General features: G+C 36.3%; 1 protein-coding gene across 5 annotated transcripts; it reads left to right on the top strand.

The window, feature by feature from the left end:
- Positions 1–12,740: 12,740 nt before the first annotated feature.
- LOC149791795 (programmed cell death 6-interacting protein-like) lies at positions 12,741–71,847 on the top strand. 5 transcript variants are annotated; one of them, XM_089970297.1, is made up of 18 exons: positions 12,741–12,966; positions 18,270–18,324; positions 18,982–19,051; positions 20,482–20,609; positions 24,126–24,279; positions 27,338–27,447; positions 28,097–28,213; positions 30,146–30,368; positions 32,757–32,880; positions 33,611–33,788; positions 37,988–38,209; positions 39,970–40,129; positions 40,487–40,635; positions 41,906–42,040; positions 47,259–47,430; positions 52,703–52,810; positions 63,264–63,326; positions 68,554–71,847. In XM_089970297.1, the coding sequence occupies exons 1-18, from the start codon at positions 12,764–12,766 to the stop codon at positions 68,838–68,840; spliced, it is 2,658 nt and encodes an 885-aa protein (XP_089826423.1). In that variant the 5' UTR covers positions 12,741–12,763; the 3' UTR covers positions 68,841–71,847. The 5 variants fall into 5 exon arrangements, with proteins under 5 accessions (XP_089826423.1, XP_089826422.1, XP_089826421.1 ...); XM_089970296.1 differs by having other exon boundaries at positions 52,700–52,810; positions 68,557–71,847; XM_089970295.1 differs by having other exon boundaries at positions 52,700–52,810.
- Positions 71,848–72,089: the final 242 nt, after the last annotated feature.

The raw sequence follows: 72,089 nt of genomic DNA, 5'->3' as shown, positions 1-72,089 counted from the left end.
CTGAGGTGATTGCAGCTTCTAATCGCGGTAGAGTGAACAATTTATTAATGGAATTTTCAATTAGAGACGAATATTGTGTTTCCTTATAAAGAGACATACGACCTTAATTCAACTACAACAATTTGCGGAACAGCATGGAATACCAATACCAAACCGTTTGTGAAAAACTAACATTCTTGCGTTTTTAGGACCTCATAATTTCAAAATTAGAGAACGATTTTCCAACAAATTTGAATGCTTCAGTTTAAGCAAATTATGCAGCAGGGCGGAATACGAATACCAACTGGTATGCGAAAAGCTGACATACTTGACTTACTGGGATTTCAAAATGAACCATCGCCGATTGTGTATCAGTTTCCCTCTGGTCAATGATAACCGCCTGAAAACGCAACGGTGCAGCAACTGAAACAATTTGCACGTGAGCGTAATATACGAATACCAGAGAGGTGCAAGAGAAGCAGATATACGTGAATTAATATTTATTACAGTTTATTACAGTTGATGGGGAATAAAGCAAATATCATTGCAACTGGAACCGCTGATTTGTTCGCGAATAAGAACGTAGTCATGATGCACATGCTATTGCTACTGTTGCAGTTCAAACGCGCAGCAATTACAAGCAGGTGAATTTAAGTTTCATAAACTCGCTGTTATTAAATATGAATCCTAAAATTATATCGGTATTACAACGCTCTGGTAATACAGGAGTTAAAACGGATATCGCTCTTTAACCGCATTTAATTATGTCGCATACTCTTGCCAAGAATTAAGTATCTGCTTGAGATATGGACAATGGTTAACGCGCAATTATATGTGCTCACATGTACGCCGTGATCACGTACACGATGACATTGAAGAGATAAGAGATCGGCATGATGAACCTCCTTAGGTATTTCGAATTCAAACCAACCACGTAAAAACATTTCCTGGCACTGATAGGTAATATACCAGAAAGCTTGTTTAGTCAACCATTCTCGAACAGAACCATTAGTGACCTTTGCCGCGCTTGCTAAGTTTTCAACAGCGTATTAACCTCTTCAATAGCCGCGAGAATTGTAATTTATTTTGGATAAACTCAGCTCCGAAACCATTATATCAATTTATATCAAAATAGTTTGCCTTCGATGGCCACCTAAAACAATTTTGGTCTTCATTACCCCTTCGATGATCCATCATGAGATTCGTTATCCAAGTGTCAGTAAGGAAGCAAACATTTCCAGTCACATTCAGGTCATTTTTCGCTATGTTAACCCTAACTACACCTTGGCGGATTGATCAGATATTTATGTGCTTTGGGTCTGTGTATTCCATTGGCCACCGCATTCTTTCAAAATTTAGTTATACAAACTTGAATACCGTTCCCACATGATCGAGACATGGCGAGCACACAACTGGAATGGACTCATAAAATAAGCAATTTTCCACTGCCGGTCCGTGTGTGTACATGCATCCTTTCACTCAAATATACCCGTAATGGCTTATCTCTGGTACGTAGTCATACTTTCCTTGCTAAACTTATAAAGTATCTTTTTGAAGTCAATTGCCTCCTCCATTTGTGGCAGACGTACAATGCGCCGCTGTTACACGCTACAGGTCAGTTGACATTAGATACTAAGGGAGGCAACTCGTGAAATCCAATCTATGTCGCTAGGGCAAACACTGAATTATCTGATCGATCCGCCAATATGTAGATATGGTTAGCATATCAGAACTATGGCTAGCGGAGATGGAGTCAAGTCATGAACGAGATCCATAGATGGTCGCATCGACGTACACGGATATCGTTTGATGTATCATAAATAAAGTCATGTTGGTAACATGCAGAATCAGCACGAATAGCATGTGCTTCACCAACCTTTGGTTAGTTGTTAGAATCAAGTTGTTTATCAAGCCGATCTTGTCATAAACGACTATGTGATGCTTGAAAACCAAATTGTTCCCATGATATTATTTTAATGAGGTCGACAAAAAATACTGAGATAATCTATTGAACCCAAGGATATGCACACGTACCTAAAATAATCCTTGACACAGGACTATTCGACACCAGATCGACCGGCTATGCTGGTGTTGAACATCCAAACATATTATCTGATCAGCTACGCCTGTTCTTTCAGACTTGCTTTCATGACAGGCACTGGCAAAGAGGTTAGATTGATTTGTATTATTGACTTAATCATAACTATGTCATGCGTGATATGATATCCCATGTGTAAAAATCGTTTTTCGTCTGGAATATAATCAGGATAGCATAAAACTGACCCTATTAGCTTCCTTTTTGAATTCAGCCACGTATGGTGCGAATCCAGCAATTTGATTTTTCGTTGCATTTCTTCAGTGAAGGTTTCTGCGTCAAACTCGCCTGCACAGAGTTCAATTTTATTCCAGGTGTCATAATCTGGTCAAAACACAAGTGAGTTATTTGTACCAAGACCAACAGACAGTTGTGATCAGATATTAGGTCAACTATCCTTAATTTACAATGACGGTAAAATGATCTCATTTTCGCACGATAACCCCAGCTGTAACAGGTGTAGGAAGTGTCACAGTGATAACCGGTTTTATTAATGAGATGATGATTATCTAGGTAACGCTCTGGGCTGTATTTACAGCAACAAGTTGCTTCGCTACATTGATTTAATAAATGAATAAGGGCTTTTCAGCACCATGCCCTTCATCACAAGTCATTATCGGTGCAGTATAATCCACTGATGTCTTCAACAATTTCATGCATTAGTGCGCGAAATGTTTTTCCTTCCATGATCTCATGGTTGAAGTATCACGTGGACAGAGGTGAGATGGCAGTGGTCGCGAAGGGCGAGCTATTTAGACCAAACGGCCACTCGAGGCTCCAAGCACATTAGTGACCACTGACAAAACATTGATTGTTACTTCATTCAAATAATCATTGACTTAAGTATACTAGTGATCAATTAAATATCCGCTGATTTTTACTTAGTAGTTGCAATCAATAAAAAAAAAAACGGACTGAAAACTTCCCACACTAGTTCTTCCTCAACCAGTTGTACTGGCTGACATGAATAGCATATCTTGCGCTTTGCAAAAGTCATCAATGTAAACCACAGTAATTCGCCTCTGCTTTACATTTTCTATTTTTGTCTGGAAATAAATTATTTTGTTATTGTTTATAGCTCTATGAAGCATACAATTACGTTTGGCGGTGATGGTGATATTGACAATCATCAAGTAAGGGGTATACAGGTTGTGGTTGATATATATATTTTTACAGATATAAAAAACGCACAAGTCCCTATTAACATGTTACTCAGATGGAACAAAACGGAACGATCGTGCCGGTTTAGATACGAGTGTATCTCACGTGAACGAGTCTCAAACCAACAATCATAATAATCATATCAATAGTCATAGAGAAAGCTCCTCTTTCCGCCAGTGTTGCCAATGATGTCGTAGCAGAGTATGAAAAGCGACGCCGTAAAGCTTTTCTTGTACACCAGGAACTGATTCGAAATATTATAACATGCAATGAAGATGTCAAAGACATGTACCAATCACAACAAATAGCACAAAAAGATTTAACAGTGGGCTTTAAAAAAAACATCGTACCACAGATTAAATGGACAAAAGGAATAGCGTCCAAAACTGCGGCAACTTTGGAACAAAGAGAGTCGCTGCCACCACTGCAGCAATGATGGCAGCACGACGACAACTAGGTCCAATTAGGTTTGCACGAGAACAATTATCACAAATACAACAACATTCGAGGAAACGCAAGAAGAGGATGGAGAGGCTTTGTTAATCTGCTTTGACAACAACATAAGGCAATCATTCGGCTTCATATGTGATACCATCTAATCATTTAATGTAGTTTGACTTCGGTGGACATACACCACCACATGAAGATGTTGATTATTTAACCAGACATGGACATAGCCGTTTATCATTATGTTTTTTCAACTATACCTATGCAATCTCGGTTGGGCGGCAATAGATATACTCCTCTTTTTGTTAAACCGTTGCATGCAATGGAGCGTTCACCAACCTCACAAACACTTTTCGATTTTACATTAAAATACGTTTAATATTAAACGAAATGTTTATTAATATTTACAGTCGTTACTCTGGTAGACGCGATGTGATGTGGACCTGAGCAGGTTTGCTACAAATACGAATTGGACCGAGTTTGCCAGCCGGGTTATTTTGTATATCGACCCTGGTAAGCTTGTGATTTTTCAAGGTCAAAATGGTAAACGGCAAACGTCTAACATTAAAGATATTGTTTGAAGGTTAATAGACGCCGTTGCAAATATTCTTCCCAAGATTAGTGAAAACGGATTAATCAAAGTCATGTTTGCTAACGCTAAATTGATTATACATGCAACGATGATTTATTGACAAAACCAATTTGATGTATCAGATGTAACATTAGATGGGTTTCACCGCAGGGGTAGCAATATCACTGATGACAGATCAATGTAATATTTCTTTCTGGTGCCTACGACTGCTATCATATGTGTATGTCTTAGTATTAAATTACTTGCACAAATACAACCGGGTAGACTTGAAGACATAATAATAGAAGCTAATGATATAATATTCATGTAAAATTTAAATGAGAAGTTACCTTAATTCTTTTTCATTTGCAGGCTCATTTCAGATCAATAAAGCTATATTAATAAATGTATATAAATTAATTATCACGGATGAGGGATACTTAGCCGTCTTTGGTGACCGTGTTTAAGAAAAGATTTATCATTATACACGTGATAAAAGTCTGACTGAGGTGATGAGGTTGCGGAATGTACCAACAAAGAGATTCATGACTTAACAAAAGATGCCATAATCAGTGGTAATGTTATTCCACTTGTAGACGAATATATACTTAAAAATTATAACATTATCAGACCTTAGTAAGCACTCAAATAAAACCTTCTTAAAGGTCAAATAGAAATTAACCGTTGAGACCACTCTGGTGTACTAATGCCAACTCGAAACCAGTTTGGAATATTTGCATGAACTCGTGAAAACACCCAATCATTCAATACGCCATCGAGCATGTTATCTGCGGTCTTATCGTAATAGGTGCGCATGTCGGAATTACTGTTGGGGCAATATTAATAATAACCGGTGACCCTGTTTCTGCTAACAAGATAATTTAAGTACGATTATATTCACGAATACATTCTTATTCCGAAATTCTTGCAGCATCACAAAATATTTAAATACGATTAGTAACTATACTTGGTAGCTACCGAGGATATAATAATGTGTATGGTAGAGTACGAGACTATGTTGGAAATGAAGAACCACCGACAACTCCGATCACAAATAAGGAACTGTTTTGGTTGTGGATTTAAGGACAATAAAAGTCGAGTAATTTCCTTAAAATAATTTAAAAATAACAGTAATAACAAAAATAAACATTGTATTTGTCATGTTACAATCTCAAAAACGTTTCCCATTTTAGTGTCACAATCTGAGTTTTGTCGTTCACTGATATAGGTCATCGCCTTCGATATCCCATAACAGTTATCTTGTGTGGTTTTATAGTTTTCACTTTCACGCAATATAAACCGTTGGTTGCGCATGCACAATTTACTTTTCATCGCTGTAAATAAATGTAATGGAGATAGTTGGCTTTGACGTATATCAGCCTAGACGCTTTCGACTCTCTAATGAGTCTTTTTCAAAGGCAAATATAAAACATTGACAAGTCAAATAAATATATTTAAATGCAATAAACTGACATCGAACAGTGTCAAACTAGTTTATATATATATATATATATATATATATATATATATATATATATATATATATATATATATATATATATATATATATATCCCATATGAATGCAGTAATACATTCATCCCTAAATATATTACTAGTCATTTATATATTTTGCACTCTTGGTGTAGATAATGAACAGGCATCATGCAGCTGTATCTCCCACTTATATCTTTACTTACTTATTTTCATTCTTAATATAATTGTACAAGTTACTCAGTTATGGATATCACCTTACCTTAGTTTATAACTGAATTAATGAAGTAAATGAATTGCATGAACCCAATAAATTGCCAATAATTTATTAATAATATTGTCCTGATAGAAATATGCATTGAGGTATGAAATAATTACGACGGAGGAGGAATATATATATATATATATATATATATATATATATATATATATATATATATATATATATATATATATATATATATATATGCAGAAATGCGAGTATTCGCTGAAAAGACATTAATTTATGATGATAGAGTACTTGAATTTCGTAAGACGATATCTGACGTAAAAGAGAGTGGGAATATTGTTTGATTCCAGGAGAAGACAAACCTTGACACCTATTTAGGTTGGTATTCTATTTTTATTTAAAGGGGAAAAAATATATCCATACCTGTACTGAGAGTGGAAAAGAGGGCAGTCTACATCAAATACGGTTGGCTTGGAAAATACCCGAATTAATCATGTTATGCTGACATGCTTGCAAATTGAGTTCGAGTTCGAATCGTTCAAATGCCATATTCAATTCATTTTGTGTATGTAGTTGGATAATTCCAAATCTCTCATCTGATCTCTGATATTACATCCATTAACGTCATATTTTGTTTCATTCTTTGCTCAATCCGGGAATTTAACCAAAAACCATACCAATAATGCACGATTATTTTCTGAACTTAAACAAAAATTGAAGTATAGCTTTAAAACGAATAAATTCAAAAAACTTACATCAACGAACATATTGTATTCAATTCAGAAGAAACCTTCGTGCCTTCCCAAGCCCTCCGTCGTTAGAGAATTCACTCTATCTCTTCTTTGGTTCCGGGTCTCCCGAATTTCTAGACCCTCTGTCCCCTGGGCGATTTATTTACCGAAGAGTACAGCTTTCCCTTTCGCAGAAAAACTCCGAATGACTAATATCGCGAGGGATATTGCTTTAAAACTTTACATTTTGCCGGGGAAACACACCCCTATGTTTAGCTTAATCAATCAGGATTACTTTCTCTAACCGCCAAAATGTTAACACTACCATCGAAGTCAGAATAATATTCTCTAGTTCGCATTTATTAATAATTATTCTGAAAACTATCATTTTATGACACATATTTCAAATGGCCCAATGTTTCCCAAAATGTTTGCTCTGGCTTGTCTCAATCCTGTCCTTCCCTACAATTAACCCTACCTTGACATACCTGTCCCTCCGTTACCGAACGGACTCGAAAATTCAACTCATGTCCCAAACAGAGCTGATCCCATCCCTCGCACTCAGCAGTTTATTCCGAGTATAACCCAGCCGTCGGTTGACCATCGGCCTCAATGAAGCCAATCCTGCGCTGCTCTTCGCTGATATGTCCTCATGTGGGTGATGAGTCCGATGCGAGATGCGCGTGTCCTGGAGCAGTTTGAGGACTTCCTGCATTCCCTGGCGTCGGTGAATTTCGTTCGGCGTGCATCCTCGAAGGTTTTGCACCCATTGATAACAGCTGCACGCCAGCCAGGTCTATCCTTGACGGAGGACTCAAGGTTTGTCACAAATATCGAGCAGCATCTCAGGCTTTCCTTGATGGAGTCTTTGAATCTTTTCTTCGGACGACCAATTTTTCTGTGTCCACTAGATAGAGCTCTATGCAAAATCTCACGTGGCATTCGAGACTCCTCTATACGGATGACAAGACCCGTCCAGCAGAGTTGGGCTCTCATGACTATCGCTTAAGCCTGTTCTATCCAGCACTTCTAGGTTCGTCACTCTGTCTTGCTATCTGACGCCCATAATCCAGCGCAGGGCTCTCGGGTGGAAGCGCTCAAGTTGCTTGGTGTGTTTCTTGTATGTTGTCCAGGTCTCACGTCCATATAGAAGGCTTGTTACCACAACTACTTTATATATCTTTATCTGAGTGGGCAGTCTGATATTCCTGTGATTCAACACCCGAGAGTGGAGCCGTCCTAATGACTGACTAGCGCTTATGATGCGTAACGTTATCTCTTTGTCTAGCGATCCATCGGAAGATATGATGCTTCCAAGGTACATGAAGTGATCGATAACTTTCAGCTGGGTGTCTTCGATAGACACAATCGGAGGGCGTGCTATGGTGCCTGGGACAAGTTGGTGACGTACCTCTGTCCTGTTCAAACTGATAATGTGCCCGAAGAGTCTGGATGCTTCCGCTTCTGGAGATCTGCTTCTGTGTGTGTCATGAGAGCAAAGTCATCCGCGAAAAGTGCTTCAAGAATAAGTTTCTCTATTGATTTAGACTAGGAATTCAGTCGGCGAAGGTCGAAGAGAGAGCCATCCAGTCTGTACTTTATGTACACTCTTTTCTGGAGATCACCTGTAACATGGTTCAGGACACATGTGACGAATAGGTTGAATACTAATGGAGTGAGAACGCATCACTGCTTCATGCCGATCGAAATGTTGACTGGCTTGGAGACATCCCCTTTGTAGAGAACGAGTCCCGTCATGTAATCGTGGAAAAGTCGGATCATCTTATTGAACTTCCTAGGGGAACTGATTCGTGCTAAGATGACCCATAGTGCATCTATGTTGACCGTATCGAAGGCCTTTGTGAGGTCGATGAAGACACCGTAGAAGTTCATGTTTTGTCCAATGCACTTTGCCTGTATTTGTCTAACTGTGAAGATCATGTCGATCGTGCTCCGATATGGTCTGAAGCCATATTGCGCCGCAGGCAGTATGGCGTCTGCGACATTACTGACCAGACGGTTGGGACTGACGCGTGCAATAATATTGCCTGCAATCGACAGGAGTGAAATGCATCGATAGTTTCCGCAATCAGCTTTTTTCCCTTTGCTTTTGTTTAAGGTGACGGTCATTGCGTCTTTGAGCTCCTGTGGCATGGACTCCTTCTTCTGAATGCTGATCAGGATGCTGTGCAGTGCCTCAAGTACCTTAGGGCCAGCTGCTTTGAAGTGTTCAAAAAGAATTCCATCCGCGCCTGGTGCCTTGACAGAGCTGATCGTTTTGATGGTTCGCTCGACTTCTTCCGTGATAGGGGACAAGTCCAGGTCCGAGATAGTTGGCTTTGGGACAATTACGTCTAAAGCTGCAGAGTCTACGGTGGATGGCATGTTCAGTAGGTTGGAGAAGTGTTCCTTCCACATTTCGGTGATACTCTCTTTGTCATTGAGCAGATTGGTCCCGTCAGAGGAGATTTGCAGGGTGCTACAGGCTTTCGACTGTCCATATACATCTTTCAGGGACATTAAAAACTCTTTCTAGTTGTTAGTGTCTGCGTAATGCTGCATTCCATCTGTTTTGTGTTCCCACCAGCTATTTTGCATAATGCGGAGTTCTCTCTGAGCTTTGCTCTGCAGGTGTTTGAAGCGATCACGTTTTGAGAGTTAGTCAACGTCGTTCTGCCATTCTATATAGACCTCTCGCTTTTGTTGAAGGAGGATCTTTATCACTTCGTTATTATCGTCAAACCAATATTGGTGGACTTTTCGTTTAGGTCATATGATGACCTTCGCTGGCTCACTCAGCGTGTCCTTGAGCTGCTTCCACTTTGAGGTTTGGTCACCGGTCAGAGGTCCATACGCAGTCAGTAGGTTTTCAATGTGAATTTGATATTGCTATCTCACCTGCGGATGGTTCAGCCTTGCAGTGTTGAATTTGATTCCAGTAAGCTTCGTCTTTTTGCGTTGTGGCGGGACAATGTTTACATCAAAGATAGCCCTGACTAATCGGTGGTCCGTCCAGTACTCAGCTTCCCTCAAGGCTCTTGTCCGTACATCGCGTATATCTCTATTGCGGACGATGATTTAGTTGATCCGATGACATTGTTTGGATCTCGGATGCATCCAAGTCGCTTTTTACTTGCTTTCTGACGGAAGAGTGTGTTCGATATAGTCAGATTATTCTCTGCACACATCGACAGTAGAAGCACTCCATTCGTGTTCATTTTTCTAAAGTCCATGCTGTCCCATTACTCCATTCCAGCTGTCGTAGTCATGGCCCACTCAAGTACGATGAGTTTGTCGTAAGCTGCGGTAGCTTTTACGAGGGCATCGAGACTTTCGTAGAAGACCTCCTTGTCTTCCTCTCTGCTGGTCAACGTGGGGACATACGAATTAATGATGGTGATATACCATGACTTAGAGATGGGGAGGCAGAGTTGCATCAAGCGTTCGTTCACATGCGTAGGAACCATTGGGAATTGATGCAAAATTGCTGTAAGAAAGGCAAAACCGATTATGTGGATTCTTTGTTCATCTTCTGTTTTCCCCTTCCAGAAGAAGGTGTAGCCATCCTCGGGTTCGCAGACAGATCCTACATCGGCTAGACGTGTCTCGCTGAGAGCGGCAATGTCAATCTTGTATGGGCCCAGTTCTCTGGCAATGAGGGCTGTTCTTCACTGAGGCCTGTGTGTATATTCTTTGTCCATGAGTGTGCGTACGTTCCATGTACCGAGAATGAGTTTGGTACTTTATGCTTATGGTGTCAAGGTTTAACTGCCAGCCGTGGTTAGCCGGCCAGTTTGTTTATAGGAGAGGCAATTTTTAGGACACCTTTTCTAGTCCCTTCCCTTACGAGGGTAAGCAGTGCTGACCTAAACAGGGCTTCTCAGTCGCCTGTGATGCTGCCGGACTTCTTTGCTCTCCTGGTTCAAAGAAAAACGACCACTTGTCAACTGACAGCCTCAGTGTATGTTTGGAACTACGACTGCCAGTAGTAACTCCTACCTGTCGCTTCGTCCCTCCCACCATCGCCGTTGGACTTTAAAGATGCACAGCGTAGAAAGAAAGGGAACACAGCGGTTTGAGTGAAGAGCGTTACACAAGAAAAACCTACGCGTGAAGGAGATTATGGTAAAGAAGCTGTTGTGCTGGAGCAACCTCACCCTCTCGGCCGCAGAAGTCGGAGTCCAGTGGCACGAGTCCAGTGGCACGATAACTTGTTACGGCTAGCAACTTCTTTGGCTACAGTGGATGGCCATGTCTTCTTTTGTGCTCCGACGTGCCCTCTGCACTCTACAGTGCTTTGCTGAACCGCCTTCATGGCCGTTGGATCTTCTGACTGATCTCATCAGCCTAGTCAGCCGGAGTAGTCTTCCTATGCTGGGTTGAGCAAGTCCCTAAAATCACCGGAAGGCTCGGGACCTACCGGCTACCCTCGCCATGTTTAGCCCACCAGTGGAAGCAGTTTCTCGGGGTGTGGCTACTAGGAGCCAGATGTGAGAGTTAGGAATCAGGGGAGGACCAATGTGGATGAACTAGCCTTGGGAAGGCACGACATGTTCCAACCATCAGAGGTACAATCTCTCCCTGAGACCCCAAACAACAGCGAGTCTAGCCCATACGTCAAACTCAATCTTTACGTGTCACGCCGACCACGACAGAATACACTTGTTGTTGTTGTTGTGGGGTTTAACGCCATTTTTCAGCACGATAGGCTATACATGGCGGCCAGTATTAATGGTGGAGGAAGAACCCGGAAAACCCCGGAAAGAACCACCGACCCACGAGAAGCTACTGGCAAGCTTTCTCACATGCCCACATTGGCTGAATCTTAGACTCGAACCGCCGCAGACAGAGGTGAGATGGCAGTGATCCCTAACGAAGAGCGCTTTAGACCACTCGGCCACTCGGGGCCCCAGAATACACTGTACAATTATCTCTACAAAATCTTTTCACCATTATATATTATTTATATATATGTGTGTGTGTTTGTGTGTGTGCGCGCGCGCGCGTGTGTATGTGTGAGAGAGAGAGAGAGAAAGAGAGAGAAATGTATGCTAAACAGAGCAGATAGTACTATCATACGATGTGTGTGTGTGTGTGTGTGTGTGTGTGTGCGTGTGTGTGTGTGAGAGAGAGAGAGAGAGAGAGAGAGAGAGAGAAAAAAAATGTCTGCTAACCAGAGCAGAAAGTGCTATCATACGATCCTACTTGAGAATTCTTCATAAGATGGACAGAATACTCACGGAATCAGAATAGCTTTTGCAAGAATAAAAGCTATTTCATTATTCATAGGTTTCAAGTCATGCGCTTCCTTTTAGTTACCAAGCATTTGGGACATAAGCAAAGAAACTGTAATGACTACCATAATTTATCGTGAGACATTAGTTTAAAGGTTCAATTTTTAAAAAATAAAATCCGGCACTATGCTCCTCGCGTTACAAATAGCATATGTGGATATCAGCAGCTGTGCTTTGCATTGCTCAGTTCTGGACTATATTTTTCAAGGCAGACGCATACATCTTTAAACTGCTGTAAAAGCGGAGGGGGGGGGGGCATTTGCAAACAGGTGTGACAGGTGTTGAAAGTTTATCCATGCATTACAAATCTAACACACACAACAAAGAGAAAAGAAAAGAATTTTCCGCGACCACCAATTCATTATGAGTACATTTTTCATTGCCAAGGTTTTCTTTGTCTGTCATAGTCATTTTATTTGTTGTTTGTTTGGTTGTGTTTTTTTTTTTTTTGTTTTTTTTTAGAGACAGACATGGACAACACAACTGCCGAATGAAAAAGTATGATGGATGGATGCGTCATGAATATGGTTCTAAGTCTTCATCCCTTTGTGTGTTAACTATCATTGGAAGCCCATTACCATTAACTAGTAATGTGCCGGTCCTATTATATAAACAGTCGAATGATAAAAGTTCAGCTCCGTCTGATACACAAAATGAGTAATATGTTATTTTTCTAATGTCACAAGAGTATGACCACGATAGGTAAAGTGACGTCATACATAATATAAATATACATATGACCATGTGATCCAGCAGTTTGCAAGATGGCGACTTTCCTGGCAGTTCCTCTGAAACAAACTAGCGAAGTTGACTTAGTTAAACCTCTTCGCACCTTCATTCAGTCTACATTTAGTAATGCGGAACCAGATGAATACAATCAGGCCATCAATGAATTCCATAAATTGAGAAATTTGATGATAACAAAATCTGTTGACAAGCATGAATCGGCACTTGAGGTGTTGCAGCGGTGAGAATTTTCCTGTAACTTTCGGTATTAGGACTGAATGAATGGGGTGGGTGGGGTGGGAATAGTCACGTATTCAGATAAAACCAGACAACAAGTGGTAATGAAACCTGGAACATGGATTATAATGTGTCTCGGTTACATTGAAGATGAAAGAGAAATAACGTAAACAGTAATGATTGAAGCGCATGGTGGGATGGGATGGAAGAAAGAGAAATGCATTGTTTTAAAATACTTGCAAAATACAAGCTTTTACATCAGGCCATTTTTTTGGCACACATTGGAATTAGATGCTTAAGATCTAGTTGTGGGGAAGAATGATAAATTCTTCTCAGAAAAAATCTGGGCATGCCCATTTTTGTTCAAGCTCATTTTTATTCTGAGTTCAGGAGTACTATGAGCTTGATTTGTGTATTTCACATAAATTTACACATAGGTGAACGAAAAAGTCATCAGTTTGTCAAGATTCGAACTAGGGTGACTAATGGCTCACCATATAAGATGTCCCCAGTTCCCTTGTAGTGATTTAAAATGATGTTATTTTAATTTTGTGCCTTGTTAGATATTCTGCATATATAAAGTTTGGTTTCAAAAAGTGTCACAAAAGAAACGTATATTTTACCTTTAAGCCCCTTCTAGTGGACAGTGTCAAAAGTAATCACCTATTGGGCATGCATGTTTCCGTAGAAACAAGTAAAATATTTTGGTGAAATTCCAGCCAGTGGTTTATGGAAATCTGTGAAAGAAGGCAAAGTTTGCCTTTTTGTTAAAAAAAAAGAAGATATGAAAAGGAAAACTCTTTTTTTTAAAGAGCTTATGAGACCTTACATTTAACCTTAGAAACCTGATGAATTTTGCATCATTTTAGGGATCCTTGGATTTGTCGATTGCTATTAATTGAAATGGTCATTCTGCAATAAATAGTTGTAATGATTCGTGCTGTATTCTAGACTGAAAAATTAACTGAATGTAATAAATTAGCACAATATATTCAGATTTACCTTCATATCCTCATTCAGTCCTTTATTTAGAAAATTCCTCTCATTATCTCTTATTTTACAGATATGTAATAAACCATGATTAGATTTCAGAATGCTTTTCAGGGTTCTCCATAGGATTTTGAAAGTTGCCAAAAAGCTGCATTTCCAGCCCAATACTTGTGGGGACACAATCACAAGTTGTTGTTTTTTCCTTGTGGACTATTATGTTTATATTTGCATCAGTATATTGCTAGTTTTTCTTCACTTTTAATTATTTAGTAAATGAATGAAAATGTAAGCACTTGATTACAGTGATAATTTGATTGTTTTTGATATTACAACTTGAACAGTTCTCAGTTTGGTGCAGCTTGAAGAAATCACAGAAGAGATTACACTTTAATTTCAACATTAGTTTATTCAGGGATGGTCCTGGCTTTTAAAAAGCTGTCGCCAAAAAAATCGCCAACCTCAATATTTTGTCGCCAATTTTCAAAAAGTGTCGCCAGAACAAATAGTGTACATTTTTTGAAGTGTTAATTTAGTCTATTAATGTAACAGGCAATGAAAATTACAAAAGATGGGTTAGTTAATACTCTAATTACAATAAGCATTAACAAAATGTTACAAAGTGTTATATATGAAGATTCGTCGCGATTTTAGGGCTGCCAACTTGTTGAATGCAGTTTCAAAGTCTAATTTTTCACATCTGTACATGCTGATTCTCATTAAATTCTCGAGAGATGAAATGCAGAGTTTATTTCTGATGTCAGTTTTTATGAGGTTCATCTTACTGAATCCACGTTCACAGTCTACAGTGCTGACCGGTGACACCAGTAGTCTCTCGGCAGCCCCCACCCCCTCTCCCCCTTATGGCTAGCTTCACAAAGCTTGAAGTGAAGTGCTTCCTAAATCCCAAGAATGATCACTGAATGCTGCATAAATTTTCTCGACAAGCAAACTAGATCTCCATTCCCACGAATGAAACTTACATGAGTCAACACCTGGCAATATTGGACCGTATATATAAGCATAAATTCACACCCAATTTAGGGATTCTTTCACTCCTGTATTTTGAGAAATAAATAATTATTATTAATTATGCAAAACTGTTTTTTTTTTTTTTTGCTATTTCTTGTTGCAGAGTTAAAGTCTCTGCAGTCATAACACGGATTGATGGCAAAAGGAAAAGATCAATGAGTAAAGTACTGCACTGGCGACAGATATAATTGTGTTTGAGATTTTTTCCATTTGCTTTGTATTTATACGCAATAGTCGGTACTTCAAAGGTTATCAGTTTTCTATTAAGGTTCAGCAAAACTATTGCATTGGTATATGTAAAAAAAAAAAACAAAAAAAACAAGAGGATTAGCCATTCAATTAATTGTATCTGTTCTATTCGCGTCTTCAGAAGTCGGTCAGTTGTAGGTATAGTTCGGTAGCATGATTGACTGTATCACAGCATACAGTACTCAGCCCAGATGTCAGCATAAGCAGATTATGATGTAACAATGCACTCTAAAGATGGGGTTGTCAATACGAACAAAGGAGCGTTTGTGTAACAGATTGATTCCAATGCATTGCTTAGTCAAGTTTGTGGCTTCCTTTCATTCTCCCTTTTAATTTATCCAGTCCAAATCCATGATTGTATGTACAAATTAAATAACCAAAAAGTCTGTCGCCAAAAAAATCGCCAGATGGGATATTTTTGTCGCCAATAAGGAAAAAAAATCGCAATTTGCGACATTGGCGAAGCCCAGGACGATCCCTGGTTTATTTAATAAGTTTAATTCCATTTCAGTTCAGTAAATTTTGTACTCCATGAACTTTTTTTCATTAATTATGCAACCCTTGTTTTAAATGTAAACGGCCATTTTTTGTTTTTTATTTCAACGGCCATTTCTTGTTTTTTTATTTCAATGGCCATTTCTTGTTTTAAACATCAGCATCCCTTTATTCTGATGTGTTTATGTGATAAATTACACTGAAATTGCAGTTAGTATTATTATTATTGCATGTTAATGATTTGACAGTATTGTCCAAATCTGAGAAAGCTTCAGTTGCTTTCATGATTTATATACACATTCTCACAGTTGCAACAACAAAGGGCATTGTTTGTTTCCCAAACAATTGCAGTTGCATACATACACATTCTGTGGAATTTCAGTTTCTGTGAAATCATTACATTAGAAAAGAATTAACTGTTAATTAGTCACACTGGCTGCCTGTCTGTTTACCCAAGTTTGCAATTTGGCTATGGCTGACAGCAAATATAAAAAGGCAAGTGACACATGAAAAATGAGGCAGATGACAGGGATGCAGTGAGTGTAGAAAATGTGCACCCTCTGAGAATTTCATGCTTGTTTTATGGGGGAAGTTTGAGGTTTCTGAGAGCTGTGAATGACCATTTGAAATTTATGTAATAGGACATGTTAGGTTTTGATGGTCTGTTCCTGTTAAATAAACTGAATCTTCAGATAATGAAAATTGAAGGTACTAGTAATATGACATTATGGAAATATCATCACATAATGAAATTGGCTTTGCAAAAATTAGTGGGGATCTGTCATTCCATGCTTTAGGGTGGGATCTGTCATTCAGTATTTTGATGGTGGATCTGTCGTTCCATTCTTTAATGGGATTTATGTCATTCTGTGCTTTAGTGGGATATATTATGATACTCTACGTCTATCATTCCATCCATCTGTAACTATCTTATAGGTGCCTGCATGGCAACTAACTGTGAGATGAGTGAAGTTTTTGAGCCATCTCCTGCACCTGGGATGACACAGGAGGATACAAAACAGTGTATAATGTAACCCCCTTGGTCCTGGTTTAGGTGGGGCTGGGGGTAAATATGTCATAAAAGACAATGTTGGCTCTAGTTGAATATATCATTTGTTGGCTTCCAACATTATCGTTGTCATTTTGATTGAAAATAAAATACTCAAACGTAGATAAAGTCTATCCTAGAACTGCAAATTTAGAAGGAAATTCCTACCTTCATTTGAGAAAAAGGACTAACTTTTTAAGTATAGCAAATTTTTAAAAGTAAGTAAGTGTCAAACATGCAAAAATGAATCTTGGTACATGGTATGGGTGTTGGTGTGATATCTGAGAAGTTAGCACAGAAATTCTGCAATCCATGGGAAAACAAAACCCACATCTGGTAGCCAAGGACAAATTTAAAATTGTCTTCCTTACCCAGAATTTATTAATGTTTACCTTCAGGTCCTGAGGTTATCCATTATCTAATTGCTTTAACAGTGCCATTGTTACTCAGTAGATCAATAGTGTTTATGTTCATTAGCACCTGAAGCATGCCTAGAGATATACAGTTTCTGATTATACTTTTGTTATTCATAGGTGCCATTTAATTTAATGTATTTCATTACACTAGTCTAAGCATGAACAAGGGATAGCTACATTATTTTCCACTAAACTTGAACTTGAAACATTTTGAACGATGAAATAAAACTTCTACAAAACGATTAAAAAGTACTCAAATGGTTTTGCAGAAACAATGTTAGGTCAAGCTTTCCTTTTCATCTCAATTCTGACAGAGACCTTTGATTTTTAATCAGTGACTCGAGAGCCAGCATGATCTCATTTGAACCCCTTTGGCCTAAACTTTCCAGATGACAACAATAAAGTAATCAGTTAACATGTTGCTTTTATATGGTACACTCAGTCGCATTACATGACCCTGCATCAATGCACGGGCTGTAACAATTGTTGGAACAGTTCCAGTACTTACTAGACTGGTTCTGGCTGTTTTTTTTTTAATAATGTGTATGTTAAAGCCATGTGAGCACTAGTTACAGTGAACCAAGCAATCTATTCCCCATTTATTACTCATAAACCTAAGTTAATCATGCTAGAATTTGTCTGGCCCACAGTCTTGTTTTCATACAAAGACTTCCTCCACACAGACTTCGTGTTAGTGGAGGTAATAGTAAAAGATTAGTTGGAAAGTAGTGAAGATATAACTTCTGACAAAAAGTTTATAAAGTTCTTTGTAGAACACGGTTAATTACAAGACACATGGTTGTGAGATATACACTTATTTCTGACAAACTTGTGATGAATGAGTGAATTGTGCATCATACTTTCAAACCCTTCCATTGCTTCTCCATTTAAACCCTTCCTATATTCATCCACCAACCTACCCCATCCACCTCCATTTTTTTCAAATGGAAGGAGGGCGATTTGGACAGATGCTTCATCATATTTTTAACTTGCAGAGTTTTCCAGAAATGATTAAGGAAGGTTATGAATACTATATGATGTTGTAGCTCATCATTTCAGTTTTTTCTTTTTTTAATTCAGGTACTATGACCAGCTTGTAGCCATTGAAAATAAACTGCCTATAGCAGAGAACCAGGTAAGGATAGGCAGATGCAAACTAAAAATAATTGCACAGATCGTTTTGGTATGCCCGTGTGTGTTTCAGATATTTAGTTTTTGGATGTAATCAATTTTACATTAATTTATTCTTGAATACTTTTGTAAAACCTGTGTGGATGTTCCAGATGGAAAATTATAGTGGCCATGATGCATGCTTGTTTGTTTGTCTTTCTTTCCAGGCATTTTGTAAAAAAAAAAAAAAAGTTTTAAACATTCTACTTAAGGACAGTATATTTAGCTTGTATGGTGGCTCATTCTCAGACTTGATGCAGAATAGACCATAATGCAGTTGAATATCAGAATAACTGGGTAAAGTGTCTACATTAATGTGAGGTTGTATTTATTGATGAATTTCTAGTGTGCTTAATGCACAAGTTTATAAGTGGCCACTAAAATTTGTCCACATTTCCAAATCTGCTGCACTTATGTTAACCATAATATTTGGGACATTTCATAGCACAAGTCAACAGTTGTTTAAAGTTCATGGAATAATAAATGCAATAACTAGTTGTATCTTATGTAACAGTTCAGATTTTCACACAAATTAGTATATGTCAAACTTGATTTTGTAACCGGAATAATTAGTATCCACATTGAGTAAAAGTGCTGTGTTTTATTGGTATTTTTCTTTCAGATACGTGTTAATTTCAAATGGAGAGATGCTTTTGATAAGGAATCTTTTTTTTCTGGCAAAAGAACATTGGGTAAGTAAAACGAATTGTGATTCATAATAATTCATGTAACTGGTGTTATCATTAGCTCAGCTGCTAGCAGCAAATTAAAACACTTTTGCAAATTGTATCATTGTAGCCATCTGTTTTTAAAATGCATTAACATTTTATGCATTGTTGTTGTTGTAGGGTTTAACGCCATTTTTCAGCACACGATAGGCCATATATGGCGGCCAGTATTAATGGTGGAGGAAGAACCCGGGAAAACCCCGGAAAGAACCACCAACCCACGAGAAGCTACTGGCAAGCTTTCTCACATACCCACATTGGCTGAATTCGAGACTCGAACCCATGCAGACAGAGGTGAGATGGCAGTGGTCCGTAACGGACAGCGCTTTAGACCACTCGGCCACTCGGGGCCCCTTTTATGCATTGAGTTGGCCTTGTGCATGGTCTGTTTGAAGTTGCTGGATTTAGAAACACATCACTGAAAAAATAATCCACTTATCCTACATCATTTGTACAAGTTCTACTTTGTCTCCTTCATTCAGTTTAACATTCTGCATTGGTAAGTAACCATTTTAACTCTGTACATGTGAACCCACCTGTGCATGGCCAAGACTAAAATCTGCCATCACATATTGGGATGAAATGTCAGATTAATTGATTGATTTATTATGTTTAATGGCAAATCAAAACATTTGGGTTGTGTCATGCCAAGACAGTTGGAGTAGAGTTCTCTTGTCCATAGACATACCAAGTCATGGCACGGTTCAAACCAGGACTTAGGATTTTCCCTGTTTGTTGTTGTTGTGGGTTGAATGCCATTTTTCAGCACATGAAAGGCTATACATGGTGGTCAGATTAATTGGTAGAGGAAATGCCCATGAACCAGCAACCCATGGGAAGCTACTGGCAAGCTTTCACACATGCCCACATTGGCTGAAGTGAGACTTGAACCCATGTGGACAGAGATGAGATGGCATTGGTCAGTAAAGGCAATCGTTTTAGACCACTCAGTCATCCGGGACCCTGACCCTGTATGTTTAAAGTCAAAAGTAAAAATGAAACATTGGTCTGCAGTCACATAGCTGCAGACCTGGGCCATGAGGGTTCATAGATGAGTACATGTTATATACTAGGGGTGAAATTAGACACATTTGATATGTATACTGTTTGGATGCAATGCACAACTTAAAGTTTGACACATCCAAATTTAAAGAATCAAGAGGCAAATTGCTAGAAGTATTCTCGAAAAATGAAGATGATTTGACAACTTTTTTGCCATAAGTATGATTTTTTATTGATTCTCCGCTTGTATTATTGTGTCATGAATCATTTCACCCCGACTATAAGTTTACCACATTTGGTGTTTACTTATAGACAGAAGTTGAAGTCTAAAAGATTGAACCTTTTGCTGTATGGCATACCAGATATCAGCATCCAAATATCTTACTTTTCAGTTATTGCCTCTGGGAGCTATGAGAAGGTGTGTGTGCTGTTCAACATTGCAGCTCAGGGAACTCAGATTGCTGAAGTCCAGAATCATGACAGTGATGAGGGACTCAAAGCCTCTGCTAAATATCTACAGGTATCAGAATGTGATATGTCCTACAAAGGACTTCATTGGTCTTCCAGGACAGTACATCCAAACAAGGAAGAATTGGCACCAAGTTTGATTTTGTAATCAAAACCAGATGAGGCATTAGAATGTCACATATGTGACATCTGCTTTTGATGGGTTTTGTTTTTTAATATTGGCATCTGCTGGAATCATGTAAGACTATATTAGTTTTAGTGGTACTATGATTTAGAATGACGAATCATTGGCCTTTTGATTAGACTGTACAGTTGTAGTAGTAATATGATTTGGAATTATTAGCATTTCCTTAAACGACTGATCTTAGATTGTACTGTACAGCTGTTGTGGTACTGTGATTTGGATTTATTTCCTTAAATCCTAGATTGGACTAAACAGTTGTAGTAGTTCTGTGATTTGGATTGGTTAGTATTTCCTTAAATCACTAATCTTTGATTGGACTGTACAATTTTAGTTGTACTGTGATTTAGATTAATTAGTATTTCCTTAAATCACTAATCTTAGATTGGACAGTACAATTTTAGTTGTACTGTGATTTAGATTGATTAGTATTTCCTTAAATAACTAATCTTTGATTGGACTGTACAATTTTAGTTGTACTGTGATTTAGATTGATTAGTATTTCCTTAAATCACTACTCTTTGATTGGACTGTACAATTTTAGTTGTACTGTGATTTAGATTGATTAGTATTTCCTTAAATCACTAATCCTTGATTGGACTGTACAATTTTAGTTGTACTGTGATTTAGATTGATTAGTATTTCCTTAAATCACTAATCTTTGATTGGACTGGACAGTTTTAGTTGTACTGTGATTTAGATTGATTAGTATTTCCTTAAATAACTAATCTTTGATTGGACTGGACAGTTTTAGTTGTACTTTGATTTAGATTGATTAGTATTTCCTTAAATCACTAATCTTTGATTGGACTGTACAATTGTAGTTATACTGTGATTTAGATTGATTAGTATTTCCTTAAGTCACTGATCTTTGATTGGACTGTACAGTTGTAGCACTTGTATTATGATCACAATTTGGAATGATTAGTATGATTCTGTGTTGCACCTTGAGTGCTGGATTGCAATTTACCCCCAAATCTTGACTCTCCCATGCCCTTGGGCACACATTCTTCTAACACAAAAATTAAAAATATGCTTACAACTTTTCTTTAATGGATGTTCTTCCATGGCAGTGTTGGCTCTAACAAGGGCCAGAGTCACTAAAGGTGTTAAAAACTATAAGTTGGCTATTAATATCTGTTTCAAATGAATATATCTGGCATTAATGGTTTGTGGACATTGACTACATTGCAATTCAAATTATGTGATGGACTCGAGTGTAATTTATTCACAAGTTTAAAGAAAGACAGCTGGCAGGGAAAATTTAATCTGTTTTGAAATTGAATTAAAACTGAAAGAGACTTATTTTATGCATATACTTATTTGCACAATTTGCCATTTGATGAAAGATATAATAATTTGAAAAGAGAAGGATTTTAGAAACCATGAATATTCAGTATAATAAATGCTGCTAGATAATGAGTCTGAATGTGAGCAAGATCTGGAATTGAAAAGTTCTTGGTGCAGCTCATTTCATATTAACCAGATATTCAAACATGTTCATAGCAGCCAACCCTCACGATTTTGGCGTGAATTTCACTTCTTTTTCAGCGATTCACAGGTTCATGCCACATGCAAAAAAATCATGAATTCTCCAATTCTCAATTTTTTTTAATCTTTAATAAAATAATCGATTTCCCACTAAGCACTAGTCGTATATGTATAAGCGCAGTTTTACCAATGCTTTTGAGAGAAACTGGGGCTTAACCGGAATTTTGTTCCGTGCATGCACAGCAAACACTGATTTGAATTACCATTTGGCATCTTATCTTGAAAATGTCTTCACCAACAAGGAAAAAGAAGTGTGTTGCACAAAAGGTGAAGTCTAGTTTGGAATATACCGTAAATTGGCCATGCATTCAGCCATCCAATACTGATATGCATCATGCTTTTTTCACACAGTGTGCCACAAATTTTCGCAATTGGGCATGGTGGCAGGGATAATGTGAGAAAGTATGTTGGTAGAAAAAACCACATAGAGGTTGGGAAAATTAAGTACTCTCAGCAGATTTCAGCTCTGGAATATTTTAAGCCGTCGATGAAAGACCTGCAAGCTACCAACGCTGAAGCATCGTTTGAGTTTTCTTGTTGAACACAATATACCTTCATGAGCTGGAGACCATGCTAAACATTTGTTCCAAAAAATATTCCCGGACTCAAAGACTGCTTCACGAATTCTTGTCAAAATTCACTAATTTTTATCCCAATTTTCACTAATTGCAAGCCATTAGGGTTGGCAGCTATGCATGTTAATGTTTTCATGAGTTATTTGAGTATAAAACCTTTACCGCAGTAAAATTTAAGTATCAATGACAAAGTTAAGGCAGCAAAGCAAATAAGATGTTTCTTTTTTTAGTGCTGGGAGTTTCCTTTGATTTTAAGATCTATGTAACAATACCTAAAATGGAATGGGAAAGGTCAGAGGAAGCTTTGATCATACTAGTGCATTGTGAACTTCTATTTTCCTTTTTTCTTCAAAATGTTGTATTTCCCACAAATTTGGAAGTGTGGTGGAGGACATTTTGTCCCTGCCTTAGATCATAAGTGCAGCATTGTATGACCTTATTGAGTCTAAAGTAAACAGCAACACTTGTACAGTGTTTCTTCCAATATGCCCAATTAATAGAACATCCACTTAAAAATGAGCAAGCACATGGAAATCTTGCAAAGACATTTTGCAATGTACTTAACAGAACTTGTAATATTCATTATTAACAAATCTCAATCACATCACATAGGTGCTTGACTTCTAAATCAACTGCCATGATCAAGTGCTTTCTGAATTTTGCAGCAGAGCAGTGATAAATATGGTTCTCATAAAAAGCGATAAAGTGAGTTCCTAAACTGTACCCACTTCCTTATGAAAATGCCAGAGTTTATCTCCATGTGAAAATCCTTGAGAAATTACTCTGTAAGACTACTATCTACATGTTTCCTGAACTCTTTTGTGTGCTGTCTTCTCATACAGTCTGTCCATTCTCTTTTTGTCTTATTTGAAGACATACCGTATCATGTACTCTGAAGACTGCTTTGGTAGCCTAAGTGGTTAGAGTATCAACCTTGGATGCTGGAGGCTGTGGGTTTGAACCCTGGCTGAGTCATACCAAAGACTTACAAAAATGGTACTAGCAGCTGCCTCACTTGGCACTCAGCTTTAAGAGGTTTAGTGCTAGGACTGGTCAGCCTGGTGTCAGGATAATGTGACTGGGTGGGGCATGATGCCCCAGTGTTGGAGATCACTATTAACTGCCCCATTGTAGACATTGTAGCAGTATGACTGAAACATTGTTAAAGCTATGTTAAAAATCCAATTCACACATTCTCATATACTCTGATTATTCAGAGATAAATCTTACACTTTTTATGAGTTCTGTCATTGTTTTGCAGCAAGCCAGTGGGATATATGGTTACCTAAAGGATGTTGTACTCTCCCATGTCCAGCAGGATCCAACCCCTGACCTTGCACCTGATACCCTGAATGCACTTAGTGCCTTAGTGCTGGCCCAGGCGCAGGAATCCTTCTTCAGGAAAGCATCTGCAGGTAGTTTTATCATTTGTCATAAGTTTGTAAGATTTTTTTTCCTTTGGTTAATTTGTAATGATAAGAGTCGTTTCCCATATTCATTATGACTCCCTCCCCACCTGACTTCACCTTTTTCACCCTTATTACATTCATTGATCTTATTTCAAAGACTGGTTTATGGTCATATAAATAACATAAGGATAGTTATGTGTGAACTACTTAATTCCTGCCATGGGAGGAATCATGTTGATTCATTGGTAAGTGTGCTGGACTTATGACTGAAGGGTTTGGGGTTCTAAATTCTGTTATTGGATCAGCCCATGACAGCAGCCATTGCATTTCCATGAGCAAGGCTTTTTACGTCCAATTGCCTCTGTACTGTTAGCATTCCTTAAGAGGGGCCCCAAGTGGTCCAAAGCGCTCTCCGTTATGGATCACTGCCATCTCACCTCTGTCTGTGTGGGTTCTAGTCTTGGATTCAGCCAATGTGGGTATGTGAGAAAGCTTGCCAGTAGCTTCTCGTGGGTCGGTGGTTCTTTCCGGGGTTTTCCCGGGTTCTTCCTCCACCATTAATACTGACCGCCATGTATAGCCTATCATGTGCTGAAAAATGACGTTAAACCCTATAACAAATAAAAAAATTTAAAAATTCCTTAAGAATCTAAAAGGGTGGTAACTGACGGCAATTGAAGCCCATGAGAAGTTTGTGAGAACAATGCAGTCTTTCTCATAGGGTCAGATCCAGTGTAGTGCAGTCCAATATTCATTGTTGTAGCTTACTGCATGAGTGCAGTATTGTTGACATGCAACCACTGGCTGCATATAATTCAAGATGGAAAAGATAATCCCTTTAATCGAACCTATAAGCTGCCCCAAGCAGTTCAGTTCTAAAAAGCAAAGACCTTTATGCATCACCATGTGATGTTAACCCTTTACATTTGGACACCTCTACTCCATTCTCATGGAAGTGCCTTTTGACACCTTTACACCATTCTCATGGAAGCTTGTTTCAACATCTGCTGTAAACATGAGTCATTTTTAGTAGGTTTTTGTAGCACCACCTTTGGGGAAAACCCCGTTAGATCCTACATTCATTAACCATCATGTCAGTTCACATAGTCGCTGTTTAAGATCAGGTCAGCATCTGCAATTTAAAGTAACAAGGTCATAAGGCCATAGATTTTTGATTTGCACAATTAGAATCACAACTATGAAAGCTTCATTAACTTAGGTAAGGGCTCTGATATTGATGTAGGCAGCAATTAGTTTTTATAAATTATCAAATTTAGCTGATTTAGATAAAGATAAAGAACTTGAGTATGAGAAATGGCAGTTAATGTTGGTCACACAGCTTCACTGACTTGATGGTGAACAAGTTCTCTCAAGATTTTAAAGCACATAAAAAAATTCCTCCGTTATAGTTATACAGCTTTAACGATCAGATTTTACTCATAAATCTTTCTGTACATAATATATGTGTACCAAAAAATGTAAAATGGTTGAAAATTTATTAAACGTAACATATACTACACTGCATAACAGTTAACAGGCAGGCCTATGTGTATGGAGCTGATTAGGTAACAGGTGTTCTATTTATAGCACACTGCACTGGGTAACTTTGCTACATGTATATCAAAGGGCTTAAAAGCCATACACTCTATGAGGTAAAGAGTTACTCTGTGTACACCGTGAATAATCTAGGCTTTCGGAATACATAAACTGCTTCTTAGGATTACAAAAAGTAAGTCAAGCATATAGGTGATCATTTTCATTACCTGTACTTGAAAAGGGACATTTTGCAATCGAACATGGGGGGAAAGGGTCTTTTGGGATGTCAGAATGTCCTGGCACAGAAAAAAAATAATGGCCTGTGGGAAACACTAACAAGCTCAAATGTATTGCTGTAGAGTAAAACACCTGACCAAACCATATCTTTTGTCTGAATTTATTTTTTGTGCATACTCATTTACCTAAACATCTAAGAATTGTGCAAGCGTCTAACACTGTCTGTCTGTGTGTCTAAAATACATATCTGAAACTAAATATTAATGACAGTGATATGCATGGAACCATCCCAAAAAGATGACAAAATTTTGACATACATGTCAAATGCCAAATATTCGTATTTGACATGTATCTCGGATTTGTGTAGATATTGGTATGAAAGTATGGTATAGTCATTACCATTTGATACAGTCAAACACGGAATGACATTTAAAACTACTGTCTTGAGGAAATAACTAGTGATACAATCATATTGATGCATTTGGCTCTTCTGGTTCTAGCGGTGAAGCTTTAGTTCATTGTGTTTACTCATAGATACACATGGCTTGATATGGAGAACTTAACCTTTACTGATGCACAAGGTCATGAATACTGCACCTCTTCTTTTTTATGTTAAAAATTTGTCTTTGGTTTATTAACTTTATTTTTGATTTAAGATCTAACAGTAAAAATCCATTTTACAAATATTTGTGTTGGGCAGAGGAGATTAGATTATAATTCTAATGTATCATTTAAAGTTTTTAGCACTGCCCCACTCCACACCCACCCACACCACCCCTGCCACATGCATACACAGTCAGTGATTATGAACCCCATTGCTTGTTAGGTATCAGGGGAAAGTCTGTATGTGTGTCCCATCATTAATATATGAAGGGATGAGTGTGTTTTAACTAAGCAAAATAAGAAGTTTATTATGAACAAAATATGTTATCTCCATGCTATAGCTAACAATATTGAGACACTTCTTTCTGTAACTGTATCTTCTCCTAAACTGCATGTAGAAATTCACCAAACTTTGTTCTATTTAATAGCAATTGTGCAAGAGCTGTATTGTGTTTGGACTCCCCATCACTAAGGTTCATTAGAGGAGATAAAAGTCCAAATAATCAAACAAAATTTAAATAATTTACCAAATTTAAACATGTAGTCATGGCATGAGGGCGTAACATTTATATAATGGATTTTGGATTACAAGTCCAGGTTGGGGTATCATGACAGCCGATGAATAACATTTAATAAGAACATAGATTTAATGATATACCATGGAAGTAGTTTTGGTTTTGTTTTACAGACAAGATGAAGGATGCTGTTTTGGCAAAAGTGGCATTCCAGTGTTCAGAACTGTATGCGGATGCCATGAAACTGATGCAGCTACAGACTCTTAGGGATCTCTGGCCAAAGGTTGGGATATTTTGTTTTTCATGCATACATGTACATGGTACAGATTGTCCTTGTGAGCATGTCATTTGGGATTCACCTATCTAATGTGTGCACTCATTGATACTGATGATATCATTATTCTGCTTATGACATCAGCAATGGATTTAACATTTCTTGTAGTTTTTGTATTATAACTGAAAATGTTCCTGATCTATCAACAGTTACCGTTGTTTAAAATTGCTGAATTGTATATGCTGGCTTACAGGTTGAGTCCAACCGTAACCTTCAGTGACCCAATCTGCTGTTGCTTAATGTTCAGCATTTTGTTTTCAGCAGGAGACTTCTTATGATGTCTAGAGTATTTGATATCCAATATGGTGACCATTGTGACCATCTTGAAACTTTTGTTATTGTCACTTTTCCAGAATTGTTTTTAAGTAAAACCAATGACTCTGTTGCCACTTAAATAATATGTAGAATTTGCAGTGTGTACTAGGAAAAAACTACCAATGGCCAAATGGAATATAGCATTCAGAGATTGCTATAAGACTGATGGTCATGAATTCAAGCTTCCTTATTTAAAAATTAAGTTCCAAGACTGATTATAATTATTAAACTAATCAATGAACATAGAAAATAAGAAAGTTTTCTCTTCATATTTTGTGTATAGGAATGGCTACCAACAGTTGTGATGAAGCAAGCAGCCTTTCATGGGATTGCTGAATTTCATCAGAGTTGTGTTTCCCAGCAAAGCAAAAGCTACGGAGAACAAATTTCCAGACTTAAGGTATGAAGTACATTTTTTAGTTTACTTTCGTAAATATTTGTTCCTTCATTTATTCATTCATTAAATGCACTTTTTAAAAAAAATATTAAAAGGGCCTTTGTTTGGTCCCTACAGAAAGTTTGGTGATGATAGCTCGTATAAGTAGTAGTCCAATATTTACTATTACAGTTTTATGTCAACGTATTCTAATAAAGTCATTTTAAATAGCAAATGTACTTTAGATATCTTTGACTTTGTTAGTGTGGTTAAGGTTTAAACAAAAATAATGGTTATCTTCAATTTGTCAAATCAAAAAAGTTAAATCATCGCAATGAAATAATTTTGAGATTATTTAACGAACATATTAACCATTAACAAATTAAATATGTTCTGCTTGTGTAATGAATTTCATGTTCTAATCCATTTGTAAATGTAATGATCATTTAGGAAGAGCTCATGCATGTGTACTTTAATAGCTGATTAGTTTGGTGTTACTGGCTCTGTCTGCTCCATTTGGTGTTGAGTATAAGTGATTGATTTTGACAGGTGTTTCATTTATGAATGTACATATCATTTGAACCATTAAAGTAAATGCCCGGTATTGTTGTCGTGGCTTTGTTATTTTGTATTCCTTATTTGAGGTATTTTTAGAGGTTGATCCTCAAAATTAAATACCTACAAATATGCAAACTTTGACAGGCAAAACCACACCGCTCCAGTGGCCTAGTGGTTAGAGCGTCCGCCTCGGAAGCAGGAGGTCATGGGTTCGAACCCCGGCCGAGTCATACCAAAGACATACAAAAATGGTGCTAACAGCTGCCTTGCTTGGCGCTCATCATTAAGAGGTTAGTATTAGGACTGGTTTGCCTGGTGTCAGGATAATGTGATTGGATGGGACATCATGCTACGTGTCTGCAGCACGATACCCCAGTGCTAGACATCACTGTAAACTGCCACACTGCAGACATCGTAGCGTTATGACTGAAAAATTGTTAAAAGCTACGTTAAAAATCCTAATCACACACACCAGCAAAACCATGAATTTAAGTACTCATGAAGATATAGATTTTTACAAAACCTTGAAAATTGAGACCCATCATATATAAATTATGCTAGACTAGGTCATACTATGTAATATTCTAGAATTTAAGTGTTGCTTTGAAAATGTGATGAATTTTGAAACCAATTTTAGTACCCTTGAAAACTCCTTAAATTTGTTAAAACTGTTTAAATTTTGCTTCAAATGCTCTAAATTTTTCTGGAGGAATTCAAATTATTAAAACTTCTTGCATTCAGTTTTCTTGTTATTTGCATATTTTCCCAAAAAAATGTGTAAATAAATAAAATCAGATAAAATTGGGTGGATTAAATGACATGTGATGGTTAGTTTATCAGCTGGTGTAGCATTTCTTTGCTGTGGTGTCACACCAATTTCTTCTATTTTTTTTACTTATTTATACAGTGATAAAGAAATAGAATATGGTGAAATTCCAGTTTTCATAAGAAAAAATGCTTTTTAAAATATGGTGAAATTCCACATTTCATAAGAAAAAATGCATCTTTAAAGTGTGGTGAGAATCCAGTTTTCATAAGAAAAAAATGCTTCTTAAAATGTATGGGAGGATATTTATACAAACTATGGTTGTTGATAAAACTTAATCTGGAACAGTATAACATCAGCAGGGGCCCTGAGTGGTTTAAAGCGCTGTCTGTTAAAGGGTCACTGCCATCTCACCTCTGTCAGCGTGGGTTCAAGTTTTGGGTTCTCATGGGTCAGTGGTTCTTTCCTGGGTTCTTCCTCTGCCATTTGTACTGGCCACCATGTATAGCCTATCTTGTGCTGAATAATGGCATTAAACCCTACAACAACAACATAACATCGTCAAATCTAAAAATATATTATGGTTATCATTAAATAAGCATGTATAAAAGACAATTCACAAATTTTTTCAGCATGCTAATGAGCTAATGGCAGCAGCTGTACAAAGAGGTGGAGCATATTTTAGCTTCAAAAATGAACATGGGAAGATTCAAAAGGAGCTGCAGGCAGCACAAAAAGATAATGATTTTATTTATCACGACAAAGTGCCAGACATTCGTAGCTTACCTACACTTGGTAAAGCAGCCATTGCTAAACCTACTCCTTTACCAGCAAGGTTTTCTGAGAAGTTTACTGGTAAGTTTAACTGTTTAAAAGTTAAATATGTAGATTTGTATGCTTGTTTCATCGTTGTGTCATCCTGCCTTAACATAGCACCAGATTGCATGAGTAAAAAGTATTTCTTCTGGTGGAGTTATGTATGTGACGAGGTAATGTTGACTAAAATTTTGCTTTATACTACTAAACATTATCTTGAAAAGTGGATGACATAACATCACATTAGTATTGAAACATTAGTATCCTTGTTTAGTATTCAAAGATTAGTCATCCTTATATAGTATTAAAATATTAGTCATCCTTGCATAGTATAGTAAATTTAGTCATTGCTTAGTATTGAAAGATTAGTCATTCTTGCATATTATTGAAAGGGAAGTCATCCTTACACAGTATTGAAAGCTTAGTCATCCTTTCATAGTATTGAAAGCTTAGTCATTATTGCATAGTATTGAAAGATTAGTCATCCTTTCATAGTATTGAAAGCTTAGTCATCCTTGCATAGTATTGAAAGCTTATTCATTCTTATATAGTATTGGAAGCTTAGTCATCCTTACATAGTGTTGAAATATTAGTCATCCTTACATAGTATTGAAAGATTAGTAATTGCATAGTATTGAAAGATTAGTCATCCTTGCATAGTATTGAAAAATTAGTCATCCTTTCTGGTTTTTAATAACTTGTATTAACTGCATATAACAATTATAAATGCTGCCTTTTATTGTAATTTCCCAATGCAAATATTACATGGAAACAGAAAGTGAAACCATAATTTCCCTTAAATACATTGACATTTATTAATAGTTTGTTATGTAAAATAGGTATGCTTTCTTGTTCCTTTTGTGTTCATTTGATTAGGATTTCATGAAAATTGCATTAATCATTTATGTGTGATGGGTAGAATGAGGCCAGGAAGCTAGGGCATGCAAGTGCACAGATCACAAAAGTTTACAAATTCATGCACTTGGAGAGCATTGATGTGCAAGAACCCCTGCAAATTATTTTGAAGTCGTGCGTGTAAAAAAAAATTACTCAGGGCAGTATCCAGTTTTTATTTAACTGTTATTCCTTAAAGAGTTCATTGAGCTGCCGTAGAGGTTTAGTAGTGCTTGTCATGACATTTGTCTTTTTTTCCTCAGTTATGCAGCTGTTTACACATCAGAGTACTTTGGCTTGGCATGAATAGTTGTTAAACTTAATTTGATTGGTACATTGGACCCTTGAACAAGCATTCTGTTATGGTTTAAACCTTGCATCAAGGAAATTTAAAAAATGCTAAAATACAGGCCATCTAGAACACCCAGAATGGCAGACTACAAACATTATTCATCTTCAGATGACAATTTCATTCGGCAGATGCTGGCTGATGATCGCAGTGATTTTTACAGTTTAAAGTATTTCAGATTATTGGAAATGGGAAAGTGTTATTTGAAATACTAGGGAGTGATTTTGAACCTGAAATTGATGTTGAATACAAGTCTGATGTACATGCTGGGTGGACATAAATAAATGCATGCCAGTCAGTCTCCTATTTATTTTGAAATGTAGAAAAGGAAGAATGAAAAGCCTTTTAAAACCAGGTGATTGAAAAGTGGAGTGCGGTTTTCATTTTGTTCCCCAAACAATTCAAATCTGATTGATCTTGTGCTACAAAACTATAAAACTCTCTAAGGGGTAAGATGAATAAATAAGAATCTGAAAAGAAATTTAAATTAAGGATATCTGTTTCATCAAAAAACCTGTCTGAACAAGCAGACTATGACAGTAATGGACTTTAACCCTAAAACAGCAGTATGGAATTGATAGGAAATCTAGCATAGCGGTCAGTAAAGATCTGATTTAAGAAAGTGAAATTCTGGCACAGCTCATGTTAGTGACAAGTCTCATTTGGAGCAGAAGTATCCCAGCTTGTTCAAGATGGCTAAGCAGTCTGTACATATACCCATTCAGACAGCAGACTGTAAAATGAGTACAGAACAATATTCATACACTGATACAGAACACATTAAGCCCAGACACAGTGGACAGATTAATGCTTATGCACCTAGAGGCATCATCGCTTAAGGATTTTGATTTCAACAGACCTCTAGCAGAGAGGAGCAGAAAGAACGACATGCAGATATTTTAAGTGTTACATTAATGTTGAACTATGGTCATGACCTTCTCTCCGCCTTTTTTTCTTCTACTCCCCATATGTCGGTGGTAAAGTGGAGCTCTCTCCTTTAGATAGATAAAATCCAGGCAGCTTCTTTATATCAGTATTAATATAAAATACACAAACATTCCTGTATTATAAGCTGGATTTTAACTGCATTCTGGCATTTAACATAGTACTTGAAGTATTTCTTATGGATGAGGATGTCAAAGCAGGTTCATTTAGCAATGGTAGTTACTCCTTTTTTATTTCAGATTTATTTGAGAAGATTGTACCAATTCCTGTTTATGAAGCCTTGAATGCCTTTGAGTCTAGGAAGGCTCACATTGTGAATATGGAGGTTGGGAGATTGAGAGAACAGACAACGTTAATGAATGGGTAATTACATGTAGATCTTTAGAAGATGATTTTCTCCAAGTTTTTTGCTTGTTTGTGTTCTTAGCTCACCTGTACAATATAAAGGAAAGTTCTTGCTATACTCATGGTGGCATAGGAGGTCAGATTCATAGTTTTGATTTACTGCATATGGTTTTAAGGTGTAAACAAAGATTAAAAGAAAACAAAAGTTATGTATTGTAAAGTAAATATGTTATTTCTATTAAACCTCATGTATTTTATTTTACCATATATTTGAACTTTAGTTGTGATATTTTGTTGTCATCTCTTAGGGCAAGTTCAGAACCATCATGGGCAGGTTTAATTTTCCAGTCACCATGCTCTGGGCAAACTGACTTGTATAAAATTTGTAAAGCCCTGAATTTACCCATGAGAATCATTTAAATTGGTACCCCACAAATAATAAAGATTTCACAATTTTAAAAACTTCGCCATATGTATATAACATACTCATAAGATTACAATCATAATCACATATATTCAAACTCTGACATAAAAATTTATGAAATGTGATTGGTTATTTTGTGTTGACCGATTAAATATCAGAATATGTTTTTGATCATAATTTGAGAGTGAAAATGTGTTTGTGACCACAGGGTCTGAGTCTTTGAAAGAATCTTCATTAAAGTCAAAATAAATGACTCCGCAAGCAAATCAACTTTTCTTACCTGTATCAGTGGTTTAACATTAATCTATGAAATTTTGTCCCCAGAGTACTAGCCTCGCTCAATCTGCCAGCAGCGCTGGAAGATTTGACAGGAACCCAGACTCCGCAGTCTTTAATAGAAAAGGCGCAGCAGATTAAGTCAATGGGTGGCATCCAGCATCTTGAGACGTTGATGAATGATTTGCCTACATTGCTGCAGAGAAATAGGGAAATTCTTAATGAGGTAGAGTAGAACATTTTTTCCAGTTTAGAAAGGAAACTAATTTATTTCTAAACTGTTATGCAATTTTAAAAAGCATTACAAGATTTATCTAAAAATATATATTGCACATTAGGGGTGTAATGATATTGATGTTGTGCATCAATACAATTCATGATAAAAGCCTACAATATGATACATTATTGATCAACATGTCTTTTCATCCTTAGAAAGTCACGCATTGTTAGAGTGGTGCTGTTTTACATGTGATGAGCATTGGTTGTGGGCATGTAGATTTATCATCAGTTCATATATTATTCTGATCCTTACAAGATTACTTTTTTAAAATCATGCTTCGAAACAGTCTCCTTTTTAGTTGTCATTGATTTCAATTCATCCTGTTAGGAACATTTTCGATTGGTCCATTTGAGCAGATGAAGGCCTCATCAGTTGGTCACGATGAGCTGTGCTTTTGCAGTGCATGAATGCTTTGAAACATATTACTAGTTTCATGTCTTCAGTTCAGTTTGGAAGACATTACTGTGTCATCTTCAAAACTGCAGAAGTAGTGCCGTTTCCTCATGCAAGAAATATCTTACCTCAGACATGTATGGGTGTGGAGCAGATATGACTAACAAACAAATCCATTACATTGTGCTTACTGCAGCTGCAAAACAGCTGCCACATTCATTCATTTCAATGTATGAAAGAGGGAAAAAAATCATTGACAATATCTACTCCCTGTGCTACAGATTAACACAAGGTGATTTGAAATCGGCAACCCCTGCCGATTCAGTGCTCATTTTATTTATCCCATTGGCACATTCATTACATATATCTACATAAAAGAAAACAAATTACAAACTTGTACCCCATGTATGCTGTAAGTAATTTACATATACTTAAAATCTGCTTTTGTGAAGTTACTGTTTTTCTTTTGTATCTGCTTGGAGTGAGTTGGAATGCCAATACATATCGTGTGTGAAACAGAATGATGCACAAAAAAGAGATTCCAGACTTCCACCCCATGTGTGATTTAAACACATTAAAGGTCACTCAAAAACTACTTTTCTGTGAAGTTTCTGTTCTCCTTTGTATCTACTTACAATAAGTTGGGATGCCATTATTTCTCTGTAAGCTGTGTTTTGTTCTAATTGGTAGTTATTGGTTACTCTAGACAGAAAGAAACAATACCCCACCAGTCAGAATTTAGATGTAGCTTACACCATTCCCTCGTTTACTTAAGCCCTGATAACTCACAAACCCACTTATAATGCAAGCTCAGGTGTGGGTACCATTTTTTAAAACTAGCAACTACCCAAAACTTTACCCCTATTTGTTGAACTTGGAGAAAATTGCAATCAAAATTGGAAAATAAAATCTTGATATTTTGCCCATTTTGTTGTTGAATACAGTAGACAGGACCAGGACATTATGAATTTTTCAACTTTTAATAAGAAGTTGTATATTTTATTAAATTTTCGTTCCAAAAAAGATTCTTAGTACACTGTAAACAACATTTAAAGAAATTTTGATCAATGAAAATGTCACTAAAGCATACCGCACCACTATTTAAAAAAATACCAATTAAATAAGTTTTATTGAGTGAAATTTGTGTTTTAGTTCTTTCTTTTAGTTCATTTTAAGTGTAATCATAACTGCAATGTACCCTCATGTATTCAAACATTAATAAATTTTTTTACATTAACAGTTATGCCTGCAAGCATTTCCATGAGAACCTAATTAAGTGTCAACCGTGTTTTGCTGTCTAACTGGTGGAAGTATTTTTTGTATTGTTGCACTTAATCGAAAACAGACCTGCTTTGTATTATCATGTTAAATATTCTTTTGTATCAAATAGTGTGGAATAAAAGAAAGCTTAAAAGGCAAATATGACTAGCATAAGAGGTACTCATTTCAATTGATCAATCAAATACTGTTATAAATAGTATTGTGTATGTAATTTAATTAAACTACCTTACATTAGCCTACTGATTCACAAATGTAATCAGAGATGACAAAATGTCCAAGCAAAATGAAAATTCATGTAATTGGAAGTAAAAACTTTAAAGCTTTGTTTCACGGATACAGTTCATTGTGGAGAAAAATGTTTCAGAGTTTGTAGTTAACTTTAAATTTCTGAATTGGCATTCAGAGATTTAAGGACGAGAAAAGTTTCACTATTACTTGCAATGAAATCCTGGCGTCAGTATTTTAATTGTAGAACAATTGTTTTAGAAATGAGTTTCAATGCTGCTGGTTGTTTAATGAAATGTCCTTTAATTTTGAAGGAAAAAAAAGTGGAATTTTGTTTGATTTGAGTCATTGAGTCTAGTTCACTGCTTTGTTTGCCCCTTTTGTTGCAATGCAGGAACCTTATGAAATGGAACCAAACTTCTCAACAACAAACAGATGCAGTGACGTAATACACAGTGTTTTTGCATACACATGAAGCTTGTTGAAACCAAGTGAAAAATGTTAACGATGTTTGAGATGTTGAGCATCTTGAAAAGATAGGTAGTTGATACAGAAAAATAAACAACTGCATTATAAGAAGTGCTTTATTAAAAATTACTTCCAGTGCAACTATAAAACGAGTATTTTGCCATTAAATAGCCCAGTTGCCCCTCAACCAGTTTTCTCAATGACCAGCAGGGATACCATCCCTTCTTTATATTTGAGGTCTTTCAGTAACTCGCACCCCCACTTATTGTGCAATCTGTTTTTGGAACCCGTTGTTCATGAGTTATCGAGGGAGTGGCATATTTCACTGCACGACATCAGAAGTGTGGCCTTCAAATTCAGTTCAAACAGACATGATATAAAGTACTTAAGTCATACAGGGAGAGCAAATCTCCCTTGTTAATAGTGGTTTAGCATGCTGATGGGATAAAATAATTAGCATGAAATTGATGAGGTGGTGGACGAGACAGATTTTGAACCACATCACCTTGTGTTCATTTGTGGCGAGTGGGTGTTGTCTGTAGTTTTTTTTTTTTAATGACAAAAATGGGTGGTTGTGCCTTCAGCAGCTGTCTCAGAATAAAAAGGCAAATGACTAATAATTATTCTTGACTGCAGAAGATTAAAGTAACTTGTATAGGTAGGTATTATTTTGTGTTGATTCTTCACTTTTTTTTATTGATGTTTGAATTGATATGGTGAAAGTATCAATGAATTGTTTCACCCCTTATGCAAACACAGATAATTTGTATCAGTTCTTAAATTTTAGAAGTACTTGACACCTCTTTGACTGTAAGATAAAGTTAAACTTTTTCTTGTAAAATGTTAAACTAAATCATTTCAGCAATTTAATTATATTTTACTGTTTTAAAATTTGCTAAAATGTTAAGTTACTATTATGCTGAAGTTACAAATGTGCTTAAATATTGTGATTTGCACAGTGTTTCCCTTTACCCTCATTTGCGCTTCAGAGACCCCCAAATTTTTAATTTGACCCCAATTTTGATACCAAAGTTTGTTTTTAACTCAGTCTGACCCCTAGTTTTGACACCAAGGTGATTTTTGACTCTCAGTCTTGCACCCCTAGGGGATAAACTATTGCATTATTTTGTTAAGAACATATTTTACCTTGTTAGGTATGCTTGCGTGATAGTTATTAAATATAAAAGAGATGCATAATTTTATTGTTTTTCCACATTTGCACAGAAATTAGCAGATATGTAGGTTATGAATGTATACATCATAAATGATTGGGGGATTTCTGTCATAATTTTGCATTGATGCTTTTTTCTATTACGAAGATTACATTAATTCAGTGAGCTGCTTGATCTTCCCAAACTGCACAAGACCCAAGGTTTAGAATGACCTTGACTTCAGATATGACTCCTGACACATAAAGCTTACATAATTATTATTTATCTTCATGACGTAGTGTCATTTTTTACTCTACTGTGTTGTGGAAAAGATAAACTTTGAATTAAGACTTAGTACCTCACGCTTTGTCCCCTACAACCAAGTCAATAACCTAATTTCCATGATTTGTTGCTTACAATTTTTGTCTGAGCTCCCAATCCAGTACATTTTGATCTTTTGAAACCAAAAATTCAATGTACATGCATCTTATAAATTTGTTTGTGCCAATCCCTATAACATGCTTTTAGAGCTTATCCAATATGTCATAAAATTACTGACTTGTGTCACTGATGTTGTAGTGATATCTTGTAAAGTTCCATCCATATAAATCTGGTCTTGTCTTGTAGTCTATCAAATTGTTGGATGATGAGGAAAAATCTGATCATCAATTAAGGGAGCAGTTTAAGGAAAGATGGACAAGGACACCATCAGAGAATCTGACAAAGCCAATGAAAGATGAAGGCATGAAGTACAAGACTATCCTCGACACTGCCATAAATGCTGACAAAATCATCCAGGATAAATACAATAGTCACAAGAATGCCATAACCCTCCTTTCCAAGCCTACCGTAAGTATGCCTTATGGATATTGTATATTGTTGATAAAGCACTGTCTTTTTTATAATGTTGGTCAGATCGATCAGTGATATGACAATCTGATTAAAACCAGATCTCCACTTTACTATGTGAGGAACTGACACCAGCCGCTTAGGGGTCATGTTCTGATGACCTTTATATAAGCCAGTGGAAACGTAACTTTCAGACATTTGAAAGTGAATCAAATCATATGACACATATTGATGCCCTTTAGCCATAATGCACAGTCTCCCAAATGCCATGGTATAAGACTTCATCTGATTGGTTTATAAAATTAGCTATTATGGTAAAAACTTAATTCAACAGAACATGACCCCTAAGCGGTCACTTTCAGATCTTCATGTAGGACAGTGGAGAACTGATTTTAATCAGATTATGAAATAACATTACAAAAATTATATATGTTAGTAAGACACTGGCATATTACTCAGTAACCCTGCCTAGCAGGTTTGGTTTGGTTTATTCATTCTGGTGTTTAGCACCATTTAGCAACACAATATTGTAAGAAAAAGTCAGAAACTCTTATGTATGCTCAAATGACATACAACATGTTAAAGCTACATTAAAAATCCAAACACAAACTCCATGATTAACATTAGAGTGTGGAAGGAGTCCTATTGTTTTCAAACACAGCTTATAGTTTATTCCATTATTAACATTAGGTTGTGGAATGGATCCTATTGTTTTCATACAGAAATCACTAGTTATTGTGATTAACATTAGATTATGGAAGGGATCCTGTTGTTTTCAAAGAGAGATCATTTATAGTATTGGTCTGTTTTCACAAAATTGATATGCAACAGGAAAATAGTATATTAACAATACAGTGGTCCCTGTGTTATAATTTCACCCCTGCTGGAGGAGGAATGTGGCCCTATAGGAGGGAAGGTTCTCAACTGAGATTACACAGATGTGAATGATAACCACCTTCAGACCATGAAAGGCACAACTAATTTAAAGTACTTAATATTTTCGTTTAAAAATCACAGGAATGTTATGGAATAAATGTGTGGAACTTAAGTCAGTGTTCCTTTTAAAATAATAACGAATTATTATCAGTCATGGCGCAAATGCACCTTGTCACACAACTGTTTCAGACAGTCTGGATTCCATTTTCCCACAGCAGTAAAATGTGTCTAGATGTTTTTTATATTGATGACATCAAATTTCGTATTAGTGATTGAAGGGTGTTTTTAGCACTTTTTTTTTTTTAAGGCTAGACTAGCATTCAGGAATGCCCAAGAATTATGCATAATATAGGCATCCAGTCGTTTTATGTTATGCTCACTTTGGAAATAATCTTGTGGCTGTTTTATGTCTTAAACCTCCCCAAAAAATGAAAACCTGTCAAAAACCTATTAAGAAACCTTACATTTTAAAATTGAATTTTACTTCTAACCCTGAACTTGATGTGTTGAACCTAGAAATGGACACATATTTTTGAGATTTCTGTAGATAGGCACCATTAGATTGTAGTTTTACACTAATATTCCACCCTTTGGCCATGTTAGAAAAGGCTGGCCATCCTTGAGGGATACTGTTGAATTCAAACTCTTCTCTCATGGAATTATGGCCATATAAAATGGGATGCGGGGGGGGGGGGGGGGGCATTTGAGTTGGAACACATTATATCATTAACCACAAACAGCTAGTGTTATGTAATATCCTATTTTCGTTCTTTACAAATCTCATATCTAACAAGTACTTACACAAGATGCTGTATTTATAACAGAGTGAGTTAGAGAAAGCCGTGCCCACTGCCAGTTTTGGATCCTCAGTGACAAGCAGCCCCGAAGTGATGGAGTTGAGGAAAATGATGGCAGATGTAGATGCTATAAAAGCAGAACGAGAAGTTGTTGAGAAAGAACTGAAAGAGACGGTGTTTGATATGTGTGAGTTACCTTGGAATCCTTTAAATATGACAGTGGTGTCAATATTGTTTAGTTCCATCCCTATAAATTGTCCTTTCTGTTCAAAGCTGGTACCAACATTTTAGGTACTTACCTCATGGAAAGTTTTTGTTTATTTCTCTGTGTTTGTACTGTTTTGTTTATCGATTCATCTGTCTGCCTTCCTAGTTTTTTGTCTGTTGGTTCTCTTTCCTTCCATCTTTTCTATGTTGCATCACAACAGTGAAAGGGGAATGTAATGTATCATATCCATCTGGTTAAGGTTTACATTAAGGTTATTTCAGGTACTTTTTAATTATTTTTTTTTACAATTACACGTGTATATTATTTTCATTTCAGCTAGCAAGTTTATGGCTGCTATGGCTTCAGAAGGTCTGATAAATGAAGAGGCCATTTCATGTTCAGAGTTAGATCGTGGATATGGCCATCTACGACAACAGGTCAATGAGAGTTGCCAGAGGCAGGATGCCTTGCTAGCTAGGATACAGGTAACATCTGTTGAATCTTTGGTTTTGTTGATTGTTGCTATGGCCACAATATTTATTTTTATTTGTTGTTATTGGCATAACGTGTTACAGGATAGTATTGGTTTGGTTGGGTGTTGTTATAACCAGAACTGGTTAGTTTTCCATCTATTCAGTATCAAATCTACCATATATTTTTTTTGCCAGTGATCAGTGAAATTGCACTCTTGAACCTTAATTTTGTCAACAGCTCCATCAAATAAGGCCTTTTGTGGTTTATGAGGCATCTTGTCCATCCAGTCCATTGTCCCATTGTGCTAAACCTCTCTGATTGCCCAGCCAGTTGTTCCAGCTTTTTATGCCTTATTGGCTGTTTGTCAACACTCACTGTCTGAACCGCATACTGTAATGGATATGGCAGGTCCAGGTTTGTTGACTTACCAGTTGTGCAAATTTCACACTGCATTTGGACCAGGACATTTTTTCTATGGTATGGCAACATACACACACACCGACCCAAACTTCCCCTACATTCATATGCTTCCTTAATTATTGAGCTCATGCTTGTGCATTTATACTGTCTTCATGCTGGGAGAGAAGTTCATCCTTTTAAGGATGCAGTGATGTTGCCCACTGAAGGGTAACTGTGGCAGAGATTAGATGCTCTTGCACTTTCCACTTTTACATATTCTTCTAACGAGAATGTGATTGGGTAAGGGCTGTTCCATTTAAACATACATTGTAACCAGGAAAGGCAAGTTTTTCAGAAATATATGTCAGATTACTCATAGAGTTCATAATGAAAGTGATGACAATTCTAAATCTCTAAATAGTACCATTGGGTGACTATGTTGAAAGTGTTTTCCCAGGGGACCAGGTATGTTTTTACTGGAGCAACCCTAATGTATTTGATGGAGAAGGATCCATTTTTTATAGCTGATTATGTTTCTTCAAGAGTGCTTACCTGATCACAATACTTAAAGGCCCTCCGACCCATCCTCTTGAAATATGAGCAACCCTCTTTTGGTTTTGCTCAAGTTTAAATTGGTAAACCTATGGTATATGGATAGCCACTGAGACGGGGCAAGGGGAGATAAATAAACAAGAGCTGCACCCCTTGATATAACTATGCCATAGCTCTATCTCTACTTTTTTCATTATATATATATATATATATATATAATGTGTTTCAGAAATATTGCTGGAGGCAAATAGTTTACAAGAATATTTACTTTATCGAATAAGATAGCATGATTCTTTTTCTAATTTTTTTTAAATATGTTCATTTGTATAGGAAGCCAATACAAAGTTTTGTCAAGCCAAGGCGTCTAGTCAGTCTGCAGCGAAGAGAGAGCAACTGTTGAAAGATTTGGCTTCGGGTTTTGATATGTATATGGAACTGAAGGGTAACCTAGAAGAGGGAACAAAGGTAATTAAAACCATTTGCCATGTAACAGGTTGGACTTCTGCTATCACTTTGGTCTCTGTGTGTTGAAACAAAATATCTTGCAAATCATTAGATGGAATTCAGTTTAAACTGATATGGTCATTAAGGGTGACACAAGAACAGATTTCATTTTGTTGGTAGTTGCAAAAAATAATGGCATAATGACTGTTACTTATATTGTTTATTATGTATTTTATTATTGTCAATAACTTTGTATAATTTGCCTTTTATTACAGTGCAGTAGAAACTTGCATTGTATATATTATCCCTGGGAGAGAGTTACCTTCTCATAAAAAGTCAAGACATTTTTCTAACAAGCTCCATATCATTAAAACTACCTTAGGCAAATGACCTCCTTCCTGCTGATAAGGACAAAGTATACATTGCACAATTTAGAATTGGTCATAATCATATAAGACACTGCTACATGTTAAAGGGCAAAAACCCACCTGAGTGCTTTGTGCAATGAAAGCTCAGTGTGACTCAACTTTTTGATGAATTGTTTTGATCGCCAGCTTATACTGATCATTACCCAATGTTCAGCTCATGAAGGCAATTTTTGCTATGGTAAATGTGTCATGTATTTAAAATTTCATAAAGGAAGTTAACATTTATTCTAAAATATAGCGTGTGTGCAACCCTATTTCCTTTGAGTATTTTTAACCAACATGTAGACTGCTAATCACCCTATTTTATCTTTTATTGTTTATTTACCCTTTACGCACACCAGTTACATTCCCTATTCATTGGGAGCCATCACACATTATCCTTACCATCTCATCATTGTTTTTTTTCACTTGTAACCTTTTTAATATGTTTTTATTGGTAACCTTTTTTATGGTTCTGTATAGTCTTACAGTGCTGATGTGTCATAAAAATGCCGCAGTCGACTAGCCAACCATTTCATTGTGGTATTTAAAATACAGTATATATGGGAGTGGTTGGGGTTTTCATCTACAAACATTTTATAGTATGGGCTGTTCTATTTAAACATACATGGTACCCATGGATGACAGTTTATTTTCAAAGCATATACCAGGGTACTCTGGTCACTTAGCAAGTTCCTATGGTAAAAAGTAAATCACATTGATGGTAGCTTTCCTGGACCCCTAGATGTTTTTATGGAACAGACCTTGCTTATGTTTGAGGCTTTTCCTTAAAATAAAAAAAGATTTAATTAATATTTTATATTGAAATTATTTATATAACCTATACAGGGTTGAAAAAGAAAAGGTATTTGATCTGATTTTAGGTTGTTTACAAATTGTAAGATACAACAATCATATTTTGTTTTTACATCAGTATCTTTAATTAGATTTTCAGATAGTCGTATAAGGAATACAGGTGTATAGCTATGTTATTACAATTAAAAGACATGAAAAATAACATATCTAGTATAATGTCAGTAATTTTGACCACCACAGGTTCTGGTAAAAGTTATCTTGAGTGTAATTTCAGTTAGTTTGACCACCACCAGGTCTGATCAAAGAAATGTGCATTCAGTATGTACTTATTTCATTGCATAACCCTGAATGGTGTACTTATAAATCATCTTTACCACTCTGGTGGTCTAGTGGCTAGAGCATCTGCCTTGGATTCAGGAGATTGCGGATTCGAACATAGTTGAGTCATACCAAAGACTTACAAAACTGGTACTAACAGCTGCCTCACTCTGCGCTCAGCAGTAAGAGGTTAGTGTTGGGACTGGTTGGCCAGGTGTCAGGATAATGTGACTGGGTGGGACATCATGCTATATGTCTGTGGCACAATGCCTTAGTGCTAGACATGCTATAAACTATCACATTGCAGACATTGTAGTGATACAACTGAAATTTTTTAAAGCTATGTTAAAAATAAAAAACACACACACATAAAATCATCTTACATCTACTACAGACACTAGAATTGTAAAATTAGGAGTCTTCTAAATGTTAATTGATGACTTCCTAATTATGTCAAACTGATGACTAAACATGGTTTGCAAAAGTTAAAAGGATTGCTGAAACATTTCAAAAAGAATCAAACCAAACTTTTCCTTTATGTTCAGATTCTATATTTGTGCATCAGCAGGTCTTTGAATTTTAAAAGAAACTGTACAAGTCATGTAGTAATTATCATTTACATGTATGTCTAACTGAATGTCTCTTGCCACACCAGTTAGGTACCACTGCATTTGACAAAATAGCACTCTCACCACAATATTCATCTCCCATCCCTGTTTTAAATTTGTCAGGTTGGTTTCATTTCAAAGGTTTTATTTACCAGTCCATGTTCAGTGTGAAAAAGATTTAAAAATCTGCATGTGAAAACATTTATTACATTGTTTTAGACTGTCCATTATATTTTCCCCACCACTCTGGTGACCTAGTGTTTAGAGCATCCACCTCGGATGCGGGAGGTCGTGGGTTCGATCCCCAGCCGAGTCATGCCAAAGACTTACAAAAATGGTACTAACAGCTGCCTCTCTTGGCTCTCAGCATTAAGAGGTTAGTGTTAGGACTGGTCGGCCTGGTGTCAGGATAATGTGACTGGGTGGGACATCATGCTATATGTCTGCAACATGATGCCCCAGTGCTATGCATCACTATAAACTGCCACACTGCAGACATTGTAGCGATATGACTGAAATTTTTTTAAAGCTGCATTAAAAATCTAAATCAGACACACACACACACACATCTTTTCCCATTTTAAACTGTGCCCATTATATATTCCCATTTTAGTCTGTGCACATTATTTATTCCCATTTTAGAATGTGCCCATAATCTATTCCCATCAAAGACATTTATGTTTGCATGTACCAGATGTATTCGCTTGTAAGTTGGGTCCAACTGCAAACACTTTTAGATCCCGATATGACATTGGATCATGTGCTGGCAGATCAGAGTCAGCATTGTTTGGGGTTCTTTTTTTGCAAATTAGTCCTGACAGACTGCAAAAACCAAACTCGGCCTCTGCAATGATGCCATGGCATATCATGCCCTGTGAAGTTGACAGATGGGTCTGACTTGAACAGGAGTATATGCAGTAACTGTTATGCAAATCTGCTGATTGATGAGATTATGCATTGGCAGATCAGGATGAATAAAGTTGGCAGTGAGATCGGACTTGTACAGGAGTATATACAGTAACTATAATGGAAGGCTACTGCTTGATACAATGATGCAATGGCAGATCAGGGTGTATAAAGTTGGTAGCCGGATCGGACTTGTAAGGGAGTATATTTAGTAACTATAATGGCTGCTGCTTAATGTGATGACGTCATGGCAGATCAGAGTGTATGGAGTTGGCAGTCAGATCAGACTTTTAAGGGAGTATATACAGTAACTATAATGGTTGGCTGCTGCTTGATACAATGATGCCATGGCAGATCAGGGTGTATGAAGTTGGCAGTGAGATCGGACTTGTAATGAAGTATATACAGTAACTATAATGGTTGGCTGCTGCTTGATACAATGATGCCATGGCAGATCAGGGTGTATGAAGTTGGCAGTAAGATCAGACCTGTAAGGGAGTATATACAGTAACTGTAATGGTAGGATGCTGCTTGATGCAATGATGCATTGGCAGTTCAGGGTGTATACAGATGGCAGTGAGATCGGACTTGTAGAGGAGTTTTATACAATAAATATAATGGTAGGCTACAGCTTGAATATACTTGTACATTATAACTGGTATTGGTTTTCTGTGGAGTAAATGACCTAAACCAAATTTAAAAGGCTTCACTGCTGCAATGATTATCTGGCTACCCTGTTTCAAAGACAGGCAACTTCGTTCTCATTGTTTCCAAAGAAATACATTGGTCCATTGTATTTACTGGGAAATGTGCACACTGATCCAATGTATTTACTGGGAAATGAAAACACTTGTCCATTGTATTTACTTGGAAATGTAAACACTTGTCCATTGTATTTACTTGGAAATGTAAACACTTGTCCATTGTATTTACTTGGAAATGTACGCACTGGTCCATTGTATTTACTGGGAAATGTACATACAGATCCATTTTATTAAATAAATGTACACACTGGTCCATTATATTTACTAGTAAATGCATACACTGGCCCATTGTATTTACTGGGAAAAGTGCACACTGCTCCATTTTATTTTACTGGAAAATGTGTACACTGGTCCATTTGTATTTGCTGGGAAATGTACGCACTGGTCCATTGTATTTACTGGGAAAGGTACACGATGTTCTTTTGGTCAATATTTCGTGCTCTGGCTGATTTTAGCAAAGCCTTTCTTGAAAATATTGATCCAACACAGTACACAGTATATAAAATGAAATACTTATTAGTTGATTGTGATTTCCTGCATTACAAAGACAACTATAAAATTGTTTTTGTATGAAACCTTGAAATGAATGGTGATATGGTCCATACCAATTGATTGTCTGTATTATATTTTTGGTAATGACATTTCACAGTACATTTACTTTCTGGAATTAGAACTTTCTTTGTTAAGTCTATATGATGGCGCCTACAGTGGGAACCTTGGTAACTCAGTAATCATAATGCAGACTTAAGACCGAAATAATGCAGGTTAAAATTCTACCATTGGACTCAGCTGGATCAACTACTGTGGTGTATCTGTGCACAAGGCACTTTACTCCAATTGCCTTGACAGTAAATAACTAGTTCATGTTGCTGTGCAGTAAGGCACCAAACTCCCTCTCTCCTCGAGAAAAACTGCTCCGATGGCCTAATGGATTGAGCGTCCTTCTCGGATGCAGAAGGTCATGGGTTCCCCGGCTGAGTCATAACAAAGACTTACAAAAATGGTACTAACAGCTGCCTTGCTTGGCACTCAGCATTAAGCGGTTGGTGTTAGGACTGGTCAGCCTGGTGTCAGGATAATGTGACTGGGTGGGACATCATGCTACATGTCTGCGGCTTGATGCCTCAGTGCTAGACATCACTATAAACTAAAGCTACATTAAAAATCTGAATCACACACACTCTCCTCAAGATTTTTTTTTGTTGAAACACAGCTGAATGCAGGGACAAGGGATTAAGAAAGATAATTCCCCTCAAGAATTTACATTATAAATGTTTTTAACATCTTCTGTGATCTTTAAGTTAAATGTTGTGTCTGCTATATGTGTGTTATTATTTCCTTTTTTGTTGAGTTTTTCATTCATCTGACACCATTTATTCTGACAGTTTAACAGTGATCTGACTATTATTTTTCTGTACAGTTTTACAATGATCTGACACCACTGCTGGTGAGGTTGCAGAATAAAATCAGTGATTTCTGCTTTGCCCGAAAGACAGAGAAGGACGAATTAATGGCTGATTTACAAAGAAGTATTGCTCGCCAGCCTACAGGACCAGCTCCTCCACCCCCAGCATATCAACAGCCACCAGGTGGTAAGTTACTGAAAACAGCAGTTTTTTTAAATTATGAGCTACATTTTTTGCATCCAGAATTAATAACATAAACTTCTACTGTAATTATCAGTTAAGTGTAACCCAGCTTCACTGCAGACCAGTTATATATTTCAATTTTAATATGTCCATTTTGATACTAATCAGAGTTAATATCAGTCATCGATGTAAAAGAGCAATAATTGTTGGGGCCTGTATTGTCCACTTAATGGAATTACTACTGTAGCCTTAGGGGGCCCCGAGTGGCCAAGTGGTCTCAAGCGCTCACCGTTACGGATCACTGCCATCTCACCTCTGTCTGCGTGGGTTCGAGTCCAAGGCTCGGCTAGCGTGGGTACGTGGGAAAGCCTGCCAGTAGCTTCTCGTGGGTCGGTGGTTCTTCCCTGGGTTTTCCAAGGTTCTTCCTCCACCAGTTATACTGGCCGCCATGTATAGCCTATCTTGTGCTGAAAAATGGTGTTAAACCCTAGAACAACAACAACAACTGTAGCCTTAGTTTTGTTGAGTCCTTTGTGGCAGAAGCTCAGCATAGTGATTACTTTCCATCCATGTCTGTCTGTATGTTAGTACTTCTCTCCACACCCATCAGTAAAGTCAGTGTTGAAGTGTTAGCTTTTTGCTTAGTACTAACATTGTTTTCTTTCGAGTTTGATTGTGTTCTTGACAAAAAGTGAGTCAACTGTATTAACTGTTTCTTTTTTTTTTACAAACATTTACCTTTAAGAAGGTTACTATTTTTGCCGATATAAAAGTCTAACTAAATCAACTGCAGTGCTGTAGTCACTGTCAATTCTGATTACATTGTAATATAGTAGTCGGCAGACATTTAGAATAGTACTGAATGTTTATACTTAAATATGCTCTGCATTTGACTTTTAATAGATTGTAATTTAGACAGAAAATGAGAAGGGTGGCAGAATTTTGATTTGTATTAGCAGAGTTTTTGATTTTATTGATTCATAAATTTCAAAAAAGATAAAAGACATGATGAAACTCCATTCATCCATCTGTCCTTTGATCTGTAACTCTCTCTCTCTCTCTCTCTCTCTCTCTCTCTTCCAAAATTTATTAGCGAACATTCGCCAGACTTGCATTGGTAACCAGTGCATTAACCATCTACAAAGTAATGGGTTTTGGGCCCCTACCCTGGGTTCCGTTAGAGGATGTCTGTGGTCAAATTATTACAGTTACATTGACAATGCTGGTTTGGCGGGATTTTAGTCCATCCATGCATATGGCATTATAGGCGTTCTCTTTGTTGACTACCTTAAAGTGTAGCATAATGTATTCTTATGTCTCTTTATCTATTATCAGTTTTATTTCTACACAGTTAAGTTCACCACCACCTAAATTTACCAAAGGTTTGTTTGTGACTTGCACTTGAGGTAAGGAGAAACCCTTTTGATTTTGAGGTTAAACGGTTGAAGATCAAAGTCACTGTGGCTAAAAGGAGAAAAAGGTTTCTACACAATAACTAGTCCACCATCTACAATTATCAAACTTTGTGGATGGCTTGCACTTGGAATAAGGAAGAACCCAGTTAACCCTTTACCTCATAGAGCAGAGTTACCCAGTGCAGCGTGCTATAAATAGAACACATGTTACCTATTCAACTCCATATGCATAGGCATGCCTGTTAACTGTTAAGCTATGTAGTGTATGTTACCTTTAACAGCAATTTTAGCAATTTTACATTTTTGGTACACATCTATTATGCATCAAAAAATTTAAGAGTAAAGTCCGATTGTTAAAGCTATGTAATTATTTTTCACTGAAGAATTTTTTATGTGCTTTAAAATCTTGAGAGAACTCGTTCACCGTCATGTCAGTGAGGCCACATGACCAACCATAGCTGCCGTTTCTCATACTCGAAATTTACAAGTTTTTTGTCTAGATCTACATCACTAAGTCATCTGAATTTGATAATTTATAAAAACTTATTGCTGCCTACGTCAATATCAGAGCCTTTACCTAAGTTATTGAATCTTTCATAGTTGTGATTCTAATTGTGAAAACTTTATAAGTACTGAATGAAATCCATAACCTCCATTTTAGAGAGTGGAGATTACAACCCAGTTACTTTAAATATCAGATATCGACCAGAGCATAAAAGTAACCACATGATCTGACATAATTGTCATTCGCAGAAATGAATGTAGTATCTAATAGGGGGTTTCCCCGAAGGGTTAATTTGGGAATCAAAGGTAAAGGCGACAGACCCAAATACAAAAAATATTTTCCACAATTTGATTGTTTGGAAGAAACTTGCACAGTTATTTAAAACAAGAGTGTGCATAATATATAAACAATAGACCGCTCTTGTAGCCTAGTTGGTTAGAGCGTCTACCTCGGATGCAGGAGGTCACAAGTTCAGACCCCAGCCAAGTCATAGCAAAGACCAATAAAAATGATACCTGCAGCAGCCTCACTCGGCAATCAGCATTAACAGGTTAGTGTTAGGACTGTTCAGTCACATGTCAGTATAATGTGACTGGGTGAAATATGATGCTAAATGTCTGTGATATGATTTCTCAGTGGCTGACATCACTAAAAACTGCCACACTGCAGACAATATAGCGATACAACTGAAACAATTGTTAAAGCTATATTAAAAATCTAAATCACACACACCAATGTATACGGTACATTTGGGTTACGACCTATACGTCATTGCCCAGATAGAAAAGAAGTGTGGGGGCAACATTTAATAAAAGTGGGTGGATGTGGGTGCCATTGTGAACCATCTGGGTTTTTCTAAACAAAATTCCAGGAGGTTTGTGGGTTCCAGAGAATTATGCTTTGTCCCCAGTAATTTGAAGGGACATGTTGAAACCTTCATATGGGCAATATTCTATTTTTAATAATTGCATTTTTTTATTACATTAAATCATGTCAATAATTATGAATATATTCTGTTTTATTTGAACCAAATTTATGAAAAGTCATGCTGTATATAGTAAATTTAGTATATTTAAGTTTATATAAAATACTTTGGTAGAGGATTGCATTCTGTTTCTGTTTTTGTTGTTTTATTGCTTTTTGAGGTGAAGGTTTCCTGACAGATATGTTTGAGTGTTATTTTACTGCATGACATCGGTAAATTTGGTTGTTTGTGCACTGCTTGCATTCATCTGTACAGTTACATGCTTTTTCAAGTTAATCACAAATGTTAGCTTTTTAAATAAATGAACTTTTTTCTGGTCCAAGGAGCAAAAAAAAAAGTCATTTGTCAGCAACTACCCGAAATATAAATTACTCTATAATTTCATTATTTTTAAAATGCAACACAGGGGGCGGGGAATTGACGATGTGCATTTTGTAACAACTAAATTTGCTTTTCTTAAGACTCTTCATTTGGACTCACTCCAGTCCTTGGAAATTTTAATATTCCTAGGAGAAGCAGAATTTACTTTACTGTGGAATTAACATTTTCAGGGATTTGTTTAAAAATAGTGCTCCATGTTTTCAGTTTTTATTTGCACAAATAAATTGGGGAATTTTTCAGTGTTCATTTTCCAGACATTAAAGTTTGAAAGAAATTGAGTTAAAAACATTTTTTACAAATTGAAAACTTAGCAGAAATCAGTAAAACTGGTTGATTTTTTTCATAATTAATAATACACACAGATTACTAGCATTGTTCACTGCCTTTTTTAAGGGTTGGTTCTTTTTTAGATTTAGAACTAAACAAAGGGGAAACCACATATTAGGCAGGAAACATCTGTGTTTACAGGACAAAACTGCTCCAATCTCACAGTTGCTGAAAGTTTCAATCTCATAACCAGTCTGTATTTAAGAAATAAGTACTTGGAGAAAATATTGGAGGGGGGATGACGAACATGTTAATCAATAAAGACCAAATTCTGTAAATTAAAGAAAATGGTAATTTATCAGTGAAAATTGGTAAAAACTTAAAATGTGGAACACTGTCAAAATGAGAGATTGCAAGGTATATGCTATCTTACAAATCGGTCTCTGAAAAATGTATATGGAAGAATTTACTAATGTAGCTTTAAATTTTATCTAAATGTGTTTAACTTAATATATTTTCCATTATGAATCTGTTTGTTTGTATATCAATGAAAAAAAGAGTCAAGGTCACTAACAGAAAGAAGCAGGAACATTTTGCACTCTAACTTCTCTTCCAAACCATATACCTTTACCAAGTTCTATAAATGGCTTGCAGTTGTCAATTAGGTTTTAAAAAAGTGATTTTGGAATTAAAAGGTCAGAGGTCAAGGTAGCAATGAGTCAAAGAAGAAAAGTGGTTTCTGCTCAATATCTTTAGTTCTAGACTAAAAGTTCATTCACCTAACTTGGTGGATGGCACACACTTGAAACAAGAGAGACACATCTAGATTTGGGGGTAAATGATTCAAGTTGAAGGTTATGGTAAATTAAATAAAACTGTTTTTTGCACTGCATGAAATAAACCTATTGATTTTGAGGTGAAGAAGTTGAAAGTCACAAGCACTGTGGTGCAAAGAAGTGAAAAAGTTTATTTTATATTGTATTATTTTATGTTTTTGTTTATTTTAAATGGGATTTATGTTGCTGAAGTTTTTCACATTTCTTTATTTTTTAGATCTTTTAACGATAATTTTAATTGGCACTGTCGTCACTGTTTTCCTGATAATTTGTTAACTGCTAAAGCATACATACTGTTAAATAACTTCATTGCACACCATATAAAGGTACCCAATGTTTAAGATTGCTTTTAGATATGGGAAGAATACGCTCTAGGCGTATGGTTAGACATCTTAAAGGTCAAGGTCACTGACTCAGATAATAATTTGTTTTCTACACCATATTTTTACAATAAAATGTCATGAATGGTTTGTCTTTTAGGCAAGAAAATACTCATCCTTGTAGGATTAAAAAGGTCATGATGTCTAGGTCGCTGTGACCCATCGGTCAGTGTCGTTCAGAGTCAGCCATACCCTGCCCCTACATACAGTGCTTTGGATGGCATGTGATGGTACTCTTTTGTCTCAGCAAGTTTTGCACTTTGTTTACCATGAGTTTCCGCAGTTTCTTTGCACATTCAGTATTTCAGATTTGGTTTCAAAATCAACAAGTCGGTCTGCATTTCCTGGCTATCAAAGACCACACCCTCTCTAATACCCATATTTCTTATTTCATGTGTAAATTCTAAACAAAACAGCAACAAGACTGATTCATAATGGCAGGTATTTTAATACTAGAGTGTACATTCATGTGTACACTATTTTGTGTTTCTTTTGTTTTGAAGTAGAAAAAACTAATCCAGTCCCGCCGCCTCGACCACCACCACCAAAAGTTCCCACAGCAGCCTCTCAGGCTCCTCCCACATCAGGTCAAAGTTCAACAGCACCAGCTTATGGTATGGTATCATTTCATTCATTGCCTTTTTTGTTGCATATGTACACATCAGTAAGTCATTCTATAACTTCAGAGTGTTGCTTTTGCCAATGTACCACATGTCAATGTTGTATTCTTTATTGTTATAATTGTATCATACTGATTTTATAAACACATTCTATTTTAATAATGTCCACATTTCTCTTAGCAGGAGACCCACACAACTTCATTTTTGTTGAATCCATGACTGGAAAGCAAGACATGGTGGTCACTTTTCAAATGGTGGCAGTGTTGTTGTTTTAAACAGTTTGTGTTTAATGTTTGGTTACAGGTCTTAGTTGTTTATATTTATACAGGAATATATATATTATTTCTTGTATCCTGTTTATACTTAGTATGTTTGCATTGTAGAGCATTGAATTATTTTTTTCTCCATTAATTCAATGTTATTGGAACTTTACAATATTTCTTAATACAGAATGGTGTCATACCACAAGAAGATACCAAGATCATGGTGCTATGCACATGTGAAAAGCAGTTCTATTTTTAGCTCTACCAGTCATGGACCACAAGAGTTTATGGGGTGGTCTGTCCATCAGCACAATTTTATTATTGCTGCTTCTCCCTATCTACTATGATTACTGCCATAAAACATTACACATACATTAATCCCGCGGTCATGATGGTCCCAGTTGAAAATGGTTTCTGCCACCACAGTGGCCATCTTGAAATCTTGTTATTCCAGCTTTTGCTTGGTACTAAATAAAAATGGTGCCACTCAGACGTTCAGTTGGTCCATGGTTCTTACTAGTGTTTTCCTGGGTTCTTCTCCACCAGTTATACAGACTGTCATGTGTAGCATATTCTGTGCAGAAAATGGTATTAAACCCACAACAGTAACTGAAAGACTTTATGTCTTGTTGGTCCTAAACAAAACTTGTGGTGGTTTGAGGTGTAGCAGGGCCATGGAAGCCATCTTGAAAATCTTGTTCTTGCTATTCCTTCAAGTGAAAAGTCGTATTGACATAGGATTTTCACCAGAAGAATTTTTTGTCTGGTTGGCCTTGAATAAAAATGTTGCTGATCTTATAATCTAACATAGCCACCATGCCAGGCATCTTGAAAATCTTGTTGTTGTTTCCTCACATGAACAGAAAGTCATATTAACATGGGTTTTTTTGCCAGAAGACTTCTTTTATGTCTAGTTGGCTTTAAGTGAATATGTTGCAGATCTGATGTCTAATGTGGTCTCCACCATTGCCCTTCATAAAAATATTATTGTAGCTACTTATCCTGAATCGAAGGTTTTATTTCACCAGAAGACTTCTTATGATGTCTAGTTTGTCCTGAATGAAAAATGGTGTGGCTTGTACATCTAGTATGGCTGCTACAAAAAGAATATCCATCTTCAAAATTTTGCTGTTGCTATTACTCTTGAATGGTTTTCATTGAAAGGCTTTTTTTAATGATATCTAGCAATTTAAACTGATGCCAGCCTGTCTTCCAGTATGGCTGCTACAGTGGCCATTTTCAAAATCTTGTTATTTTTTTTTCTAGACAGTTCATAATATCAGCATTGTATTTTCACCAGAAGGCTTCCTAAATGTAAATGCTGCAAATCCAACATACATTATGGCATTTAGGGCCCCTAGTGACTGAGTGGTTGAAGACGCTTACCTTAACAGATCACTCTAACATCTCACATCTCACATCTGTCCATGGGGAGTTCAGATTTCACCTCAAGCAATGCCAGTTGTTTTCCTTGGGTTGTTGATTCTTCCACCACAGATATATTGGCCACCATGTGTAGCCTATCATATGGTGAAAAAAGGTATTAAATCCTACAAAACCAAACCAAGCCATCCTGGCAGCCATCTGGATAATCTTTTTAGTGTTACTAGCCACAAGAAGACTTCTTATAATGTTTTGTTGACTCGAAAATAAATTGGTGCTGATACATATTAAAGTCTTGTTGCTGCTCCTCATAAATGGAAAGTCAGTTTGACAACTTTTCATCAGAAGAGTTCTGTCTAGATGAAAATGATAACCTTGGTGGCCATCTTGAAAATATATTCTCTACTCCTCCTAAATGGATTTGTCTAAACTGAAAATTGTGCAAGTCTTATATGCAGTGTGCCTCTCGTGACTGCTGTCAATAAAATCTTGCTGTCACTAGTCCCTTTGAATTGACAGTCATATTGACATGTAGTTTTCAGCAAAAGACTGCTAATGATGTATATTGGTCCTAATTAAAAAAAAGATGCAGTTCAATAATCCAACATTTCCACCACAGCAGCTGATTTCAGAATCTTGTTATTGCTGAAAAATATCAGATGGTTTCAACAGTCAGCAGTTAAAAGGAAGAAATGGTCTTATTTTGAATTCTTAGAAATTCTTTTCTGCCAAGGTGAGTTTAAGGAACTTTTGTTATCTTTGATGTATTTATATATGGTTGTGTATTCCACTGGAATTAGAAAGCATGAAACTAGGTCGCGTCAGGAAATCTTTCAATTTTGATTATTTAATAAGCTCTTTGTTTTAATTGACAAATACCCAATTTTCATGTTGCAATTTTTTAGCATGGTGATGTTGGAATGTTGTCATAATGAAGGTTACTTTTGGTAACCAGCTTGTGCCTTGAAAAGACTTGTTTACTGTGAAAGATATTTTTTTTCATGTGTTGCATAAGAAGAGGAAATTAATATATTGTAGAATTATCCTAGATGTGTGTTTTATTAATTTGTTATACATTTAAATGGGGAAAGATGAACTCAGTATTTCCTGAGTGATACTATACTTCTAATTGCATGCAGTATTGCGCAGAAAACAAATTGTTGTTTCTCCTTTCATACATTTCCCTGATCGCATTATCATTTGGTGACAACTGCTCTGGTGGCCTAGTGGTTAGAGGTCGCAGGTTCGATCCCCGGCCGAGTCATACCAAAGACTTACAAAAATGGTATATACAGCTGCCTCGCTTGGTGCTCAGCATTAAGAATTTAGTGTTAGGACTAGTCAGCCTGGTGTCAGGATAATGTGACTGGGTGGGACATCATGCTACATGTCTGCGGCTTGATGCCCCAGTGCTAGACATCACTATAAACTGTCATACTGCAGACATCGTAGCGATATGACTGAAAAATTGTTAAAGCTACATTAAAAAATCCAAACCACACACACACCACACATCATTTGGTGATATAAGCCTTCTACCATCCAAATACAGTCCTACTAAAAGATGAAATTTGGCTCTTCTGCCTCCGCTGTCTACATCATATAGACAATAAGCAAAAACTCTTGCCCATTACATCCACTTGCCACAGTTAGATTTCCCAGTTTTCTGTAGAACAACCTAGTATGAGATACCTCCCATTAAATTCAAGTCAGATTTATGTTAAATTTGATCTGACTTTGCAGGTTATGGATTTAGTTTTATTAATAAACAGTAGAGGTGAGTATTGCCAGGAAAAAAGGTATTTCAGTTTATTGCAAAATAGTATGTTTGTGTTAAGTGTGTATCAATATGTAATGGTCATAAACAGCATTTATTATAATAATGTGTATCAATACATAATGGTTATTAAGAGCAGTTATGATAATGTTAATTTTGCCTATTTTTTACTTTAATAATGTTTAACATCCTTTTATGTAATAAACTCTGAACAAGAAAATAGAATCGTATTGCTATTTATTTCACCAAATTACCCACTTTATATAAAAATTTACACAAATGATTCAGCAAACAATATACCCATCAGCATGAATGAAAACTTCTACTAGCAGGAAACACAAATTTGCAGAAGAATTGCGGAATTATTTTGACTGATCAGAAGGGTCTTTCAGACAACAATCTGAAATGATTGAATAGTTCATATACTGCAGTTCACTCATGACAAGGAACAAAAAAAAAGTAAATATATGTAACCATAAATTATCACATTGACTAATGTCTTGCTTTGATTTGAAAATGAATGAATAATATAGGCATAGTAAGTTAGTAATATCAATTCCAGACCTTTGTTTAAATGGAAGAGACTAACAACTTTCGTTTGTTAATGGAATTTTACATGTGAGAAATGAGCATGATTTTATGTAATCTTGGACTTATAAACATATCTGGGATAATTTTCTTCTAGAAGTTGTATATATGGTACAAAATTTCAAGCACCGATGCCATGTTTAAGGATCCCTTGTTTGAAACAACACTATGGATTCAAGTCTTGAATGATGAAACTGGCAATGGCAGTAGTAATTGAAGGGACTCTTGGTGATGAAGATTGGTATTTAGTCTCTGCAACCCACATTCTCTGGTTGCCGACCTGAAACATTTGGTATGACTTTACTGGAATCTTCAGCTGTTGTCTCACATTGATGCACAGTAATGGTGGGCCGTAAATGATAGGTTAGTCATTCCATGTTTGTATTTGGTTTTGCATATATTACATGGCAACAGTATTGTCATGTATACTGGTGTCAAACACCCTTTTTAATATTGTAACTAGAAGTCTTTGCTGTTGTGTTGGATTCTTCATGATCTCATATTTAGAAGCTCCTATGTTGGTAATGAAGCTAGGCCTAATAGAAGACAGTTCCAGATGGTCTTAGGTAGTTGAAAAAAAAACTAGACCAGTATTTCAATATTTGTATCATGATATATAGCATCAGGCATTTTGTATTGCAGTTTACCAGTAAATCAGTATATACACTTAATAAACAGGTGGTAAATATATTTTTTTTAATTTTGCAGATATTTTGTGACTTGTTACTTTATTGGACTTGGTGATTTTTAAACCCCAGAGTGCAACAGGCTATCATTGATGCATGTTGTCATTGAAATTTTCATGCAAGCTGTCTTCAAATTAGTCAGTCTTAATAACTGATTTTATTTAGCAAATTAATAACACTCTGACTTGTTAATTTATCTTTTGTTTCAATTTTATTAAGTGAAGCATGTCAAATAAATGCAGCTATTGCGAAGAATTCCATGCTGGCGGACAACAGTCAAACCAGTCCTGTTGGCACCCTTACAGGGAGGTAAAAAAACAGACAAGTTTCTTCACCCCCAAAACCTCCAGTCTCCCAATGCAGACTTAACACTGGGTCCGTTTTTTGGACCTTGAAAAGTCTTGAAAAATGAATTGTTCCTTCAAGGCCTTGAAGAAACTTTGAAAATTCAAAATATTGTCTGGGTACCAAAAGGAATTAATAGTTTTCAGTTTACAGAATTAAATAAAAAAGAAAAGGAGGAGTAAATGAAAACAAACAAAAAACCCTCTTACTAAATTTGTGCCAGAACGGAAATTTTTCTACAGATGGACACTGCACAGTCATACATTTTGAACTTCCAATTGTATGAAGCCCACATGTAGCAGTGATTTAAATTTGAATCATGTGCATCGACATAGCTGGTTGCAGATTCCAACTTCGGTGGATAAATGAAGAAAAATATAAAATTTTGATTGAGACCTTTCTCAGAGAGCTTTGCAAAATGCAAATTATGCCAAAAGGATATTGATTTGCGTGCAGTGGGAGAGTGCTCCACGGTCACATGCAGCTGAAGATAATAAAAAAAGCTTTTGTAATGGCGCTTGATACAGGCAAAACAAGAAACCTTCAGCATGAAATTATTTTTGATGAAAGATGAATGTCTGTGAATGCAGAGATTCAAGTTTTAAATAGAAACTGTATATAGTCTTAATTATGAAATTAGTTCAATCCGGTTCAATTTTAGGATTGAGTGGAAATAGGCTGGACGATAATTGCAATAAACACGGTTAATTTAAAAATATAGAATACAGCTAAGCTGAGAGAATATTAATATATCTAATATGAAATAGTTTAAAATATCCATACACTGTTTTTAAATAAGCAATAATATTTTTAAAAAATTACATTTTTCTTGTTTATGGTGATAAGTGAAGAAGAAAGGAAGGTACTGATAAAGACATTGAGACAATTACAGCTGCTGCTGATGACAATGCATTAAAAGCAAAGCTCCATAGGAACATTTCCTTTACCATGACATCAAAATAATTTGAGGAAAAGTGAAAAGGACAAAATCGCTGAACTTGGAGCTCTTGAAAAACAGCATGATGACAAGTTACAGGAACTGAAAAATTCACTCTAATATATTTTGGACTTTGTAAATAGTGTAGTTTAGACAGAATAAACTGAAAATTTGTTCAGTGACTACATTATTCTAATGCCTAAATGTAGGATGTTTAATATTTATGGGAAAGACATCAATGAACATACTATTGACTTGTTTTTGTATTATTAGGAAAGACATCAATGAACATGCTATTGACTTGCTTTTGTATTAATAGGAAAGACATCAGTGAACATACTATTGACTTTTGTATTGATAGGGAAGACATCAACGAACATGCTATTGACTTTTGTATTAATAGGAAAGACATCAATGAACGTACTATTGACTTTTGTATTAATAGGAAAGACATCAACGAACATGCTATTGACTTTTGTATTAATAGGAAAGACATCAATGAACATAATATTGACTTTTGTATTAATAGGAAAAACATCAATGAACATGCTATTGACTTCTTGTTTTTGTTGTTTTTAAAAAAAATAAATTTGCAAGAAATGTTCTTTATATGGAGTAATAGTAAGTATTAACTTGTGTTTACATACAATTTCATTTATGTATCCTTTAAAATTAATGTAATAATGCACCTTGAAAAGCATGACTTTGAACCTTGAGAAACCTTCAAAAAAATTTTGAATGAAATATGCTACTAATCCTGTTAACACTCCCAGGTTCCTGAGACAGTCAACCAGTGATCACCAGACTCGAGCAGTTCTGATCCTGTTGGATCAGCCCATTTCCACAAAACGAGTGGGTGATGTGAGTCATGGGTGATATTTCCACGAAATGAGTGGGTGATCTGAGTCATGGGTGATATTTCCACGAAATGAGTGGGTGATGTGAGTCATGGGTGATATTTCCACGAAATGAGTGGGTGATCCGAGTCATGGGTGATGCCTTTGGATTTTGTTTATCCAACTCCCTATTTCTTCTGTCACATTGGGATAAGGATGATATTCTTCAGCAGAAGATACAATCGCTCATCAACAAACATGCATTGAAGATTGTATGAAAACCACAATATCCTGGGTTCTGTTCAGAACTGTTCCGTACCAAAAACACCAGCACCAAGTCGAGGCCAATCATAAACATTAGTCTCCTCAACAAATTCATTCTTCCACCAAGGATCAAAATGGAGATGGCAAAATCTGAAAGACTCTTCATTCAAAGGGACAAGTATGATATCAGTTTCAGTCTCACAGATGTATACTGTTTTGTTCCTATTTACCCAGTATCGTAAATGTTTCTCTCGTTTGCTTTCCAAAAAACAAAGTTTACCAGTTTAAGTCCTTCCCTTTAGTCCAAACATCAGTCTTTGGGTCTTTACCAAAATTGTGGATGTTGTCATCACCACTATAATCAACTTTTTCTATGGAAATGGCAGCTTATCTGGATGATCTCCAACAATAATATATGAATATATGGTTAGTTCTGTTCCCTTTAAGGGTAGAAATATTCTGCTATCCTGTTTGAATCATCATGGAGTTTTCTCGTCAACTTGGAAGAATCCAGCCTTCACCCAGCCCTGTGTTTTGTCCACCTGCGTGTGTAGTTCATAACCAATCTCAGCGTTGTAAATCAGCCTCTTGTCCACATCATATGGATTGTTGAACTTGTGGTCTGTTTCCATCACAATGTGGATTACATTGAGAGAGTTCTTGCAGGTCCTCATGTTATTCATTGCAGCAGCAGATTTGATCCGGCTGGGTCACTTTTATATGTACCCATTAAAAATGAATTTTCTGATCAGTGACATCCCTTGTCCAGTCAATGGACCAAAGGGTCATTGTGAGGTAAAATCATTCCTGTTTCGTTGGAGTAACCATGGTTTGCTCATGACATGAATTCCTCATGGAAAATCTCCTTCTGAAAGTGAAGGTATGTACAGACGCCAGCATTTACAGCTGGGGGGGAGGGGCACATAATGCTGGACTTCAATACAGTCAGCGGCAAATCACATCGGGATATTCCTCTTCACATTGTCCTCTTTGAAATGAAAGCTATCATAAATGCCTTACAGGTTACAGAAGAGCTGACTTGGCAAAAGGTCAGTACTGATTATGTCAGACAATCCCTTAAGAGTGACTTGCCTCCTCAAACAAGGGGGCACCAAACCAACTGCCCCTTGCTTGTTAATTGCAAAGTTTCTTCATTGACACCACCAACTTCAGATCAACATACAAATCAGACACATTCTCAGTACACTTTTTTCTTGACAGGTGTTCTCTCCAAAACAGGTTATCTGTACGAAATGGTCCCTTCATCCTTTTTACTGAGATTTTTGTGGTTTTGGGGTTACTGATGACCTGCCTTTTTGCATAAAGTTAGAACCACAAGTTGCCTATCTTCTCACTGGTTCCAGACCCAGTAGCTTGGGCCATGGATGCACTGTCAGTTATATAGACCTGTGGGTCTTTGCTTACCCTACACTGTCAATAACACAGAAAATCAGGGGTCAGACATGCAGGATGCTTCTGATAGCCACCCTCAGATGTGACAAGTCCTGGTTGAACAGTCTGTTTGAGCTAGCAATAGACCTACCCAGGAAGATTGTGGCCAGATGGAATCTTCCCAAGCAACCATTTGCAGGCATTCCAGCCCTGCCTGGACCATGTTTGCTTTTTGCCTGGCTCTTGTTAGAATAGCCTTGTGAGAGAAAGAATTTAAGCCTTCAGTTGTGGAAAGAATCTTGAGAGCAAGAAGGTGCTGTACTCAGAAGTCTTGTGCTGGAATGTGGCATGATTTCAGGGACTGGTTTGGAGTCAGTAACATCATCTGAATGAATGTCTTAATCCCTCAACTAGCAGACTTTTTTCTTTGGCTTTACATGCAGAAAAAATTGGCACTCATTACCATCGAAATCTATTGCCCCATGATGTCTGACATATTCACACACCAGGACAAAGGCGATATTGTTCATGATAAGATCTATCTAGCCAATTTTGATATGAATAGACCCAAATGTCTCACCCTGTTACAAAATTAAATGTCCTGGATCTTAACAGAGCTCAATTCAGAGAAATTCAAGCATGTAGCCCAGACCTTGCTAAAAGCTATTGTCATACAGAACCTGTTTTCTCCTAGACTTAGTATCAGCATGCATGGTGGGTGAGTTGCATGCCTTTTATGTCAACCCAAAACATCTCACTTCTTATCAGATGGTTCAGTGATCCTCATGACATATCCAGGCTTTATAGCCAAGACCTGATTAGTTCTTAAGTTGGTTGGCAATCAGAGTTGCCACATACACCCTCTTACCTTTAGATAAGTTGAGAACAGCGGCCATGCACTATCCTGTCCGTGCCCTCAAGCACTAACTGAAATACACGTAGACAAGTAGAGACAAGCACAGAAATAGGATGTCACCTCTCAAGCCCTATCTTCATGAAATTAGAACGATCTCTGCAAGTCTCACATTCAAACACAATGTTTTGGCCTAAGACATCATAGAATCTGTTGGCTGGCATACAGAGTCAACGTTCTAGAGTTTTTAATCTCAGAAATTTGTTTCACAGAAACAAAACCTGAATCTGGTGTGTCCTGTGACTGACCACCAGAACCAATCAAACATCTTAGATTCATTTTATTTGCCAGTTTGTTTTGATGGTAAGATTTCAGTAATTATCTTCTTAGTCTGCTAGTGTGATCACAGATCGTGTTACCATAGGCTGTGTTACTTAAAATAGGAGAGTGAGTCATCATTCACATAGGTAGGGATATAGGTGGAATGATCAGAAATCCCTCCTGTTACCTGTTCTAATGTTTTTCTTGTTGTGGGTTTAGTGACATTGTTCAGCACATGATAGACTTTACATGGTGGCCAGTATAACTGATGGCCAAGCCCAAGCCTTGAACCCACACAGAGGTGAGATGGCAGTAATTGGTAAATACAAGCAGCTTGGACCACTTGGCCACCCAGTACTCATTTCCAAATGTTAATTTGATCAAAGAAAATATTAAAAGGAAAAAGCAACGTTTTCTAGTAAATTATATTTCTCCAAGAATAATTATCCAATCATGTTACCTAAAGACCCTCCCAGCCACCCCATAATACAAGTATCTTCGTTGATTCTTTGCTCAGCCAAAAAAGCTGACAAGTGGTGCAAGCGGAGGTAATGCACAAGTTACTTCCCTTTGTCTATATGAGCTTGACAGAGAAGTCTAATTTTACTCTTTTAGTAGGGCTGGATTCAAGGATGTAACAGTCTTATATTCACCAGTGTTAATGTGTTTGGGTAGGTATTCTTGGAGAAAAATAGATTTACTAGAAAACAATTCATCCCTCGGCTTATGTTCAATGTATTCATCAGATCATCATTATAAACCATCAGTTTAATTTATTTAAATACCTTGTTTTATTTTCCAGGAGCCACCTACCAGCCACCAGCCTCTTCACAGCCCCAGCAGCCACCACAACAAAACTATGGTGGTTAGTATAGATTAGGCAATCTTAACAGTGTTTCATCAGTGTTTGAACTCACAAAAGCCACTAAATTTTTATAACACATTTCCCAAGAGACAATTCATATTTGGCAACAATAAACTACCTTCATTTTCCATGATATTTGATGAACATGTTTACCTTAAGTAGGCCAGAGGTATCTACCTTAAAAGACCATACATTTGTGCCTTAAAAGTTCATACCTATGTACTTAGAGAAGGCCAAAAGGTCTGTACCTTAAGAAACTCAGAGGCATGTACCTTAAGAAGGCCATAGGTATGTATCTTACAAGGTGATCCATATGTATCTTACAAGGCCATAGGTATGTACCTTACGAGGGCCATATGTCTGTACCTCATGAAGACCATAGGTATGTACCTTAAGAAGGCCATAGGTAAGTATCTTACAGATTGATCAGTATGTATCTTACAAGGCCATAGGTATGTACCTCAGGAAGGAAGGCCATATGTAGACAAGGTAAATTCCTATTCCTTTGTTTGTGTTATGTCTAAGTGGGCTTTCAAAAGCACATTGGCTGATACTTTTTTGTCTTGTCTAGACATTATGGTTTATTCTCAGACACAGAGCAACCACCCATTCATCTGTGTCAACCGAGATAACATGATCATTTTTGCAGCTGACGATGCTCTGGATTTCCTTTCGAGATGCCAACATTGGTTTGCCGATGGCACATTTCGAGTCAGCCCGAGATACGATCAACTCGACACGATACATGGCTTTTTCAATGGCGAAGTTTTTCCTGCAGTGTATGCATTACTATCCGAAAAAAAACGAACAAGCATATCAGCAACACCTTCAAGAAATTCTCACCTTGCACACCGGTTTAGATCCAGTTACTGTTGTATTTGATTTTGAATTGGCAGCAATTTGAGCTTTTCAGAATATATTTCCGATGGCAACAGTAACTGGATGTATATTTCACTTCGGTCAGTGCGTCTGGAGGAAACTGCAATCAGAAGGTTTTTCAGAACGTTATAGAGATGAACCTGATTTCATGCTTCTTGTCAAGCGTCTTCTCGCTCTAGCATTTATTCCAACAGATAGCGTCATAGAAGTCTTCGAAATTCTGACCGCAGATCCAGCATACCGGAAACTGAAGTAATATGTGATTACATGGAGGACAACTTCATCGGAAGACCAAGGAGAGGAAGAAGAGGTATACCAAGATTCGCAATTCAATTGTGGAACCAATATTCTAGATGCATCGATAACCTACCTCACAGCAACAATGCACTCGAGGGTTGGCACAGTGCTTTTAACAACATTGTTGGTTTTGCCCATCCGACCGTCACAAAATTGGCGCGAAAACTACAACAGGAACAGCATAGCACTCAACTTCAGCGTTGAGTCAAATGGAACTGGGAACAACAACCAGAAAGAAGAAAACATATGTTAGCATCAACGAAGCACTTCGCACCTTAGTGGTCGATTACAATAACCGAGATCCAGTTACATATTTGGGAGATATTGCTAGAGTGCTCAATATAAATGTTATCTGACTGCGACTAGTAAAATCTTGTCTGTTTTTTTTTAAATTTCGTATTAATAAAATTGTAGTCGTACCATTTTGTCGATACCATTTAATCCTAGTACCATTTTGTCCCATACCATTTTGTCCGTACCATTTTGTCGGCACCATTTTATCCATACCAATTTGTCCAGTACCATTATGTCCACTTAACATTTTGTCCATACCATTTTGTCCGCTACCATTTTGTCCGGCCACCCCTACTATAGCTTAGAATTATAATTCATTCTGTAGTTTTTTTGTTGTTGAAGTAGGTGTCAGTGTTGTTTTGGATTTAGTTTCATTTCTCTAACACTATTATATGTACATTTGGTGACCTGATGGATGCCTTTATCTTGAAGAGTACTACTCATCTCAAACAAAAGTTGGTCACAATGACATCCTTTAAATGCTCTCATGTATGTGTGGGCATGTATATACATACCATTTCTTATACTGTTGCATGCAGATTCGTGAGTGGGTTGGTGGTTCTTTCCGGGGGTTTCCCGGGTTCTTCCTCCACCATTTATACTGGCCGCCATGTGTAGCCTATCTTGTGCTGAAAAATGGCGTTAAACCCTATAACAACAACAACAAAAAGCAGATTCGTGAAAATTGATATGAGAATTTTTCTGGGAAAGAGCTGCTGATTACTAGCCTGTCACAGTGATCTACATATCTTGCTGTTAAGATTATGATACATTCTCGAATTGTGCATCACCAGTAATGGCATTCTGGACAATGCACACCAGAGCCAGACACTTCTTATCACAATAAATAAACCTGTAGAACTGACATGATGTTGGCTGGAGCACCAGATGTTATCATTTTAAGATAATGTTCTCTACTGAGATTTTATCATTTCAAGATCTCTTTTAAGATATCATCATTTCAAGATAATGGTCTTTATTCAGATATCTTTTCAAGATAATGGTCTCTGTTCAGATATTGTCACTTCAAGATAATGGTCTCTGTTCAGATATTGTCACTTCAAGATAATGGTCTCTGTTCAAATATTGTCACTTGAAGATAATAGTCTTTATTCAGATATCTTTGTTTCAAGATAATGGTCTCTGTTGAGATATAATTTCAAGATAATGGTCACTATTGAGATATTGTCATTTCAAGATAAAAGTCTATTGAGATATTGTCATTTCAAGATAATGGTCTCTACTGAGATATTGTCATTTCACGATAATGGTCTCTACTGAGATATCATTTCAAGATAATGGTCACTATTGAGATATTGTCATTTCAAGATAAAAGTCTATTGAGATATTGTCATTTCAAGATAATGGTCACTATTGAGATATTGTCATTTCAAGATAATGATCTCTATTGAGATATTGTCATTTCAAGATAATGGTCTTTATTGAGATATCATGTCAAGGTAATGGTCTCCAATTATTGTCCTCTCAAGATAGGGTCTCTATTCAGATAGTCATCTCAAGATAATGATCTCTATTCAGATGTCATCTCAAGGTAATGGTCTCTATTCAGATATCATCATCTCAAGAAAATGGTCTATTCAGTTGTCATAATTTTAAGATAGGGTCTCTATTCTGATATCATTTCAAGATAATGGCCTCTATTCTAATACCATTTAAAGTCTTTATTCAGCTATTGTCATTTAAAGATAATGGTCTCTATTCAGATATTGTTATCTCAGAATAATGTTCTCTATTCAGATATTGTCATTTAAAGATAATTATCTCTATTCAAATATTGTCATCTCGGATGGTCTCTGTTCAGATATCATCATTTCAAGATCTCTGTTCAGAAATTTCAAGATAATGATCTCTATTCAGATATTGTCATCTCAAGATAATGGTCTCTGTTCAGATATCATTTCAAGATAATGGTCTGTATTCAGATATCATTTCAAGATCTGTATTCAGATATCATTTCAAGATAATGGTTTTTATTCAGATGTCATCATTTCAAGATCTCTATTCAGATATCATTTCAAGATAATGGTCCCTGTTCAGATATCGTCATTTCAAGATAATGGTCTCTATTCAGATATCATTTTAAGCTCTCTATTCAGATATCATTTCAAGATAATGGTTCCTATTTAGATATCATTATTTCAAGATCTCTCTTCAGATACCATCATTTCAAGATAGGGTCTCTATTCAGATATCATCATTTCAAGATTCCATTCAGATATAATCACTTCAAGATAATTGTCTCTATTTACATCTCAAGATAATGATCTGTATTCAGATATCATCATTTCATGATAAGGCTTTTTATTCAGATATCGTCATTTCAGGATCATGGTCTCCATTCATATATCATTTCAAGATAAAGTTTTGTCAGTATAGCATCATTTTTTTCCATGAGAGAAGTAAGATTTTGTATGCTCCAAGTTGTTGCTTTGAGTTTGCCACAAAGTTACCACATTGCATTGTAAAATTTTGAAGTGTTTTGTATATCTAGTGTACCAAAATATGACTGCACTGTGGAATTTCTATTCTGATTTATCAGCTTTAGTCGGGTCAAAGTGGCTCAGCAGTTAGTTTGTTAGACTCCAGACATAAAGAGTGCAAGTTCAAATCCTAATATCAGATCTTCCATTGAGGGGTACTGTAATAGGTCCCAGGGCAAGGCACTTTACTCCAGTAGCCTTGGGACTTAAAAAAAAATATTCAGATGTCACTGTGTAATGGAACACCAAGTGTTCATTCAGTTCTGTACCTACCAAGTTTTTAGAACACCCAAGCAATTATGTAACTTAGTAATTACCAATTATTTACTGTTGTTTGCTTTTATATCTCCTGTTCAGTTTATTTATTTTCCATTACACTAATAAGCATTTGATTTATTTCTTAATTGTACATGTCTTTTAAGTTCCTTCCTTAAGAAATTTAACCCCTTGCATCATTTTTAAAATGCATTACACTACCAGACATGAGCTGCTTCAAGGCAAAAGTCAGTTGATAACTGCACTATCCTCTAAACTTTCAGCATGCTAAATCCAGTTATTTTAGAATTTAGTATAGCATTTTGATCATGTTTGGTGTTTTTTTTTTAAATGTAGTGCTCACATAGAAACTACATAGAACACATCCTTTTAGTCTAATATTGCTTTGTTGAATAAAAGTAGTTACAGGTCATGTAGCTACATCAGGGTTCTTATGGTCTTTGAAGGTCTTTAACAGTTTGGAAAAATGAGGTAGCATTTTCAAAGCCTTGAAAGTTTGGGAAAATCAAGCAGATTTCCCTGAGGTCTTTAAAAGTCTTTGAAATTTGAAATAAACCCAAACATTTTAATTTCGTTCCATAATCACAAATAAAATTGTCCAAGGTTGTTATATTTGGATGTAGTCGAGTTTTTTGGTTTTTTCTTTGATTATTTATAGCTTGAATTTCATCATTAAACAGTATTGTAGTATTTTGCATCCATTGTTTTCTCGTAAAACATAACTTGTATAAAAAAAATGTTAGCAAAAATAGGTTCTGGAAATCTATGATTGTGGTCTTTGAAAGTTTGTGAAAAGTCTTTGAATTTATCATTCAGAATTCTGTATGAACCCTGTAGGTTGTGGAACTTTAGGCCATGTAGCTACAGGCCATGTAAGCTATAGGCCATGTAGCTACAGGCCATGTAAGCTGTAAGCCACATAGCTACAGACCATGTAGTATACATCTTTTCAGAAGTTTCAGATCTATTTCTTATTCCAGCAGGATATTACCAGGCCCCTTATCCACAGAACCCTAGCTTCCCAATGCCTCAAATGCCTGCTGGCTACAATACATACAATCCATTAATGAGCAGTACCTATGGACAGGGCTATCCAGGGCAACAGCAGTATCCAGGACAACAGCAGTATCCAGGACAACAACAGTATCCAGGGCAACAGCAGCAGTTTCCTGGGCAACAGCAGTATCCAGGGCAACAGCCATATCCTGGGCAACAGTATCCTGGATACCCATCAGCACCATATCCACAGACAACACAGTGGCGTTAATAGTTACTATCCTAATTCATATCCTTTTGCTTTAAATATTTACTAAATTCCTGTCCAGTTTTTGGTGGGCTTCTTGCACTATAGCTGCTGTGTCACCCAAATTTTGTTTTAGAGACTCTTAATTAAATTATTATGATGTTCAGCAAATAAGTATGATTTAGTAAATGGAAAGAATTTTTTTATACAACTGTAATAACAGTACACTCTATAATGCAATTTCACACAGCTTGATCTTACAATTATTACTATCAGTGAACTCTTTAGATCAGCATAGAACAATTTTGGAAAGTTTCTCCCAATCCACCCACCCACCATTTCATTTGAAATAAAAACAGTTTTTGCTCCCGTCATTGTTGAAAAAAGTCTTTAGATGTATTTTTTGTTTCATATAATCAATCATATGCTTCCTAACAAAATGTGTTTGATTGAATACATGGATATTGATGCTCTACCTGTGATTTTTGCAACAACTTTGTATCCATTTATGCTTTCAGTTTGGAATTCATACATTTCCAGTGGACTTGGAAACTCATTATGTATGGTTTTTCATGAATTTTACTTAAAAATATACATTTCAAATTCAGTTTTATACAAAATGGACACTAATTGTTCAAATTCAGTTTTATACAAAATGAACACCAATTGTTCAAATTCAGTTTTATACAAAATGGACATTAAATGTTCTAATTGAGTTTTGTATATTAATTTGTTTGTGTCCCATAATGTAACAATATTGATGGCTGTATGCTATTTTTGTGTATAAATTGTACGTGCATGTGCTTGTCAGATGTGGAAAAGTGTGATCTGTACTAAGATTGACTATTTTTTTACTCGACATTGTCAAAAAAATGAAAGAAAATCAGTGTGAGGAATTTAATATCTAAAAATGCCTTATGTAGAGACATTTCCTGTAGTTAAGCTTTCTAAGATTTATGGTTTTGAGAATTATGTGTTTATTGACTGAAGGGGGAGGCAGTTTTGTAAGTTTAATGTCATAAAAATTTTAAATACCAAAGTCACTTTGAGGTTAAAATTCTGTTACACAGTTTTGATCTTTGAGTAAGGTTTCATTTTTATTGAAAAGAATTTCTGAGGTTTTCCTCACTGTTTATCCTGGTTATTTAAAAAAAATAGACCTTGTATATCTTTGGTATTGTTAAAATAAATTTTAATTTCTTTTATTTTTGTGTATGATGGATGAGGGCAATTTTGATTATAGATTATACAGCGTGGCCTTGTTTTATATTTGCACCTCTCAAACAATTGCTAGCTCTACTTGGTCATTTTCACTTCCTTAACTTCCAAGGTAAATTTGAAAATAAACCAGCCAGTAACTTTTTTTAAAACTTTACATTTTTAACTCCTCCTTAGCACTTTTGGTAGCTGGTATTGTCTAATTTACCACAACTTATTTTCCCTTATTTAATAACTGCTAAAGTTAATGTAGTTTGGACTAGTTCAGGCTCAGTTGGGTTTTTTTTAGCACATGGGAGCAGCCATTTCTATCAGCTGTCCGCTTTAGATAGCGCATAGTTTCCATACTTGTCACATGTAAAGAAATTTTAGTCCCAGTACATGAAAGTAGCCTAGAAGTTGGCATGTTGCCAGTGTAGCCAACTTCACCTTATAATTCCCTTTAACAGAAGTACATAATAACTGTAGAGTGGAACTGAAGGTTATACTATACATACACCGACACCCCCCCACAAAAAATATCAGAAATAGCACTACATTGAATTTGCCCCATGTGACATTACGAGATATACAGTATTGCACTTGCAAGATTTGACATTCATTTTCCTTTTGATTTCTATAACACATGTGGGCATTAAATCAATAGTAATTTATTACATTGTAAAGGTGTCACAGAATTCCAATGTTCACTTGTAAATTGTTGGTTTCTTCTGTTGTTTTTAATGGCTTAAATCGGTGATGTGTATTTGAATGGCTTAAATCAAACATTTAACATGGTATGGCATTAATTTAAAGAAATACTGACTTTTGTTTTTTAAGACAAAGTGGCTTATTGTTATCTTTAGTTTAAACAATTTTATGCAAGGCAAAATTTAGATCAAATTTCTTTTTGTGTGTCATTACTGAGTTTTTCTGTTGAGAGAAATGCACACAAGTGGTTGTTACCGAATAGTAATAAACCTCAAATTTTAAAGTGCTTTATCCTTGAATTAAGATTTTTCTTAAGTCATGCTTATTGTTATTAGCTGCATTTGTATTATTATTAATTTGCTGTGGTAAAAGTACAACATACTTAATAAGCAATTATCAGCAAATGTATGTGTAGATGTTTATACTTGATTAAGCAATTACCTGGAAATGACCATATAAATGTTTATACTTGATTAAGCAATTACCTGGAAATGACCATATAAATGTTTATACTTGATTAAGCAATTACCTGGAAATGTACATGTAGATGTTTATACTTGATTAAGCAATTATCTGGAAATGACCATATAAATGTTTATACTTGATTAAGCAATTACCTGGAAATGACCATATAAATGTTTATACTTGATTAAGCTATTACCTGGAAATGACCATATAAATGTTTATACTTGATTAAGCAATTACCTGGAAATGTACATGTAGATGTTTATACTTGATCATAGAAAACAATGTACATAGTATGTCTGCAGTAATCATGCTAAATTTACAGGATAATTAGTAAATATAACATATTGCCCAGTTTTTTTTAGGGACATACATGCATAAAGTGGTGTAGACAATTCACATTTTATGTTATTTTTTTAAATTAAATTACATGTGTGCTGGAAATAATTGTTTATACTTTCACTAGTCTTTCTTTGTACAATGTTTATAATTTTCACTATTTTGTCAGCATACATTCTGATAATTGTAATCTCTCATACGGTGTATAAAAAGATAACATTTATTTTGTCACTGTCTGAAACCATGATTTAAGACAGATAATTGTTTGAATATGCAACAGTTTCAAATAATGAGTAAATATACATTGTTCTTCAAAAAAGTGTTTTTGTATATGCTTTTTTTTTGTTCATAAGAGGGGCCCCAAGTGGCTGAGTGGTCTAAAGCGCTTTCCGTTACGGATCACTGCCATCTCACCTCTGTCTGCATGGGTTCGAGTTTCGGATTCAGCCATTGTGGGTATGTGAGAAAGCTTGCCAGTAGCTTCTCGTGGGTCGGTGGTTCTTTCCGGGTTTTCCCGGGTTCTTCCACCACCATTAATACTGGCTGCCATGTATAGCCTAT

The sequence above is a fragment of the Sinohyriopsis cumingii genome, chromosome 9 (genome assembly GCF_028554795.1).
Source record: "Sinohyriopsis cumingii isolate HCF-2022 chromosome 9, ASM2855479v2, whole genome shotgun sequence".
Taxonomy (NCBI): Eukaryota; Metazoa; Mollusca; class Bivalvia; order Unionida; family Unionidae; genus Sinohyriopsis; species Sinohyriopsis cumingii.
This window is presented reverse-complemented; position numbering and strand designations above follow the sequence as displayed.

Bases quoted from the DNA above. Each gene is read 5' to 3' on its own strand.
- LOC149791795 (XM_089970295.1), top strand. From the start codon at position 12,764: ATGGCGACTTTCCTGGCAGTTCCTCTGAAACAAACTAGCGAAGTTGAC. The intron at 38,210-39,969 runs GTAAGTATGCCT...TATTTATAACAG, and splicing joins CCCTCCTTTCCAAGCCTACC to AGTGAGTTAGAGAAAGCCGT. The intron at 63,327-68,553 runs GTTAGTATAGAT...TTCTTATTCCAG, and splicing joins ACCACAACAAAACTATGGTG to CAGGATATTACCAGGCCCCT.